General features: G+C 34.6%; 1 protein-coding gene and 1 pseudogene across 1 annotated transcript; both read left to right on the top strand.

Annotated features, from left to right (window-relative positions):
• Positions 1-44,704: 44,704 nt before the first annotated feature.
• Positions 44,705-45,223, top strand: LOC120138518 (probable 2-oxoglutarate-dependent dioxygenase At3g50210; the record flags this gene model as incomplete). Its single annotated transcript, XM_039153965.1, has 1 exon — positions 44,705-45,223. A coding segment is annotated over one exon (519 nt), but the record flags the coding sequence as incomplete, so codon positions are not given.
• Positions 45,224-45,896: 673 nt separating this feature from the next.
• Positions 45,897-47,941, top strand: LOC120138593 (annotated as a pseudogene).
• Positions 47,942-72,089: the final 24,148 nt, after the last annotated feature.

The following is a 72,089-nucleotide window of genomic DNA, read 5'->3' as shown; positions in this document are numbered from 1 at the left end:
TGGTTTGTAATCGGGCCTATGGTTTTGGGCCTGCAATGTATTAAAATTAATTAATTATTTAATAAATATAATATAATAATAATATTAAAATAAAATAATAATAATAATAAATGAAACAAATGAAATAAAAAACTAGTGTCTTCACACACCGTAAGAGAACCTCCCACCGCTTGGATCTTTTCCAAAGTAGAGCCCGGGGTATCCTCCATTGCTTCCTTGACCACTTTGCCACATTGCTCCTCTTTCGCCAAATAGACATCAAATTTAAAGTAATTATCATGACCCTTCTGAGGGGGATGGGAGAGGTTTTTGAAAAATCCAGACAGAGGGTCGTATAATCCGAACACATAGAAGAAATGGTGAGAATAGACAATCTTTGAAAATGAGACACCACTAAGGAGATGCAATAAATCAATCAAGTCTTTCCTTGATGTGGGATCTTGCATCATTTCCATTCGACCATGTAAACCATCCAGTGTTGTTTCTTACATACTATAAATCCGCAAATTGTAAAATGTTTCTAAACTCTTCCATATCAACACTCGACCTACGCCACCCACTAATTCTTTTCTCTGGGTGTATGATTTCATTAAAATCACATCCTATCACCCACGGGAGATTAGAAGCACCATAATATAGTGTTAATAACCGCCTAATTTTTTTCCTTGTACAATCATATCGCCCATAGAATCTAGTGAAGTGAAAGTGGATGAATTCCCAAGTAATCTCTGCATCGGTATGTATACTCAAAAAGCTAAGAAGATTAATCCAAATGCCATTCTTCCATAACAATAGAAGCCCCGCACAGTTCACTGATCTCTCTACCACTACGCAGCCTATAATCTTAGTTAGAAGCCTGATCTTCTCAACCTTATTCTTCCACTACCAAGTTTTGCAAATAAAAACCAAAAGTGGGCCTTTTTTAGAGATAAACTTCCTAAGTTCACGAACTATCAAATAGTTCTCAAGTCCTCGATAGTTTTAGCACAGCGCGATCATGGTGATCGATTGGGCTGCTTCGCAGCCTCCACCGTTGGTATGTTTTCTTCACCCTGGAAGCTCAGAGATTCACTTGGATCTTCTTATTCACTTGCCACCGCCTTAGAGTTCATAGTGGAGAGGGTACTAGTCATCTCATTTCGTCCATGGTTTTTCTTGCTACGCTTTTCTCCATCGTTCTTTTCCCTGTTTTTTCGCTTACCGCTAGTTAAGGAGACAAGGTCCACGGTCGCATCCCTTGCTGGTTGGTCCAGTTGAAAGCTCGTTCTCGTGACCACCTCTAGGAGAGAGACATGAAATAAGTCACTTTCTGGATCCGAATCATGAATCTCACTGCCATTGTTGAGTTTTGAGGAGTCACTAGGATCTCCACCCGACAACAGGGACCTAGCTCTTAGATATCTTCTTAAACTTTCCGTAGAAGAGTCCTGATCAGTGGAAGGGAAAGAGTCTACATGATCGTTGTCGAGGTAAACCAGCCCTCCTCTTTTTGTCCCACTCCCCCTGCATCATGTTTTGCTGAGGTTCTTACTGTTGGGTCGTGTATCCCATGCAGTCAGTGATAGTGTGTCCAAGTTTTCCACACCAATGATAAAATGAAAGTATTCTTTCATACTTCAAAAGGAAGTATCTCGATTGTCCATCAATCTCTTACCCATCATGATGCATAGGCTTAGTGATGTCGATCTCTACTCGAATGCATAGGTAATCCCTCATGTGCCCATCCCCTTTGAGAAGATCAACCGCTATGGCTTTCTCGATAGCACTGCCAACTTTGATACTTGTTGTTTTGTTCATGAGTCCAAGGGGAAGCTCTAGGACACGTACCCAAATACCAAGGGGGAGAAGTCAAACTCCTCCAAACTGAGAGTGGGATCGTAATGACAAAGGGCAAACAAGTCCCCATCAAAGCTTCAAGGGGTTCGTGTATGACAGTTTTATTTTCCTCCAAGGACACGAACTTGAATAAGAACATGTTAGGTCGGAGGCAACTAGCTTCAACAAGTCGCTTGGACCCCCATACCGAACTAAACACCTTAATGACAACCTCCGCATCAGCTTGCTTCAAGGAAATAAGCTTAGCAATGATCCAACAATCCATTATTTCGAGGTCTCATTCCACCAACACTCGCGGGGTCTTGATCCCCACCGCCTCAGCCTCTGCGAAGTTTAGTTGTCCCATGAGATGAGCTAGACATGATCCTAGGGCAGAATAAGCTCTTGCAACAAAACTTTTGGTGAAGAATTTCAAAGACAAAGGCACCCTAGCGGAAATGAAAATACTAGCCGTTATAACCATTTTTCGAGTAGAATAATTATTTATTGTTTTAAAAAATAGTTACGAATTTAATTTTAAAAAATTAGAGATTTTAAAATTAAATTGAATAGAATTGAAAAAGAGTCGTCATCGACCTTTGGGTAGGTAGGTTAAATACCTAAAAAGTCTTTTAAAACAATTTTAAGAAAAATTATTTTTAAGACGAAAAACTGGTCTGCGTTTACAAAAATTCGATTAAAACGGGTTCGGGAATCGGTTACAGTTAAGAAATGATTAACATCCTTGAACTACCCTTTCGGTACCATTTAATTTGTCGGTTATCTTAATTGCGAAAATTAAAATTAAAATTAAAATTAAAATTCGAATTGCTTACCTTTTATCGATTGAAGCTACTACTGAAGAAGTCAAAAAGATGTTAGATATTAAAATAAAATATTGAATCCTTAAACAGAAGAAATAATTTTAAGATGTTAAATTAAAAATAATAATAATAATAATAATAATAAGGTAAAATAATGTCACAAAAAATTAAAAATAAAAGTTAAGGGAATGTTAATATAAAAAATAATAAAATATTAAAAAATTAAATAAAAATATAAGAAATAATAAAATAATAATTTATAAAAAGATATAAAAATATAAAAATTAGGAAATAACAATAACAATAATTTCAAAATATCAAATAAAAGACTGATTAAAATAAAATTATTTCACAATTAAAAGACTAAAATAAAAGAAAAATAATTTACACTAGTGACCAAAATAAAACATGCATAAATTCTTAGGCCATATTCGAATAAAAACATAAATTAGTGACTAAAATGTAAACAAAATAAAAATCGAAATCCAAATTAAATTAATGAAAATTAAATTCAATGACTAAAATATAAAAATTACAAAAGCAGAGGTTTAAGGAAAGGGTTTATCCACCCTCGAAATTACACAGAGATCCCTCCCTAAAATGATATAGTTTTGGGAAGGGTATTTATAGCCTTTAACATGACCATTTATGCCTAAACCCATTCATTTTTCATTTTCTTTCTCTCTCTAAGAGAGAGAGTTTAAATTTCTCTCTGCATTCTCTCTAGTTTTCCCTCACCGGAGGGAAATCGGTCAACAGCCGGTCACCGTGTGTTGGAAAATATCAAAATAGTCTAAATCGAAGCCCAAATCCCACTAAATATGAATCTAGCCTCCGTTTTTCCTAAAAATTCCCCAAACTCTCTAGATCTAAAAAAAGATACCTTCGATATTTTGGTTTTCCGACGACGCATTGTTAGGATTTTCGGAAGCTCGAATCGACAATTGGAACGGTTTGCAAAGAGGGGTCGGAACGGTTTTGTGTTTAGGGAGTAAGGAGATTGAAAGATAGAGAATTGCACAACGATTTATAGTGATTCGACTTTCTCAACCAAAGTCTACGTCCACTACCTTAGCTCCTCACCAAGGATTTTCCAACAAATTCACTAATTTGTTCTTTCTTTTGAGGATAAAGAGTAACCTTACAAACTCCCTAGTTTTTCCGGGCTAAACTAGAACCTTTCCCTAGCTTTTACACATGATTAGCTAGAACATTTCCCCTTTACAAAAGAATAAAAAATGTAAACAAGAAAACCTCTATAAGGTAGGTGTTTACAAGAATTAAGCTCACAAGAACAAAATATTTACAATAGAAAGATGAAATAAGATTGAAAAACTCTTCTCTTGTGTTTGATTGCTTGGATAGTTGTTCTCTTGCTTCTTCAAGTGTCCTTAGCTTGTATTTATAGCATGAAATGTGTTTGAAGTCGTATATAGCCGTTGGGGATATTTTGGAGTCGTTTGGAGATGAGAATTCATTAATAAAACAGCTTGGAGCGTGGGGGGAATCGGTACCCCCTCATGGGGAATCGGTTCCCTAAGTACAATCTGTTTTTGACCGTTAGACAGGGGGGAATCGGTACCCCCTGGGGGGGAATCTGTTCCCCCTGGGGGGAATCTGTACCCCCTGGGGGGGAATCTGTACCCCTGGGCAATCTGATTTTTCTTGGCTTTGAAACGGTTCGAAATACTTTGTAAAATTGTTTTAAAAATAGTTTAAGTATAAAACACAATTTTACACTTTAGCAAGGATTAAAATGAACTTTGAAAGACTTGGAGTAATATTTTGATATTCGAATAATTACATCAAATATACTTAGAAAATCTTTTGTAAAATATTAAAATTCATTTAACTTAATTTGTTATATCGAAACATTAAAATATTTTCAACACACATGAAAGCTCCGACGAGGGTAAGTTCTCTCCTCTCATTTTTTGTTTTCGGCTTTTTTCCTCCCTTTTCCCTTCAAGTCTGAATCCCTCCTTTTATAATGGTTATTGCATGTGATGATTTATTTGGAGTAGGTAAAATCCCGGATTTTATGGGATTTAAAATGTTTTTTTCTTTTCCTTTAACTTTGGTGATATTCGGTGATTTTTTTGTTTTTGTTGATGTAGTGGCTTTTGACGTAGGTGATGATGCAGTCGGTGGTTGAAAAACCCGGACAAAACGGGTGTCTACACCTGTCCCTCTTTTCACATCCTTGTGTCAACAAGAATAGAGCAAAGACGAAAAAGATAACTAGTTTTTGTCTGATTCTCTTTTTTTGGAGAACAACTATAATTGGGCTTTAGGTTGATCCTGGAATTGGGCTTTGGTCTTCTTCTTGATTTAAAGACATCAGCTTGAAAATTCTTCCGGAAAGTAGTTCATTGACTCCACCATGTGGTTGATATGCCCTTGAGCTGAACGAAATTGAACTCAAAAGTTTTCGTTGGCAGATAGCTTTTCTCGACTAATGCTATGTTGCTGGAAGATAATTTCTTTTCACTAAAGCACAGCTAATCCAGGTCTTCTACTTTACTTAAAAACATCGGTTTAAACTTTGACTGGAAAGTAGTTGATACGTCATCGAGCTGAATGGAATCGAACTCGAAAGTTTTCATTGACAGATAATCCTTATCGCCTTGAGTTGTGTCGTCGAGCTGAATGAAATCGAAATCGTTAGTTTTTGCTGACAAATAGCCCTTCTCGCCTTGAGCTATGCTGTAAATTTAATATGCCTCTGCGCTGAATCTAATCGAACTCCAAGGTCTTTGATGAAAAATAACCCTTCTCGCCTTGAGTTATGGTGTAAATTTGACATGTCCTTGAGTTGAATGTAATCGAACTCGAAGGTTTCATTGTTGACAGATATCCTTTCTCGCCTTGAGCTATGTTGTAATAGGCTGGAGAGATAATCCCCCTATTGTTGCAGATGACTAAATTACGGTGAAACTAACTCAATCCACTCGAGCACGATATCATTCGTTGTGAAGTTGAAATCATGGATGGCTCATTCGTTGTGAAGTTGAGCTTTGAATTGGATATCCTTCGTTGTGAAGTTGAAATCCAATCTAGAGATGAATACTACTTGTGGGAACGATATCCATTGTCGTGAAGTTGAAATCATGGATGACTCATTCGTTGTGAAGTTGAGCTTTGAATTGGATATCCTTCGTTGTCAAGTTGAAATCCAACGATTGTTTCACCAAATTGGTTTTGAGTTGGATATCCTTCGTCGTGAAGTTGAAATCCAATCTCGAGTAAGTTTCACCAAATTGGCTTTAAGTTAGATATCCTTCGTTGTGAAGTTGAAATCCAATCTCGAGTAAATTGTGTCTCTTTGAGTCCAATATCATTCGTTGTGAAGTTGAAATTGACTCTAAATGAAACTGGAAAGTTGTTTGTTGACAGACGCTCATTCGTTGTGAAGTTGAGCATTGAATTAGATATCCTTCTTTGTAAAGTTGAAATCCAATATTGTGTAAGTCGCGTTGTTTTGAGTCCAATATCATTTACTGCGAAGTTAAAATTGACCCTGAATCTACAAAATAAGGCACATATACGATGCTATGGATTCAATGCTCTTATGTATGCCTAAAATGTATATGCGAAATATGTTATTTTAAGATTTGGAGAGAAATATCAATCTTTGGTTGTCAGTCTTGACGACTCTTGATTCTGGAATCTTGAATTTCTGATTTTTGATCTTGAATTCTTTAGAATGTTGATATATACGTTGATTTGTGAGGGAAATGGTTGCGTGAGCAGTCTTCATTCTATCCCTGACTCAGTTTGTCTTCATTTCTACCAGGGTGTACTCTTGCAAATATCAATCTGAGATAATTTGTTTTACTTGCCCCAAAAATTTGGTTTCTCCTACCTCATCTTCAATCTTGAGCTTCGGAGAGATATTCGTTGATTTTCAAGATATGCTTCCAGAGATCTTATCTTGTTTGAAAATATTTTTCTTCCTTTGAATTTTCAAAATTTTGAAACACATCAAAATGAATTTTGAAAAATACTACCTCCTTCTAGGTTTCACAATTGAAGTAAATCATAAAACAGGAGTTCATTGGATATCAAAAGGATCAAATGCTCTTTTAATCTTTGATAGCTGCAAATATTTGACAAATATCAAGATCGAAAAGTTGGTTTAGAGGTGTGCTACCTAAATCCTAAGGTTTGTTTCCTCAATTTGGTCATGGCTTGCCCCTCTTTCATTGTTTGGTCTTTTCATCGGAGACGAACAAAATGATACAACTAGCATAATCAATGACTAGACTTATCAGAACATTTCTGTCTCAGTTCTCTAAAATCTTTCATTTGTTCAAGCTTTGTAGACTCACCTAATCAAGTAGTGTAGAAATATCGGTCTAAAAATGAGATTTCTGAGTGCTCGTGTGAGTTTGACTATAACAGGTGTTCCTCAACTCCCTTAGTCCAAATTCACCGAAACTCCTTATTTAGTAAATTTGATTTAATTTGTCATTATTTGGCTAGCTGAATTTTATCCATAAAATCGGGGCGTTTAACCAATTGCTCTAGAGGGACAGCTCAATCTTTATTGTATATATATTATAATCACCTTTATCAGGCTAACTGTAGGATTCATGTCATCACAAAGTCTTTGACTTGACAATCACAGTGGAGCATATACCGAATTGCCAGGTACCCGATCAATGTCATGGTTTGAATATAATCTATTCATAAAGCGAGGGCTTTCGAGTTTCCTCTATAACCAATTGCCTTAGCGGAATAGCTCAGTTTTGTTATATATATATATATATTTGTTTTTGTTGGGTAACCGGATTCTATTTCTTAAGCTCGCTGAGGAGAACTTGTTATTGTTTAGGTGTTTGTCGGAGGTCAGAAAATCTCATCGTTAGAGTTCAATTCCCAAGCAACTGACCTAAACTAAATTCACCCACTTGTTCATTCCATCTGAAAAGATCATGATCATCATTGAACGTTATAAACAGGTAGAAACCGATTAGATTTGCAATCTCATGTGCTAGTTGTCCCATTCTGTTCGCTCCTAACACATACCTGAATACCAAACCTTTGATTGGCTATACATGTGAGGAGAGAGCTAGCTTGGTTCCATTAAAAGAAGAGTATGCATTCTAATGTATGTTCTATATAAAAGGGGTCCTTGTTTTGTAGGAATTCAATCTAGTCATTTGTCAAATATTTACAACCTCAAACATTTATGAAGTTTTTAATTCAGTTGATATTCAAAGAATTTCAAGTCTACAAATTTGATTCATTGTTCACCATCTTTAAAATATCATAAATTCATTTAAATGTCTTTAAATAAAAACTGAGAAAAGAATAAAAACAAATTCAAACAAAGTACTGCAAATGATGAAATGATCATCCTCCTCACTTGGATGCCCCTGAGTTGTTGACGTCGATCCAACTCTTGTTGCGCATCTTCTGCATGATTCTCTTGAATGCGTAATAGTTCTCAATAGTGTGCCCTGGGACACCATCATGATATTCACAATGAGCATTCTCATCATAACACTTGGGGTATGGGGGCTTCATGGGTTCCACCGGATACGGTGACACTACGTGAGTGTTAAAAAACTGTTTGTAAAGCTCTTTGTAGGTCATGAGAATAGGGTCGAAATGTTTCCTTTCCTTCCTAGGTTTTCTAGAATCTTGTTTAGAAGTACATACGGTACAGCTGCAATTGATTTTGGGCTGGAGATTTTAACACCTTTATTAATGTTGTTAATCTCTCCATCCCTTTCTCTCATAAGAGGTTTCTTACTGGTCTCCCCATCCTTAATCTTGCCTTAATTATGGCTGACTCGATCATTTCTCCGACCATAACTAAGTCTGAAAAGCTTTCTGATATGATTGCAACCAGATGTTTGAAGTATAGAGCCTTCAGGGTTTGTATAAAAAGCTTCCGAGTTTTTTTCTCATCTAAGGGCAGATGAACTTGTACAACCAAATCTATTTATTTCTGTGTGTATTGCATGAAACTCTAGTTATGCTTCTTTTCCATGTTTTGTATCATAACTCGATCTGGTCTCATGTCGTTGACATGCTTGTATTGTTCCAGAAATGACTTGGCCAAGTCCTTCTAAGTCTTGATATAGGATCGACTTAGCTGGTTGTACCACATGATGGTTGAGCCCGAAAGGCTCTCCAAGAAGCAGTGGATTATGAGTTGGTTATTTCCTCCATATATTGATATTTTTTGGCAGAACATGGTGATGTGAGCGGATGGGCAACTGTTCCCGTCAAAAATTCTCAAATTCCGGGGACTTGAATTTTGGAGGAAGAACCAAGTCTGGGACTAGACTTAGTTCTATGGAATTAACTCCATGGTAGTCATGGTCTCCTTTAACTACCTTCATTTTGGTCCTCCAATTGCTTGATTTTCTCCTCCATCTTCTTTGCTTTGTCCTCTTCATCCAAATCAGGTATATGGTAATAACCCGACTTGTTCTCAGGGTTAAATACATCAGTCTATATCTTTGCAATAGATAGGGTCTTCGTTTTTGCAGCGGATGAGTCCCCTTGAAGTTTTGGTAAGATTCTAGGTGAGACAACTACTTGTGGGGTAGGTGGTATAGTTACCCCTTCCGATGAACCTGTCCCAAGTGCACTCGCATTATATAGACCATATAACTTGGCCATAATTTGATCGACCAAAGACTCTTGGCTTTTCATGATTGTATACAGAATACTCAGACTGCTCTGGTTTATCTTATCTTCTAGCTCTTTCTGTAACTTCAGCATATTTTCCTCGAGTTGAGCGATTCTTGCTTCCATCTTCTTCTTTTTCAAGCAGGTGGGTGTGTCCAATGCTTGAGGTGGTGTATCCAGTATTTGTTCCTTTTGATGAGACAATCTTCTGTTAGTTAATGTGAATGCAAAGAAATAAAAATAACAAACATGCAAAATGATGCATGAAATGTTCGAGGTATTGATCCAAAAATGTGTCTGATATTATAAATAATTCTTATGGGGACAAAAGTGTTACGTATTAAGAGATAATTTTTTAAAGGTATAGACCCTGAACAGCTTCTGACAGGTTAATTCGCATTTTTCTGTCACTGGTTGAATACCATGTCGAATCATTCCGGATCCTCTGGCTAAACTGTGCAGGTGATGAGCTGTTTTTTGTACTTGTCTCAAGAAGTCTCGAATGATTGCATCTCTGATTTTCACTCTCTATTGAGTCTGCCCTCAACGAAAGCTCCTTTAGAAGCCTCCATTGAAAGGAACTATTTGAAACTCACTTATTCGTTTCTTGGACTGGTCAACAATGACATGTTGTCATTGAAGAAACTCTCTAGGTCAATAATCTTTTTTCGTCTTGCCCCTGCAACCTGTGCCAGCTCAAAAAGTTGACTTTTTGTGTGCACAGAGTAAATCTCGATCCATTCTGAGTCTTTCACCATGCAATAACTCTTCGATCGCGGGCACCATATTTTCTTGACATGAGTCTTTTCTGACCATAGTTGGATCTCCGAGCTTTTCATCTCTTGTATTATAACTCCTTTGTCCATTAATGCAAATTATTTATGTTTAACAAACACATTTTTGTTGGATCAACACCTCTTTTGGATGATGTAAATGATAAAATAAAAAATAAAATAAAATAGAAGAAGATAAAAATGAAAGGAAAAAGTTAGTGAGATAAAGATGATAATCAAGATGATAATAAAAATCCTACCCCACATGATATCTACCCAACATGCTTACTATTCCTACCCGGACATGATCTCTATCCCGAATGTTAATTTTGAACCAGTCCTAACCGCATAAATTTTTAGTTCACATGCTTTGAACATGAAACAAAGTAGGAAATGAAGTCAAAATAGCTTAGGGTTTGAAATGAGGTTTCGGGGTAGACTCTAATTCTCCATAGTCTCTCGGTTTAGGTTCTAAAAAAGGTACCCGAGTTCTCCTTGCTGGTGCCCCCTTGGGCTTGCTAGACCCTTAGTCCTAAGCCCATTACAAGTTTATGTGGACTAAGTTAAATTTGAGATGATACATTCCCTTATGCTTGCATGGTGAATAAATTCACACGAAGATATAATGTATATGAATCCCGAAGGCTACTTGCTAGGCATGTGCGGAGAATAAATTCTCACGAAGGTGTCACTTTTACCTTCACTTAAACAGGGTTCAGAGCTCGAGTATAGAGCTTGAGACGAAATTTTAAAAATATGAAGTCATTGAAAAAACGTCAGTACAACTATTTATTTGAAAAATAATCAAAGATAAATAATTTGAATCAAATAAATAAATTAAAATTAAAATTTACAATTTCGCATAAAAAGACAACAGAAAATTAATTCTAGCCTGACTCACTTACCTGTCCCCAGCAGAGTCGCCAAGCTGTCATAACCATTTTTCGGGTGGAACAATGATTTATTGTTTTAAAAAACAGTTATGACTTTAATTTTGAAAAATTAGGGATTTTGAAATTAAATTGAATAGAATTGAAAAAGAGTCGGCATCGACCTTTGGGTTAGGTAGGTCGAATACCTAAAAACATATTTTAAAAAAAAATTTAAGAAAAAATAGTTTTAAGACTAAAAACTGGTCTGCATTTACAAAGATTTGATTAAAACGGGTTCGGGAATCGGTTACAGTCATGGAAGTATTAGCACCCTTGAACTGCCCTTTCGGTACCATTTAATTTGTCGATTGTCTTAATTGCGAAAATTAAAATTTGAAATAAAATAAAATTTTCAATTATAATTGCTTACATTTTATCAATTGAAGTTACTATTGAATAAGTCAAAAAGATGTTAGATACTAAAATAAAATAATGAATGCTTAAACAGAAGAAATAATTTTAAAAGCTTAAATTAAAAATAATAATAATAAGGTAAAATAACGTCACAAAAAAATAAAAAAATAAGTTAAGGGAATGTTAATATAAAAAATAATAAAATATTTAAAAAGAAATAAAAATATAAAAAAAAAATAATAAAATATTAATTTTTAAAAAGAAATAGAAAATATAAAAATTAGGAAATAATAATAACAATAATTTCAAAATATCAAATAAAAGACTGATTAAAGTAAAATTATTTCACAATTAAAAGACTAAAATAAAATAAAATAATTTACACTACTGACAAATAAAACATGCATAAATTCTTAGGCCATATTCGAATAAAAACATAAATTAGTGACTAAAATGTAAACATAATAAAATTCGAAATCAAAATTAAAATACTGAAAATTAAATTTAATGACTAAATTATAAAAATTACAAAAGTAGAGGTTTAAGGAAAGGGTTTATCCACTCTTGAAATTACACAGAGATCCTTACCCAAAATGACGTAGTTTTGAGAAGAATATTTATAGCTTTTAACATGACCATTTATGCCTAAACCTATTCATTTTTCATTTTCTTTCTCTCTCTAAGAGAGAGAGTTTAAATTTCTCTCTGCCTTCTCTCTAGTTTTTCCTCACCGGAGGGAAATCTGTCAACGGCCGGCCATCGTGTGCCGCCACCGTCGGTCACCGTTGGTGGTGGTCGAAAAATATCAAAATAGTCTAAATCGAAGCCCAAATCCCACTAAATCTGAATATAGCCTCCGTTTTTTCTAAAAATTCCCCAAACTCTCAAGATCTAAAAAAATACATTCGATGTTTCGGTTTTCCGACGACTTGTGAAGCTCTGACGAGGGTAAGTTCTCTCCTCTCCTTGTTTGTTTTCGGCTTTCTTCCCCCATTTTCCCTTCAAGTCCGAGTCCCTCGTTCTTTTATAATGGTTGTTGCATGTGATGATTTCTTTAGAGTAGGTAAAATCTCGAATTTTATGGGATTTAAAATACTTTTTTCTTTTTCTTTTGACTTTGGTAATATTAGGTGATTATTTTTTTTGTTAATGTAGTGACTTTTTGATGTAGGTGATGATGCAGTTGGTGGTTGAAAAATCCATATAAAACGGATGTCTACACTAGTTAACAAAGAAGAAATATGGTAAGTGCATAAGGTGTTCAAATGTCCAACCAAACTAAAAGAGTCTTGGGAGTACTTTTTCCACCTAAACCCTTTGTTAATATATGTACCTCTTGTGCAAACCCTCGGTTAATCCATTTTAGTATGTTTACTGAATCAATTAAAGGTTATACGGTCTTGCAACTAGGGGTGTAAACGAGCTGAGTCGAGATAGAGTATTATTCTGCTCGACTGAAAACTTTGAAATAGAGCTTGACTCAACTTGTAAACTCGCGAGCATAAAATTTTTAAGCTCGACTCGAACTCGAAATCTTAAACCGAAGCTTCTGAGCAATTCGAAAAAGCTCGAAATGAAAAAAAATCTTAAATTTAACTAGATTGAATCATCAAAATCAAACCTGAACTTTAAATACATAAAAACCTTATTGTATTTTTTTTAAAAAAATCAACACATAAATTTTAATATTATTAATAATTTATTAAAAAAATCTTAATATATTTTATTTTCGAGTTGCTCACGAGTTTTTCGAGTCAAGTACCAAGTAACTCGTTCGGTTCGTTAAGAATTTGAGTCGAACTCGAGTTCAAGTCGAATTCATTCGATCCGAATATTTATCGAACCTTAACCGATTCAACATCGAATAACTCACAATCTATCTCGTCTCATTTACCGTTCTACTTGCAACACCTCGGAAAGTGGAACTGGTACCAAAGCTTCTTACAATCATATGCCTTGTTGATCAAGGTTTTTTTCCAGTCGGGTTGTGTGTCCTCAGGGCCCCTATTGATTCCTCGAAATTTACAAATTTGGATGTCCAACAAATATTTCCTTCTATCTATGGAAGTTTTTTCTCTGAGTCGAACTATTTTTCTCCTTGTTGGGGTCAATGAGGACTAGTCATGTCCATTGCTTAAAGATAATAGCCAGTGGATAATGAAAGTTACCTGTCCTACTGAAGAAGAAGATAGCCTGTTGTCCATTTCTACAGCCTTATTATCGTATGGACTCGTGCAGGTACTGGGTGACCGAGACAACATTTTGCGGATGATTTTTAACCACTAGATAAAGCCCGCAACCTTTTCTAGAAGACCTGACCAGTCTATTCTTGCATAACACCGCCTGCTAGGAACGTACCAGGAGTAGAATTGGAATGCGGGGGCTGACACCATGATGATATTTCTGGGGTTGGTAAGATTTCCTAGTGATAAGAGGGCTACACTTGTTTCCCCAAAAGGTGCTAGCAACTTGACTTCCTCGATTCTTTTTATTTGTCGGGTACTCCACTTAGGAAAGTCAACTGTCCACGAGAAAAGACCACGCTGAAAAGACCTAATCATTTTTGGATTTACTTTGATTGCCTTGGGTATCTCATTTTGTTGAAGTGACCGAACCTCATAGTTTGTCCCCAATTAGTTTCCTCATTCGGTTTGGTTCTTTTCCATAGGAGGAAAGTTACATAGATCATTGTCCTTGGTTTGGCTGAATAGTCATCAAAACTGGAACCCTTCCTCCTTCGCTCTTTTTTCGATCATCTTTCCTCCGGGATAGTTTCCATGAATCTCGTTCTTTTGCTTTTAGCTTCTCTCCTTTATAGAGAACCTGAATGTTTATCCACTGTTGTGGTCCATTGTGGACCTTGCCGCGTTGGTCTCTCTTAATTGTTACCCAAACCTTTCTTGTATGAGTCATCGATCTCTTTGTTTTTCTTTTTCCTTTTCCGTTGTCTTTATACCCATCTCTCTTTCAGTTTTCCAAGCGTGGAACCAAATATGCAATCCTGCGAAATCAGCCAAACATTTGTGTTAGTATAGTGGAAAAACTCCATACCTTGCCTTGTTTCTCTGTGTAGATGCCCATATAGAGGATTTTTAATCGAAGAGGGTGGGTTGAACGGGGTGACACTGAATAGTAGAGATGAACTGAATCGGGAGAACACCATGATCGGACCTAAGGTGACCAATGTTGAATGAAAAACCTAAAAGACACCAAGAACTAAAATCTAGAGAAAAGGGATAGGAAATTCTCTCTAGAAACCATAATGCCTCGCTACCAAGGAGAACATAAGAACATGATAAATTGGTAGACTTAATTAAAATATTTTACAATTTTAAGGGAATTTAATTGAAAACATTTGAATTTATTAAAAAAATTAAGGAAACCTAATTAAAATTTTAAAAATATTTTAAGAACATCATATAAATTCTATAAATTTTAGTGTTGTAGGACCCCTCCTTGTAAAAAAAAATTGTTTGGCCCTTTACCTATAATTGGTGTATTACAACCTTAACCAAAGTAGTTGACGTTGTTTCCTGACTTTCCAGTCAAGGATTGATTTTTTATTATAAGAAAAATGTACTTAAAAATTGAGTGCTCCTCTTATTAATTTTAGATGTTAGAGAGTTTTTTTTTTTATCAAAGTAGTTGTTTAATTTTTTTTCATTATTATTTTAAGTGTTTGATTTGTCACGGACGTTAAAAGAATCTATCAACCACTCAAGATGTAACACTTGACGTGCTTAAAAAAATTCGATCTTTAAAAAAAATTAACATTATTAATTTCTTAAAGCCCAAATTTCTTTAAAATCTAAAATCCCCCTAAAATCTCTAATCTTCAATATCTTCTCGATTGATGGCCACCACTACTATTGTTGAACAACTATCTACTTGTCTTCAATAGTTTCCACTACCGTGCCTCAGAAGAGACGGGTCAACCGAACCATAGTTGATCTTGCAACACCATTCTCAAATAAAGAAATCCAAGAAAAATCGAAGAAGAATCTCATACAAAAAAAGCCTTCGCGCCTTCTATCAATCACCTCAAAAATTGCCTAAACCAATCGTTACGTCTTTTTTCATGTGCAAGAGATTCTTCCATTCTAACAATAGATTTAATAGAATTTAAATTCTTACATTTTTCATCCTTAATTTTCACATACCTAAACCTCTAGTTTTTAGTCTCTAATCTATTTTCATCCCTGGTCGTCACCCACGTCATTGAACCCTATCCATCTATCGTCGTATCTCTACCACCGACCATTCTATTGTGTCATCCAAAATCTTTAAATTTCTAAACTTAATTAGAGAATTACGGTTTTGAGATATTTAAATTTTTTTGGTTTTACTATGAATTTTTATGTGTTTTATGTAAAATAAATTTCTTTAAGAATTTTTTTAAAATTTTATAAATTTTATTTTAATAACTTAAAAAAAAATAAAAATTAGACCATATGTTAAATACTAATTGAATAATTAAATTTTTTTATAAATTATTTTAATGATATTTAACAATCAAATACTTAATAACATAAGAAACAATAAATATTTATTTAAAAAATTAAACACCTAAAATTAGTAAAAATATATAATTTAAATAGTTATTTTAGGGTAAATTACACCATTCCTCACTGAATTTTATTTTTTCCTATTTTGCTCATTGTACTTTCTATTTTTCTAATTTGCTCACTGAACTTTTTAAATTGAATTATTTTTCTCACTTGATCGTTAATAGTGTGATGCCGTTATGATGTGGCTTTCATAAAAGGTTTTTAAATCATTGATAACATTGTAAAAAGTCACGTAAAAAATAAAATATAAAAAAAATTAAGGTAAATAATATTACCCAAATAACTGATTTACCAAAAGCACAAGAAGGTGGGTGTGACTTCTCAAAATTCCTTTCAAAATTATGTTAGGGTTTTTATGAATTATGGGGTTTAGGTTTTATACAACTTGAGGGTTATAGGATTTAGGTGATTTGAATGATTGTGAAATCAATCGAGGGTTTAAACAATTTGCGTGTCTTAAAAATTGAAGGTGGGTGTGGGTTCGATATTAAAATCATGAGGAGTTTTGTGTTGCATTCGAGAGGTATGACAAACATGTTATACAGTCAGTGTTCCAAATCCTATTTAAATGTTTGGACTGTGACCCATATTTAGGGTTTTTGAAAATTGCTCTAAAAAATAGGATTTATGTTATTCCATTTAGGGTGTGTTTGGTTGGGGAATGAAATTCATATTCCCCAGTTTGATTGACTGTGAATGTCATTCCCGGTAATCTTACAGTATCAATAGTGACTTTTTTAAGGTATATTACCGGGAATGTCATTACCTCTCTTTCCTTAAGTATTGTTGGATTACCGACGTTTTGGACTAAAATGCCCTTAAATTTTTTTTCTTTCAAAAATATCCTTATTCTGTCATTGAATAATAAAAATTCTACGAAGGTTAAATTACAAATTTATCCTTAAACTATTTTAGATTTACAAAAAAATCTATAATTAAAATTTTATATGAAATTCAGGAGTTAAAATAAAATTTTACCCTTTCATTAAACCTTTTTATATTTTTAATTTTGTAAAAAATTATATAAATTTTATGAATTTAAACTTTTTAAAGAAAATATATAAATATTTTCCAAATTGTTAAAAAAACAAATATATAACAAAGACAATTTGCTCAAATATACATTTCAATAATCTTTTATTCCTTTAACCAAACACGGTAATCTTACATTTCTGCTAAACCAACTAAACACAAAATACAACATTCACAGTAATCATATTCCCTGATAATTTTTTATTCACACCGGTAATCTTACATTCCGTGAACCAAACACAGAGTTTTTCTTAATTTTGTGTTAATATGAAATGTATGCTCGATTGTGACCCACTTTAGAGTTTACTTTTGTTTTAATTTATGTGTTTTGCTTTATTGTGGTTATTACTACTGCTTTACTCAATATTGCAAATATTATTTACGTGTTATGCTTTATATGTTATTGCTACTGTTTATGTGTTTTGTATGGATAATGTTAGTAAGGACCATATAGTTAGTAAGGACCATATAGAAACTGTTAGGGATGACCGTATTATTGAGAAATCAAATTAATGTCTTATTGTTGGATAAAGTTAATGAGAAAATAGGGGCTGTTAGGTTAATGCATTTATGTGAAAAGATGTGCATGCATTATTTATTGATTTTATTGTAAAAATTGTTAGTGAGGACCACATGCATCTTTGCTTTTGATATTGTGTGTTGGGGCCCTATAGATTTAGGGAATAACATATAAAACATGAATTCTGACAATTGCATTGTGAAAACATTTGCATGTATTATTTAATTATTTCATAGCCACATATTTAAAGTGATAGGGAATAACATATAATATATATATATATTATTTATTTCACAGTTGGATCTTCAAAGTATTACACAATAATGGTTTACCATGGTGGATAACTTATAAATCATCCGACAGTAAAATATACTGGTAAAAAATTACATTCTTTGATATCTGTCACATTAACTTTATGTCAATGCTATATGTATATGATATGGTTGGGGAATATGTAGGACCACATGACATGCATTGGCAACAACCAGGGGGTGCATTAACTGTGAAAGCACTGAAAATTGATTGTGATGTGTTAAGTATGTTAGGTAATATGCCTAGGAACAAGTATGTACATATTTACATAGAAGAATCAGTGAAACACATACATGGAACAAATGTTGCTCTCATTGAAACTAAACCAAATGTGATATTGAACATAATGCTGAACTGACTTGGCTGATGGTGAAACAATTAGGATGCTGAAATTGTTAAGGTTGTTGAAACTGTTAGAATTTTTTTTCCTGAGTGCGAGGGTGAATATTTCATAATTTCTAACTTCTGAGAGTTAAAATTCTGAAAATTTGTTTGAGGATAGTGAGAATGACTTGGTTGATGGTGAGGATGAAATTTGTAATATGTTTGTGGTGGTTGATAGGAATATACCCGGATTTACCATAGGGATAAAGGTGAGGGTTTGGATAATGAAAATGAGGGTTCATAGTCATTGCACAGTGCATGTGACTCTGAAATCGAGGGTGATTGGAGCAGATGTCCTGAGCTCAATAGTGAGATTGACTTAAAAAATCTCAAGTTTAGTAAAAGAATGATTTTTTCTAATCCAAAAGTCATTAAAGTAGATGTGAGACAATATGGAGTAAAAATTAGGTAAACTGTGAAGTTTAAGGTAAATGGTCCTAGAAAAATCCATGTTGTGTATAAGGTCGAGTGGCTATGGATGATTTGATCGTCAAGATTGAATCCCGAAGATGAGACTGACACAACTTGACAAATTAAGATATATGTTGGAGAGCATAAAATGCTGGAGAGCATAAATGTATTATAGATTTAAAGAATAAAAATTATAACTATAAGTTGTTGGGTAAAGAATATCTAGAGAAATTTAGGGTTGACCCTAACTATTTTACAATTCCTTAAGACAAGATGTGAAAAATGATCACATCATTGATGTACCAGAATCAAAATACAATAGAGAAAAAAAATAAGCTTTAAAGATTATCCATCCTTGCATATTGGTCATCTTGATTCTGATGGATAATCTTTAAAGCTTTTTTTTTTCTCTATTGTATTTTGATTCTGGTACATCAATGATGTGATCATTTTTCACATCTTGTCTTAAGGAATTGTAAAATAGTTAGGGTCAACCCTAAATTTCTCTAGATATTCTTTACCCAACAACTTATAGTTATAATTTTTATTCTTTAAATCTATAATACATTTATGCTCTCCAGCATATATCTTAATTTGTCAAGTTGTGTCAGTCTCATCTTCGGGATTCAATCTTGACGATCAAATCATCCATAGCCACTCAGCCTTATATTGGTCACCTTTTTACAATGGTCAAAATCCAACATGAACAACCAAGGAAAGACATTAAAAGACGTGTTATGGAATGATGCAAGGGCATTTTACATGAAAGAATTCATTGATGCAACAAATGAAATGAGGTCAATGTTAAAAGATGCATTTGATTGGTTGCAAAATAAGGACCCTTCACAATGGTCAAAGTCTCATTTCTCAACAAGGTGCAAGTCTAACATGCTCCTTAACAACTTGTGTGTGAGCTTTAACAAGGTAAAATAATTATGCAAGTCTCATTTTTAATTGTTTTTCCCTTTTTGTTTTAAAAACTGTGACATGCTCTCAATAAATTGTATCTTTCTTTATTAAGGTGATTTTGGAAGAAATTAATAATTCAATTTTGACTATGATGGAGATGATTAGATCAAAGATCATGCAGAGAATTGGAACTAAGAAGGAAGTTGCTAAAAAGATTATTGGTCCAAATTGTCACAAAATTCAGAAGAAAGTTGAGAACATTATCTCCCAATCTATAAGGTAATTTACTGTATTTACTTGTTTAGGATCACGTTAACTGTTTACATGATGCTTATTATGCTTATTGTTTCGTAAATATGCTTACTATTTATTGTTTTGTAAATATGCTTATTTGGTATTACTAGTTTACTATTTTGTAAATATGTTTATTGTTTACTATTTTGCAAATATACTTATTTGGTATTACTAGTTTATTGTTTTGAAAGGATTGTGTTAATTGTTTATTATTTTGTAAATATGCCAGTTTTTAATGTTTATTGTTTTGTATGCTTAATTGGTATTACTAGTTTATTGGTAGAACTGTGTTAACTTTTAATTGATATTATTGGATTATTGGTTTATAGGTATTACTATGTTAATGTGATATTATTGTTATTCAAGACTTGATTTATATAGTTATGGTGTGCACGTTGTGTAGACACTACTTTTTGTCCAGCAACCTCTTCTCGGAGTTCACGGCTCTAACATCACCAAGTTCTAGTCTCAATAGGACTCTATCACTAACAAACCATGCATTTGAGTTCGAATGAAACTTTCTAAAATTAGCAAAATCCTAAGTTATAAATGGATACGAAATACACAGGGGGTTGGGGGGGGGGTTGGGGGAGAGCAATAACAAAGCAAGAAAAGAATTGAAGAGAGAGAGAGAGGTTCTATGGCCTCTCGGCCATGGCACGAAACCACCAAGAAGTATACTCTTGCACCAACCTTACTCATTGAGCTTCCTTCGCCTGAACCTAAGCATTGCCATTACCAACACCTTTGCCTAGCCGAGAGATCACATGTCACCATAGCTATCTGTTAATCGTTTCCATTCAACACCATCAATGTACCATCGATCCCGAAACCGACAAATGGTGACCCGAACCCGAAAGAAGTAAAAGGATCGAGATTAGAAGAAAAAGATGAAAAGAGCCAGAACAAGGAGATGAGCTTACCCATTCGGACGAGGCATATTTCCGGCGATCGGAGGCTCCTTACAAAGATTCGAACGGTCAGCAGTAGAAAACAACATGAGGAACGACATACTCCGACCACAGCTCGATCCAACGGGTCGATTTCTCGTAATCGAAGGTAAAATGGCCAAGCTTTTAGTTTTCTTTCCTCACGTTTTCCTTTGAAGGAAGCTACTGAATGTTAGGATGAAAAAACCCCTTTAAAGTATGATATATACGTAGGGTCCATGTAACCCACATGTATTTGGGGTTATATAGTGCTAAACCTTTGTGTAATCCTTTTATCTTTGAACCTTATTCATTTTGGTTATTTTTATTTTTTATTTTTATAAATTTTTATTTTTCTTTATTATTTATTATATATATATATTATTATTATTATATTATTATTTTTTATTTTATTATTTTTTATATTTATTTAATATTTTTCCTTTTTCATCTATTTTATTTTTATTTTTTCTTTTATTTTTCCTTTTGATTTATTTAAATCCTCTTTATTATTTTTTATTATTTTCTTTGATTTATTATTTATTTATTTTATTATCTTTTTGTCCTTTGATTTTTATTTATTATTTTTATCTAACATCTTTTTAACTTTTTTCAATAGTAATTCCAATCGACAAAAGGCAAGTAATTCGAATCGAATGTTTTAAGTTTCAATTTTAATTTTAATTTTCGCAAATAAAGACAACCGTCAAATTAATTGGTACCGAAAGGGCGGTTCAAGGGTGCTAATCATTCATTGACCGTAATCGACTCCCGAATCTGATACATTTATGGTAAAACGCAGATCAGGTAAGATGGTGTTCGATCCACCTAACTGTTTTTAAAATGATCGGTGGCGACTGTAACCCAATTATTCACGTCGAAGTCTAATTCTGGGTCCAACCAAAAGTCGGTTCCGACAGCTTAGCGACTCTGCTGGGGATATGTAAGTGAGTCAGGCTAAAGTAATTTCCAGTTGTCTTTTTAATGAAAATGGTAAGTTTATTGTAAGGTAATATTTCGATCATTATTGCTTACTTTTGATTATATTTTCGAGTAAATAGTTGTACTAACCATTTTCTAATGATTTCAGCCCTTCAAAGCTTATTTTTCAATTAAGGCTCTAAACCCGAGCTCCGAACCCTATTCAAGTAGGGGTAAAAGCCACGCATTCGTGTGAATTTATTCACCGCATAAACATAAGGGAATATATCCTCTCGAGTTTAACTTAGTCCACATGAGCTTGTAATGGACTTAGGACTAAGGGTCTGGCAAGCCCAAGGGGACACCGACAAGGAGAACTCGGGTACCTTTCTTTAGAATCTAAACCGGGAGACTACAAGGAGTTAGAGCCCATCCCAAACCTCATTGTAAACCCTAGGTCGCTTTGATATTATTTCCTACTTTATTTCATATTCAAAGCATGTGAACTAGAAATTTATGTGGTTAGGACTTGTTCAAAATCAACTTGCGGGATAAAGATCATGTCCGGGTAGGAATACTAAACATGTGGGGTAGGACTTTTATTTTCATGATTGTTTTGATTATTATCTTTACCTTACTAATTCTTTTCATTTTCTCTCTCTTTTATTTTATTTCCATCATCTGTATCATTCAAAAGTGGTGTTGATCCACCAAAAATGTGTTTGTTAAACATGAATAATCTGCATTAATGGATAAAGGGGTTGTAATACAAGAGATGAAAATACAGAAGAAATCTACAAGGCGACTATGTGTCACGTTCAATCCAGAAGATGTGGTGCCCACAATTGAAGATTATATCACCCTTCTGTATTATAAAGGACTCAGAATGAACCGGGTCTACATCAAGCACAATGAAAGTCTATCTTTGCAAGGGTAAGATGAAGGTTATTGATCTTGGGAGTCCCTTCGAAGACACCAATGGCAAAACGTTAGCTGAAATAGGAGACCATTGCTGACAAATTCAAGAAACAGAAATATGAACTTCACATAGTTCCTATCAGTTAGGGGCTCCAATGATGTATTCATGGTCAACAAAAGATAAATACCCGAGATACAGTCATTCGAGACTTCTTGGGCCCTTCTTGGGTCCGTACAAAAATCAACTCAACATTTGCACGGTTCATCCAGAGAAGCCGGAGCGGTTCGACAGGTTATTCAATCGGTGACAGATAAAGGCAGAAGACTAGTCAACTGTCAGAAGCTGTCATGATAATTTTTGTCTCTCAAAAGATAAAACATTTTTGTCCTCAATAAGGATTATTTATAATAATAGGCACATTTTTTGGATCAATGCCTCGAACATTTCATGCATCATGCATTCTTGCATATTATGCATTATTTTTATTTTATTTCTCATTTATTCATTTCTAACACGAGATGTCTCATAAAGGGAACAAGCTTTGAACACAAATTGAGGATTACCTGAAGCGTGTTTGAAGATCCACAGCGATGAATGAGATACTAGCGCGTGTTAGTAAGATAGAGAAAATTCAAGAGCAATTCATGAAAACCCAACGAGATATGATTGATCAAACAAGAAGATTTTAGGATGAATTCAGGGAACAGATAACCAAGTTGATATATATGATAAATGTTGATATCCATGGAGAGAAGCCACTAGTGGATCCTAGGAATGCTGGTGATGGTGCTGAAGCTGAAACGATAATGACCAAGGGACCTGTTAAAGAGCTAGATATTTCAGGTCCGCCCCAAAAACCAAATGTGGTTATAGAAGGTTCCACTAGGCCAACCATGGAAAAGGAGCTTTCCCTTGTGAGAGATAAGTTTCACTCAAAGAAGAGGGTCACAGAATATGACCGAATGTTGACCAAAAAAGCCAAGAAGGATCAACCTCTCATAATTAGAGGTTCTACCCCTTTTCAATCATCAAGACAGGACACTCAAATTCTATCTATAAAGTCATCACTCAGTAGTCTCTCGTCATGGGGACTAAATGAGAAGAAAAACAAAGTGCAGGGTTTTCAGTTCCCTCTGTTGAAAACATTTTGATATTTTGATATAACAAACTAAGTTTAAATGAATTTTAAGATTTTACAAATGATTTTCTAAAGTATATTCGATTCAATTAATCGAATATCAAATTATTACTCCAAGTCTTTCAAGACCATTTCAAACCTTACTAAATGTGTAAAATTGTGTTTTATACTTAAACTATTTTTGAAATAATTTTCACAAAGTATTTTGAACAAAAATCAAGCCTAAAATCAAATTTTCAAAGTGATGCACCGATGCACCAATCTATGCATCGAGGCACCATGGAATTAATTGAACATCGAATGCATTTTATGCATCGATGTACATACCATGCATCAATGCACTTAGTACATTTGATGCATCGATGCACAAGACCATGCATCGATGCACAAGACCATGCATCGATGCACAAGACCATGCATCGATTCACTCAGGCTATTTCAAAACATCGAATGCATTTTATACATCAATGCACTCTTAGTGCACCGATGCACTGAGAGTTCAATGGTCAAAATATTTGAATTTTACACTTGATGCACCGATGCACCTAGGGTATGCATCGATGCATGAGATGCTCCCAACCACTAATATTAATTGTTTTCACACTTAAACGGCTCTATTGACTCCACTAAGCATCCCCAACGTTCAGAATCATTTGAAGGTGTATTTAAACAAGCTTAAAAGCCATTGATAAAAAACAACAAACAACAAACAACTAGAATCAAGAGAGAATCAAAGAGAAAGCATCAAACCTCAAGTTTGAGCATTTCAAGCCTATTTTTCATTCAATATTCATTTTGCTTTCAAGAACACTACTTGTACTCAATTGTATTCATTTTTAGTGTTCTTTTCTTTGTTCTAGAATTGTGCAAACAATCTACCTTGTGAGGATTTCCTTGTAAGTTTGTAAATTTGTAATCTTCTCTTTGAGAAAGAGTGTTCTCAAGAATTGGAGTATATTCTTGAGGGTGTTGTAAGGTTATCTCTTTGGCCTCAACATAAAGAACAAATTAGTGAATTTGTTGGAAAATCCTTAGTGTGGATAGCTAAGGTAGTGGACATAAACTTTGGTTGAGAAAGTCGAACCACTTTAAATTGCTGTGCAAATCTTTTCAATTTTCTGCAAAAGCTTCCACCAGATTTTTATTTGCCAATTCACCCCCCTCTTGGCCAATTTCGTCGATCGATTAACTCAACAATTGGTATTAGAGCCTAACTTATTTGAAGGTTTAATCACCTCTTAAGTCGATTCGGGAAGAGTTACATCGATAATCAAAGTCATCAATGGTCTCCACTTCAAACGTCGACTACAATCTCGATTCGATGCCCGTCAACAAGCCTCCATTCTTCAATGGGGCTAACTATGCCTATTGGAAGAATAGGATGATGTATTTCATTCAAGTTAGTGACATGAGAGCATGGAATGTTGCAGAAGACGATATATCAAGCCTCTCACTCATCCAAGATTGTGGAGTGAATGAGAGACAAGAATATTCCAGCTCAACTCCAAAGCCATCCATATCATATTTTGTGCTCTTAGACCAGATGAATACGGAAGAGTTTCATCTTGTACAACTGCTAAAGAAATATGGGATAAACTACAAGTCACTCATGAAGGCACCGACAAGGTAAAAGGATCTAAAATTAGTCTTCAAACACAGAGCTATGAAAATTTCAGGATGAAACCAAATGAAGATATCAAAGCTATGAGGATAGATTCTCAACGATTGTCAATGGTCTCAAATCATATGGAGAGATCATACCAAACGTAAAGCTTGTGAGGAAGTTAGTTTACTCACTTCCAAAATCATGGCAACCCAAGAAGACTGCAATCATCGAGGTTAAGAACCTAAAGTCCTTAACACTTGAAGAACTAATCGGTTCTCTCCTCACTCATGAAATGATGCTTGAAGATGAGGTGGATCTCGTAAGATTGATGAGACACCAAAGGAGAAGGAGAAGAAGAAAAACATTGGAGTTGCTCTCAAATCCACAAAAGATGAGAGTGATTCGGATAAAGATGACGATGATGAGGAAATGACATTGTTTGCCAAACTGTTAGAAAAATGATGAGACCTTACCGAGGAAGAAAATTCAAACGAAATGAAGGCCTCAAAAATGAACCAAAAGAGAATGACCCTATCATTTGCTATGAATGAAAAATATCGGGGCATGTCAAATATGATTGGCCATAATTGAAAAGAAAGGGTCAATCAAAAAATAAGCACAAGGCTCATGTGGCTACATGGAGCGATGAAGAGGGTTCCGATGAAAAGGAACAATAACTAGCAAACTTGTGCTTGATGGCATTCGGGGAAGATTCTAAGGTAACCTCTAACTCATCTGAATTTGATGATTTATCTTATGATGAGCTATTAGAGGAATATAATGGGTTGGCTTTGGATTATGAGAAATTGTTTTTAAAATATAAAAATGATGTTTCAAAATTGAAAAAATGAAAATAAACTCATATCCAAAACTAACAACGATCTTGAAAGTAAAATCAAAGATTTACAAATCAAAGATTTACAAATCAAACTAGAAGAGTTTGAAAAGAAAAATTTGGATTTGCAAAATTTACTTTCAAAGGTCAATGATGATCATCAAAAGAAAATTGATGATCTTAAAACTTCTTTTTGATAAAGTTGGAACAAAACGTTTTGAAAATGGAGAAAATGCAAAATCCAACTTTGTTAGAAAAAGTTTTAAAAACTACAATCATAGAGGTCCCCAAAGAACCTCGAATGGAAAAATCGTTAGAAGTATATGGGTTCTTAAAGAGCTCATTACTACTAAAGATAAGGATATCTTACACAAATGGATACCTAAAGAGACTAGGATTTTGGAAACTAATGAATATGGACCCAAAAGAATTTGGGTACCAAAAATTAGAAATTAATCTATGTTTGTAGGGAAAGGAGCATTGCTACAAGGCACGGGAAACAAATTCAAACTCATGGTACCTTGATAGTGGATGCTCAAGACACATGACCGAAGACAAAACCCGGTTCATAGAACTTAACGCCAAAAATGGAGGAGAAGTGACTTTTGGTGATAATTCAAAAGGTCACATCAAAGGTATAGGTACTATAGGTAATACCTCTTCCATACAAATTAAAAATGTTTTATATGTGAATGGATTAAAGCATAATCTCTTAAGTATTAGTCAATTATGCGATAAAGGATTCAATTTCATGTTTGAAACCAATGGTTGTAAAGTTATTGACATTGCATCTAATCGAATTATGCTTGTTGGTCATAGAATAGGAAACATATACATGGTGCATTTAGACTCTATTGATATGACTAATTTATGCCTAGTTGCTAAGGATGAGCATGATAGTTGGTTATGACATAGGAGACTAGGATATGCTAGTATGAGTGTTTTGCAACGGCTAATTCAAGGTGATTTAGTTCGAGGGTTGCCTAAACTAAAATTTGATAATGATAAAATCTGTGATGCTTGTGCTAAAGGAAAACAAACTTTTAAATCCATTAATGATGTATCAACTAGTAGAGTATTACAATTGATCCATATAGATATTTTTGGGCCAACTAGGACAACTAGCTTGGGTGGAAAACAATATGCATTTGTCTTGGTAGATGACTATTCTAGATATACTTAGGTTCTATTTTTAAGTACTAAAGATGAAGCATTAGAAAAATTCATCACGTTTTCAAAAGTAATCCAAAATGAAAAAGGTTACTCTATAACTAGTGTTAGGAGTGATCATGGAACTGAATTTGAAAACCTTGGATTTACTGAATTTTGTGATTCTAACGGTATTAGCCATAATTTTTCAGCACCTAGAACCCCTCAACAAAATGGAGTTGTTGAGAGGAAAAATTGAACTTTAGAAGAAATGGCTAGAACCATTCTTTGTGAAAATAATTTGCCAAAATATTTTTGGATGTAAATGTTTTCATCCTTTTGGATGTAAATGTTTTGTTTTAAACAACGGTAAAGACAGTCTTGGCAAATTTGATGCTAAAAGTGATGAAGGAATTTTTATGGGTTATTCCTTAAGTTCTAAAGCTTATCGAGTATTTAATAAAAGAACTTTAGTTGTAGAAGAGTCTATACATGTTGTTTTCGATGATAATCTCTTTCCGAGGAAGGATTCTTGTTTGAATGATGATGTAGGTATTATAAATACAAATAACGTTAGACATGACGTTAGAGAATCATCATCAAAGGAAGAAACGAAAGATGAGGAAACTCATGATCCTCTCGAGAATCCAACCATTGAAGAAAGGGAAGTATCTTACCCAATAGAGTACAACTATGTCAAAGATGGTGAAATCATAGGTGATCCATCCAAAGGAGTAACAACTCGATATTCTCTTAGAAATATTTGTAATTATGTTGCATTTATCTCATATATAGAGCCTAAGAATATTAAAGAAGCATTAAATGATGAACATTGGATTATGGCTATGTAAGAAGAGTTAAATCAATTTGAGAGAAGTAAAGTATGGACATTAGTTGAAAGGCCTAGTAATAAATCTATTGTGGGTACTAGATGGGTGTTTAGGAATAAGCTTGATGAGAGTGGTAATATAGTGAGAAACAAGGCTAGACTTGTTGCTCAAGGGTATACTCAGGAAGAGGACATAGACTATGATGAAACATACGCTCCCGTAGCTAGGATGGAAGCAATTAGAATGTTATTAGCATTTGCATGTTTTCATGAATTTAAATTGTATCAAATGGATGTTAAAAGTGCATTTTAAATGGTTTTATAAAAGAAGAAGTGTATGTGGAACAACCTCCAGGTTTTGAAGATTCAAATTTCCAAATCATGTTCTTAAATTGACAAAAACACTTTATGGTTTAAAACAAGCTCCAAGAGCTTGATATGAAAGATTGTCAAACTTTCTAATTGAAAAAAGTTTTTCAAAAGGGAAGGTTGACACTACATTGTTTTTAAAGCATAGAGGTAAAGATTTATTAGTAGTTCATATTTATGTTGATGATATAATATTTGGTTCTACTAATGATATTCTTTGCCAAGAATTTTCTAAGCTAATTGAAAGTGAATTCGAAATGAGCATGATGGGGGAGCTCTTCTTGGGACTCCAAATCAAGTAAAAAAAAGATGGCATCTTCATAAATCAAGCTAAGTACGTCAAAGATATGCTCAAGAAGTTTGGACTGGAAAATGGGAAACCTCATGACACTCCAATGAGCTCTTCTAGAAAGCTTGACTTGGATGAAGGAGGTAAATATGTGGATGTTAAATTATATAGGGCAATGATTGGTTCTTTGCTCTATCTAACTGCAAGTAGACCGTACATTATGTTTAGTGTTTGCTTATGTGCTAGATTTCAATCATGCCCTAAGGAATCACATTTACTAGCTGTTAAGAGAATCTTTAGATACCTTAAGGACACTCCTAGTTTAGGACTTTGGTATCCTAGAGACTCTAGCTTTAGCTTGCATGCTTTTTCTGATGTGGATTATGGAGGATGCAAATTAGATAGGAAAATCACCTCCGGTACTTGCTAATTCCTTGGAAATATACTGATTTCTTGGTTTTCAAAGAAACAAAATTGTGTTGCATTTTCTACCACTGAAACGGAATATATTTCAGTCGGTAGTTGTTGTGCACAAGTTTTATGGATGAAACAACAACTTTTAGATTATGGAATTGAAGTAGGTACAATTTCTATCAAGTGTGACAATACTAGTGCTGTTTGTCTCACTAAAAATCCCATCCAACACTCTAGAACTAAGCACATTGAAATAAGACACCACATCACTAGAGACCATGTCACTAAGGAAGATGTAGTTCTAGAATTTGTGGATACTTTGCACCAATTAGCGTATATTTTTACAAAGCCTTTAGACAAGAAAAGATTTTGGACACTTAGGAGAGAATTAGGTTTAACCAACCTATCTTCATTTAGTGTTTAAAATAATTTTAGCACTTTTAAGAATAAATGAAAAATGCTTATAATAATAATTTTTGATTGCATTCTATGCTATTAGTTAGGGGGAGTTTATGTTATTTGGTGAAAATTAATTTTATGTTCAAATGTAGTTTAAGGAATAATTTGATTGATTGAACATGATTAATTTTCAATATATGAGTTACCAAAACCACTAGAGTTAATTAATTTAGCAATTTGAGTGTTTAAAATGGATTTTTGACATTTTTGTGATTAATGCATTGCTTCACTTAACAGTGCATCGATGCATCCCTTTGAATGTGCATCGATTCATCTTGCTGATGCACCGATGCACTCCTTGAATGTGCATCGATGCACAGGGTCATGCATCGATGCATCCGTCAGGTTTTAGGTTAAAAAGGCTTATTTTCTCATTTGTTTTAAAACCTAAAACTAAACTCTCTTAGTCGTTCGCCTCCTCTCTCTTTCCTACTCTCAAAATTGCTCCAAATCCTTGGTTTTTGATCGGAATCTTCGAGCTTTTCAACTCCTAATCCTGCTTCAATCATTAATTCATGCAAAACATCAATACATCCCTCTCAATCCGAAATTTCAAGGTAAACTTTTCTAAAAAATTATTTTATCAATTTTTGATCTTAGGGCTAGTTTTGATTAGTTCTAGGATGAACATTATATCGGGCATTGGTTATATGATGATTTTAAACTAGATTTTACAACAAATTTCATCAAAAACACACAATTTTTCAAAATTTTCTTTGAAATTCGAAATTAAAAAAAATTATTTTCGAAAATCATTGATACTTCATTATATTGTTTTTATGAAAACTATATGTATTACAATATTTCCAATGATATTTTCAAATAGTTTTCAAAACTTTGCCCATTAGGATTGTTTTGGAGAACCTTGATTATTACAGACTCAATTGAGTTTTGGGATTGATTATTGTGCATACATGTTTTTCAATTTGCAGGTTATCTATTTCTTTCCTTTTTCCAATCTTTAAATCATGTCAAATCCCAAACGTCCTAGGTCCTCTTCGAGTCGGTCAAAGCAAAATCGTCCTCCCGTTCCTCCACCACAAAATCCAAACAATCCTCAAAAGACCATAATTAGTACATGTTTTAATATGCCTGAATGTCGGAGAGAAGAATTGTACCATAGGTACATGGATTCTTTCCAATCTTATAGAATTAGGGAAGAACGTATTCAATCTCTACAAGCCATGATAGACTTTAAATTTGAATACCTCCCGATTCTTAGAACATGGAAGTTTGATAAACTGTTTTCTCTTAGACCTATCGTCTTTCATCAATTAGTCCGCATTTTCTATTCTAATGCGGTCTGTATTCAAAACGAAACTCAATGTGGAACTATAGGAATTAGATCCTACCTTTTAGGACAATATATTCTTATTGATTCCGCAACTATAGCTTCAAAATTTGGGTTAGATGACAATGGTGTATATGACAAAAAAGAAACTGTGAAATATTCATATCTCCCAAACACTAGTGTTAGTACCCTTCGATCTCATCACGATCGTTTTCTTCATTTAATGATCTCGTGGTGGTTTCAACCATCAGAGGGTAGGTACTCCACTCTTCGTGTTAGGGATTTATGGTGGATGTATTGTATTAAGAATAAGATCAAAATAAATCTTCCACAGATTATCTTTAGTGTGCTAGTCGATACCGTAAACATTATCCCATCCAAACATGTTGAAACATTAGTTTATGGTTGTCTTCTTAGCAATCTCTTTATTAAACTCGGTCTGGATGTCTCTCTTGACAATCCTATTCCTCTCCAAAACCTAATCAATCTCACATCCTTGAAGAAAGCGGATTGGAAACAAGACAAGATAACCGATCAATGGGTTTTTAGACCCGGTAAGCAAACCCTGGGAGCTAGTTCCTCACGAGCTGCTCCTAGCTCCTCTCGTGCTCCTTTTCCTCCTCCTCCGGCTCTGACTACTGACGATGATCTTGAATTTCAACAGCTTATACAAGACATCGATGATCACGTACCCGATGACGAGCCTGCACCGGAACCATCTCCACAAGAGGATCAAATGCCTCCATATTTTCATTCGTTTTTGGAGACATTTGATCTACGGTATACTTCCATCGAATCCCATTTGACTGCTACTCACGAAGCAGTAAATCAATGCTTAGACACTTTGGAAGCTCGTCAGATGGAGTTTCAAAGGGAGATGCTTGCACACATGGATGCTCTATCTCTTGAGATGCAAGCCCGATTTCCTCCTCCGCCTCCCGATCCTTCTATGGATGACTAGACTTATTTTATTTTGATTGTATTTGGGATTAAAACTTAAAACTTGGATTGTTAAAACATTTTGTTGTTTTTGAATTGTTTAACTATTGTTGGATGTTTGAACTTTTTATTTATTTGGTTTGATCTTTATGAGCTTCATGTTTATTAATTTTTTGCATTATTGACATCTTAGATGCATTATGACCAATTTACCATTTCACATTTGATTTGAATATTGATTATGAACACTAATAGCTAACCTATCTTTTGATCTTTGATCTTAGCAGCTTAAGCTATACTCAATTAAAAATGTTTAATCAATTGGTTATGTTTTTTAAAGCCTTCTTTCACTCAGTTTTTGAGTCTTTTTGATTTTAAAAAAAAGGGGAGAAGTTTTAAGTGTTATAGTAAGGGGGAGTAATTTCAAAATTGAATTCAAAACTTATTTTCAAAGAAAATCTTAAAATTACTCAAGAGTTTTGTTATATCAAAAAGGGGGAGATTGTTGAAAATATTTTGATATTTCGATATAACAAACTAAGTTTAAATGAATTTTAAGATTTTACAAATGATTTTCTAAAGTATATTCGATTCAATTAATTGAATATCAAATTATTACTCCAAGTCTTTCAAGATCATTTCAAACCTTACTAAATGTGTAAAATTGTGTTTTATAATTAAACTATTTTTGAAACAATTTTCACAAAGTATTTTGAACCAAAATCAAGCCTAAAATCAAATTTTCAAAGTGATGCACCGATGCACCAATCCATGCATTGAAGCACCATGGAATTAATTGAACATCAAATGCATTTTATGCATCGATGCACATACCATGCATCGATGCACTTAGTGCATTTGATGCATCGATGCACAAGACCATGCATCTATGCACTCAGGCTATTTCAAAACATCAAATGCATTTTATGCATCGATGCACTCTTAGTGCACCGATGAACTGAGAGACCAACGGTCAAAATATTTGAATTTTACACTTGATGCACCAATGCACCTAGGGTGTGCATCGATGCATGAGACGCTCCCAACCACTAATATTAATTGTTTTCACACTTAAGCGGCTCTATTGACTCCACTAAGCATCCCTAACATTCAGAATCATTTGAAGGTGTATTTAAACAAGCTTAGAAGCCATTGATCAAAAACAAGAAACAACAAGCAACTAGAATCAAGAGAGAATCAAAGAGAAAACATCAAACCTCAAGTTTGAGCATTTCAAGCCTATTTTTCATTAAATATTCATTTTGCTTTCAAGAACACTACTTGTACTCAACTGTATTCATTTTTTAGTGTTCTTTTCTTTGTTCTAGAATTGTGCAAACAATCTACCTTGTGAGGATTTTCTTGTAAGTTTGTAAATTTGTAATCTTCTCTTTGAGAAAGAGTGTTCTCATAAATTGGTATATATTCTTGAGGGTGTTGTAAGGTTATCTCTTTGGCCTCAAAAGAAAGAACAAATTAGTGAATTTGTTGGAAAATCCTTAGTGTGGATAGCTAAGGTATTGGACGTAGACTTTGGTTAAGAAAGTCGAACCACTTTAAATCGCTGTGCAAATCTTTTCAATTTTCTGCAAAAGCTTCCACCAGATTTTTATTTGCCAATTTACCCCCTCTTGGCCAATTCTGTCGATCGATTAACTCAACACCCTCCCTTTCACTTTTCACTTGAAAAATTACGTTCAGAAATACTAACAGCCGGATTGATTACACCGGGATATATCCAGCCACAGTGGCCCTCGAATGAGAAATAAACCTACAAGGAGATTCCTTGGGTAAACCAGGATGTAACCCTAGCTTGTTCAGCTAATGTTCCTGGAAACCTTGAGGATCCTTTAGACCAAGCAATCCAGAAGTGCAAGGTAGAGATAAAGGTCCAAAACTCAGAAGTTGTCAATTCAACGGAGAATGTCTGTGAAGACCATCCGAACATGAGGGCTTCCGTGAATGTGGTCTGAGATTGGCCCGTGGGTTTAAGAATCAGTGGAGCAGACGTAGCTTCAACACCTATATCATATTTCCTGAAAGCAAGAGCGATTCTAGGCAGCTCAGGAGGCTTGATGAATATTACACCAATCACAGCTGCAATATGTGTTCGGGATCCAACCAAAACTATCACCACCGAGGAAAATCGTTTTGGATCTAAATTTGGGCCTAATTTCCAGAAACTAGGAAAGGAAATACTGATAAATCATGAAGAAGTGGGATTTTCCTAGGAAAATAATCCGGAGGAAGCAGAAGTTGATGTGTTTGAGGGTACGTCAAAAAGAGCCCTAGCTAGTGAAGAATGGGGAGCCAGCGCAGATGAAAACCCTAATCTAACTAGTGGGGCAACCAAATGAGGCCTTATTCCATTTCGTTGCATCCTGTTTGAAATTGTTTTTTGAATTTTCTCGTATTTGGAACTTATTTTTGAACTCTTTTCGGATATTTAAATGAATTTATGTTGAATGTTGAACCAAATTTACAACTTGAAATTCCTTGAATATCACCTGAATTAAAAGCTTTTTAATAATTGAGGTTGTAAATCTTTGACAAATGACAAGATTGAACCCTGCAAAACAAAGACCCCTTGGTCTTAATTTAAAAGATATATCAGACTACATGTTCTTCTCTTACAGGGACCGAACTAGTTTTCCCTTATCATGAAGAGTCCATCAAAGGTTTGGTATTCAGGTATGTGTTAGGAGCGAACAAAATGGGGCAACTATCACATGAGATTGCAAAACTAATTGGTTTATACTTTTGTTTAAGACTTTCAATGATGATCATGATCTTGTCAGATGGAATGGCCAAGTAGGTGAATCTAGTTTAGGTCAGTTGCTTGGGAACTGAACTCTAACGATGAGATTTTCTTACCTTCAAAAACACCTAGACTATAACAGGTTCTTCTTAACAAACTTAATACATTGGACCCGTATACCCACATTATAATATTATTTATATATAATAAAGCTTGAGTTGTCCCTCTAGAGCAATTGGTTAAACGCCCCAGCTTTATGGATAATATTCAGCTAGCCTGATAAAGGTGATTATACTATATAATAAAGCTTGAGATGTCCCTCTAAGGCAATTGGTTAAAATCCTCGGCTTTATGGATAAGATTCAGCTAACCTGATAAAGGTATTTACATATTGAGTTGTCCCTATAGAGCAATTGGTAAAACACCCCGACTTTATGGATCCAGCTAGCCATTTAATAGCAAATCTAAATAAGGAGTTTTGGTAAAAATGGACTAAGGGAGTTAAGGAACACCTGTTATAGTCAAATACACACGAGCACTCAAGAATCTCATTTTTAGACCAATATTTTTGCACTACCTTTGTTAGAGGAGCTTACAAAAACTTGAACAAATGAAAAGATTTCAAAGAACTAAAACAGAAGTATTCTGAAAGGTCTAGCCATTGATTATGCTAGTTGTGTCACTTTTTTTGCCTCCGATCAAAATGTCAAATCAAGAAAAAGGGTATATCATGATCTTCACGATGACTGAATCGATGAAACAAACCTTAATAACCCACCTCTAAACCAACTTTTCGATCTTGATATTTGTCAAAAGTTTGCAGCTATCAAAGATTGAAAGAGGATTTGATTCTTTTGATATCCAATAAACTCTTGTTTTATGATTTGGTTCAATTTTGAAACCTAAAAGGAGACAATATTTTCCAAAACTCCTTTTGATATTTTTCAAAATTTTGAAAATTCAAAGGAAGAAAATCATTTTCAAACAAGATGAGTTCTCTGGAAGCATGTCTTGGAAATCAACAAATATCTCTCCGAAGCTCAAGATTGAAACTGGGGCAGGAGAAGCCAAATTTTTTGGGGGAAAATTTGATAGGGAAAGGAAAACAAATTGTCTTAGGCTGAGGTTTGCAAGAGTACACCCTGGTGGAAATGAAGACGAACTGAGAAAGTGAAGACTGCTCACGCAATTATTCCCTTCACAAATCAACATTCTGTTTTAAGCATATTCAAGATTCCAGCATCACGAGTCATCAAGACTGAAAACCAGGGATTGAAATTTTTATCCAAACACCATAATAACATATGTTGCATATGCATTTTAGGCATACTTAAGAGCATTGCATTCATAACATCGCATATATGCATATCTTTGCAGGTTTTATCTAGAGCCAATTTTAACTTCGCAGCGAAGGAGATTGGACTCGAAATGACATAATTTGTTCAAAAGTAGATTTCAACTTCACGACAAAGGATAGCTAGCTTGAAAACCAAACTTCATAATAAAGGGGGTCAGTCACGGTTTCAACTTCACGGCGAAGGGAATCGTGTCCACCCGCAACATAGGCTACTTGGATTTCAACTTCTCAGCGAGGTTTACAAGTCAAGGCTCAACTTCACGACGAAGGGGCCATCCGCGTTTTTAACTCCATGATGGAGGATGTCATACCCACACATCCACGATTTCAACTCCACGATGGAGGATATCGTGCCATTTGAGGCTCAACTTCACGATGAAGGGGCTTCCCAATTTCAGAGCCAATTTCAACTTTACAGCGAAGGATATTGGACTCAAGACAACACAAGCTCAACTTCACAATAAAAGGGCGGCTGATTGCCAACAAATAACTTTTCAGTTTCATTCAGAGTCAATTTCAACTTCACAGCGAAGGATATTAGACTCAAGATAGCACAAGCTCAACTTCACAGCGAAGGGGCGGCTGACTGTCAACAAACAATTTCCCAATTCTAGAACAAATTTCAACTTCACGGCAGAGAATATTGGACTCGGAGAAATACAAATTACTTGGATTTCAACTTCATGATGAAGGATATCCAATTACCAGGCTCAACTTCACGACGAAGGGGCCACCCACGGTTTCAACTTCACGACGAAGGGAATCGTGCACACAAGTAACATCCATCTCTAGATTGGATTTCAACTTCACGAAGAAGGATATCAAACTCAAAGAAGGAGTGTCAGTCAACAAACTTCCTAGTTTTAGAGTCAATTTCAACTTCACAGCGAAGGATATTGGCCTCGAAACAACGCAACTTATATTGGATTTCAACTTCACGATGAAGGATATCGAATTCCAAGGCTCAACTTCACGACGTAGGGGCCAAACACGATTCTAACTTCATAAACAGATTGACCCAACTTGAAACAAAATCTTGTCTCTCTTGGGACAGTTTCCCTTGAAACAAAATCTTGTCTCTCTTGAGACAGATTCCCTTGAAACAAAATCTTGTCTCTCTTGAGACAGTTTCCCTTGAAACAAAATCTTGTATCTCTTGAGACAGTTTCCCTTGAAACAAAATCTTGTCTCTCTTGAGACAGTTTTCCTTGAAACACAAAAAACCTTTGAAATCGTTTCTCTTAAAACACAAAAAAACCTTTGAAATCGTTTCTCTTGAAACACAAAAACAAAAACAAAAAAAAAACCTTTGAAAATGTTTCTCTTGAAACACAAAGACCTTTCAAGTTCGATTTCATTCAGCTTGAGTGCCTATCAACCACTTGGTGGAGTCAAAGAATTATTTTCCAATCGAATTTTCAAACCAAGATATTTAAACTGAGAAGAAGACCGGAGTTGACTACAATTTGACAACGAGAAGCCACATTCCGATTCAAATTCTAAATTGCGGCTTCAATTCCATTTCAAGATGGACCTGACTTCGCAACTAAGGAGCCATTCACAACTCAACCTCACGACAAGGGAGTCATTTCAGGATTCAATTCAAATTGACAAATCAGTCTCAACATCGGATTTCAACTCTACAACAGAGGATATTCGATAGGGATTGACTCCTATATGGATTGTGTTTGATATATTCATGTTAGACTAAAAGTGTGTATTTTAATCTTTTCCCTACACCCGTTACACGACTATGGGTAAAGAGGGGCAGCTGTAGACACTACTTTTCACCCAGCAACCTCTCCCCGGAGTTCACGGCTCCAACATCACCAAGTCAGCAAGTTTTAGTCTCAATAGGACTCCATCACTATCAAACCAAGCATTTGAGTTCGAATGAAACTCTTTAAAATTAGCAAAATCCTAGGCTATAAATGGATACGAAATACACAGCGAGGGGGGAGAGCAATAACAAAGCAAGAAAAAGAATTGAAGAGAGAGAGAGAGAGAGAGGTTCTATGGCCTCTCCACCATGGTACGAAACCACCAAGAAGTATACTCTTGCACCAACCTTACTCGTTGAGCTTCCTTCGCCTGAACCTAAGCCTTGCCATTACCAACACCTTTGCCTAGCCGTGAGATCACATGTCACCATAGCTATCTGCTAATCGTTTCCATTCAACACCATCAATGTACCATCGATCACGAAATTGGCAAATGGTGACCCGAACCTGAAAGAAGTAAAAGGATCGAGATTAGAAGAAAAAGATGAAAAGAGCCAGAACAAGGAGATGAGCTTACCCATTCGGACAAGGCATATTTCCAGCGATCGGAGGCTCCTTAAAAAGATTCGAACGGTCAGCAAGTAGGAGACAACATGAGGAACGATATACTCCGACCACAGCTTGATCCAACGGGTCAATTTCTCGTAATCGAAGGTAAAATGGCCAAGCTTTTAGTTTTCTTTCCTCACGTTTTCCTTTGAAGGAAGCTACTGAATATTAGGATGCAAAAACCCCCTTTAAAGTATGATATATACGTACTGTCCATGTGTTTAAGAAACCCAGATTCATTTGCTCCATGTAACTCACATGTATTTGGGGTTATACAGTGCTAAACCTTTGTGTAATCCTTTCATCTTTGAACATCATTCATTTTGGTCACTTTTATTTTTATTCTTTTATTTTATTATTTTATTATTTTTCTTTTTTATAAACTTTTATTTTTCTTTGTTATTTATTATATATATTATTATTATTGTTATATTAATATTTTTATTTTATTCTTTTTTATATTTATTTAATATTTTTCCTTTTTCATCTATTTTATTTTTTCTTTCCTTTTTCCTTTTGATTTATTTAAATCCTCTTTATTATTTTTTTATTATTTTCTTTGATTTATTATTTATTTATTTTATTATCTTTTTGTCCTTTGATTTTTATTTATTATTCTTATCTAACATCTTTTTGACTTTTTTTCAATAGTAATTCCAATCGACCAAAGGTAAGTAATTCGAATCGAATGTTTTAAGTTTCAATTTTAATTTTTAATTTTCGCAAATAAAGACAACCGTCAAATTAATTGGTACCGAAAGGGGGTTCAAGGGTGCTAATCCTTCCTTGACCGTAACCGACTCTCGAATCCGATACATTTCTGGTAAAACGCAGATCATGTAAGATGGTGTCCGATCCACCTAACTATTTTTAAAATGATCGATGGCGACTCTATCCCAATTATTCACGTTGTCAGGTGTTGGCCTAAGCATGCAAGTGGACAAAAGTTTAAGGTCTCTGCTGGATTTGAAGATCAACATGTTGTAGACTTATAATCACATTCATGAAGTTGCATAAAGTAGAATTTTGTAGGTGTAATGCATTTACTTGTTTACAACAATTTATATAATTTACTTATGTTTACTGTACATTTGCAGGAAGTCCTTGTATACATGTTGCATATGTTATCTTGTACAACCAAGAGATGCCTTAATCTATGTTAGCAGCAAAAATTCCAAAGAAACTCAACTGAGTATATATGCAAACATGGTCAGACTAGTTAGAGGTCCAAAGTAATGGGTTCATTACAATAAAAATGAGCTTATCTTACCTAGGGGTGGATATGAGTCATGTTGGGTTTTTGGTTAACCTAACTTCGATCGAAAAACTTTCAGCCTTCACCCAACTCTAACTCGTCTCGATTTTTTGTGATATTTTACCCGCCCTGAACCCACCTCAAAGTTTAAGATAAAAATCAAACTATGTATTGACCGACCCAAAGTATGGTGAAAAGACTCAATGAAGGAGATTGCAACAACAAAAAGTTATAAAAATATTAACTTTTGCAAGATCCAGAAAACATTGTTAAAAGAAAAATAAACGTTTTTGTATTATTGTAAATTTAAAGTTTGAAAATCTTATCTTTAGGAACTTTTTTCAAAAAAAAAAATACTTGCAGTGTGATAAGCATCGAATTTGCCAAATAAATAATGAAAGTAATATAAAGAAGTAGAGGTCGATTCACATTTACTACGGAAGTATGATAAATTTGCTTATTTTGGTCCTTTGGTTTAAACTGCAAAAATAAATATAGGGGATTTAGAAATAATGAAAATAATGCAATAATAAAAATAAATGATGAGAAAATAAATAAAGTAGAAGAATTCAATTGAGATGATATAGTTTTATGTTTTGCTTAGCCTCAATTTCGATCGATCATTAAAATATATTTTTTCTTTTGGATGCACGCCGATTACAATCAACGTACCCCAACCCCTGTAGTTAACTCTTTTCTCTGGTTAACCGAAATTCCCAAGTCGTCGTTAGCACCAAGACAACTTTGAGTTCTGAAAGAGCCAGACTCGGGTTATAGTGTCATTATGAGAATCGAACTCGATCCGTCTTCCAAACAGTTAGCCAAACACCTTCAAATCAACATACACTTTTGAAGTGAAGATGTAGTAACTTTTAAAGGTATGACCGATTACCACTCTTAGTTTCCAGAAAATCGAAGAATATTATCTGAAGTTACAGAGAGCAAGTCTCAATTCTCACGATTTAGAATTCAGTTTCGATTCCAATCTGAGTTCAAAGGTTGAACCTATGGGGTATATATAACATGAGAGTTCTAAGTAAATAAATTAACTAATTCCTAAATAAAAGATAGTGATATAATCAAACTAAAATTCCTGCCGAGAGTTGTAGTAAAATAATTAATTCCTAAATAAACAATAATAATAAAATAATCAAACTAAAAATCTTAAATTTAAAAGGATTATCATAAAAAGATAAAAATAAATATTTAAGTCTAGTTGAATTCTGATTCATCTTCTAGATAACTTTATGTCATGTAAATTTCAATTAAATATTCAAGACATTGGACCATTGAAATCTATTGGTTTTTGGGCTAATTAATCTAATGAAGCTCATGTCTAAATAGAACCCAAAAGAAAATAAATAAGTAATATCCAAAAGAAAAATGAGGAGTAAATAATAGTAAAAATATATAATATTCAACACTTATCATAGGGTTGAATCTTTCAACTCTCAAAAAAGAATATTAAACACAATCACAAAGTTCTAAGATTTTTTGGACATGTCATCTCATTACCACAAATTTTTTTCTTGTTAAGAAAATAGAGAAATAAACATAAATTGTTTTTAATCTAACCTTAAAAAAAATGAGATTTTACTTATAATATCAATTTTTATCTCGAAAATGATTGAAAATTTTCAACAACAAAAAAAAAGAGAGAAAATTTTAAACAAAAGAAAAAAGTTGATCTAAGAATGGAGAAATTAAGAAGAAAAGAAAAGAAAAGTTGGGGAGAAGAGGATGAGAGAGAGGAAACGACAGAAGAGATTGAGAAATGATAAGTTTAACTCTAAATGACATATATATGTGTATGTATAATGGCATTTTTATAATATATTAATAATATATATCAATTGTTTTGGGTTGGGTCGGAGATTTTTACTTTAAACCTGACTCTGACCTGAACCTGATTATATCTCTATCAAAACCCAACCTGACCCAAAACTTGATTTTCAAAGAAAAAAATCCTACCCTATCGAATTGGATCGGGTCATGTACGGGTTATTTGTCTGTTCCTAATCTTATCCCTATAATTAGAAGGCCTCATGGAAGGCATCAAAAGAATATAAGAAATGAGCCTGATGAACCAGTAATATTAACTGAAAGAATGAACAAAAATGGGTTACAATGACATGCACAAAATGTAGAAAAACATGCCACAATAAGAGGTTTGTATACGAAAAATTGGTGGCAACACACCTGTTGTACCACCAAACGGAGGTGAAAAAAATCCTGTAAATGCTAATCAAACATTTTTAATAAATTTAATTAATGTATTAAAATGATCATTTAAATAAATATTGTTCTTTTTGTATGTTTAGAGACCAACAAAGGAGACCAATGCAGTAGGTCAAAGCCGGAATCAACAAGACTCAATAACATAGTAAGGTGGATGATGCTTTCTCATGAGAATTCTCTCACCCAACCTAAACGTCAACCTCAAACACAAGTTGGTGCAAACATAAACCTCAAACTGACTATAAAAGTTATAAAATTATTTATTTTATATGAATGAAAGGATTTTTTTTAGACCAATAATGCTCAGTTACAGTTTGTATGATTTCACTTGTAGGTTAGGAGACCTATAAGGTCCAATCTAGAAGGTCCTACCCAACAACATCAAGGGAGTCGAAACACAAAAGGCTCAGTCAACACAGTCAGGTGGATGATACCTTCTCAGCGTAGCACTTCCACCCAACCTCAACCTTAAATAACATCAAATAAAGTTGCCAAACTATCTGTAAGTGTTAAGTAATCTTATTTAGTGCGTATCATTGCATGGTGAAAGAGTTTGATATGGGTACAATAACATGGATGAATTTTTCCACTTATAGGTTAGGAGACCAATGGGGTCCAATCCAGAGGTCCAAGCCAGCACCATTACAGGAGCCGCAACACACAGGGCTCAGGCAAGATAATTAAGTGGATGATGCCTTCTCAGTAAAGCTCTACCACCCAAAATTCAAACACAAGATCCTACTTTAAAAAGGCCCAGGTGGAAATTTTCTATAAATCAACAACTTTGTGACAATCAACTGTGTACATTTTGTGATAACCATATTTTATGAATTACCAATTGTATTATTTGATGTATTTTTTTTGGGAACATTTGAAAAAATGTCTTGCTGATTAAGATATACTTTTGTTAAACTTAGGGTTTGTCACTTTTTGAGAACATATATTTTGAGTTGTTATACATTACTCCACAAAATTGTAAGTAGAAATGACAGAAGCTGTTGTTTGAATGTCTTTAATATCTTCTCCCATTTTTTCTCTTACTTAAATATGTATGAACATATAAGCAAAAATCAATATATACAGAATTTTATATAAATTCTATATAGTTCAATTTATTATTTCATTTTATAAATGTTCCAATCACACAAATCATTAACATCTCATACATAAAACATTTTTGTTCCAATCAAAAAAATTATTAACATTTCATTCATTTAATAAATACCTTAATAATTACCAAATACTTTCATAATAATTAACATAATATTCTTAACAAAATAACAATGAACAAATACCATTGACAAAATGCATAGTACTTAACATAAATTCTTAACATTTCATAATAGCTCACTTTTAAAGATCCATTCATAAATCATCTTCTAGCTTCAATACTCAATTCATAAATCTTCATCAACCTTCAATACAGAAAATGCAAGTAAGCAAATGCTTCCACCTTCAAAATCCAATTCATAAACCTTCACTACCTATTGCGTAAACCATCTTTAATTTTCATCATCCACAAAAAATGCAGGTAAGCAAAATATAGCATATCAAAGCAAAAATTCACACAATTCTTTCATTTCTTTTTAAGTGTTCTGATTTTTCTAAAAAGACCAACCAGAATCATTTTCGCATGAGAAGTCATTGGTGGCTCGTATCATTTAAAAAAAATTGTAAGATTTGTGTCACCTATTGTCGTAAATATTATTACAATGAATAACACGTCTTCCAGGGTTGTCCTCAGACCATGTTCTCTTCAACACCTTCAAAATTCCACACCTGCATATCAAAATGGGACTCGGACATTGATTCTATCTCCTTCTTCAACCACTTTTCCCTCTTTTTCCTTTCGGTTTGAAATTTTAAGGTTAAAGATGTTTAAATAAATGACCTAATTTATTTTTTATTTACTATACATCCCATGTGACCTGTTTATTATTAAACTATGTCACGTAATCCAACTGTTAATATTAAACTATTCCACATCATCTAACTGTTAAGGAGAAAATGGTTGGACGAGCAAAATAATTAAATATGTAAAGTTCAGTGAACAAATTAGAAAAATTAAAAATACATTGAGCAAAATAAGAGAGAGTAAACTTCAGCGATGAACGGTGTAATTTACCTTATTTGTTAATTAAGAAAAGGGTAAACTATACGAATAGTCCCCTATGTTTTTGGTCTGACCAACTTTGGTCACCAATTTAAAAATTAAGGGGAAATGATCCCTAACGTTATTGATTCGTCCGATTTTAATCCCTAATGTTCTCGATCCGTTCGATTTGTCCCAAAGCCGTTAACCCTTTAATGAAAGTATTATGTGACAATTAAAAAATAATAAATAAATCCATATAAGTCACTAGTTGTATGTGACGTGGAATCAACATTTATTAAAAAATCTCAAAAGCCCCAAAAGCCCACCTGTATTTTTCTTCTTCTTCTTTGCAGCCTGGATCAAACACAAATAAAATACTACTTTCAAACAGAACATTAAGCAAAATAACAATATCATCCATTTTAAAGCCATTCCAAACTTAAGAAGACCCCAATGTTTTCAACTTAAAAAATCTCCCCAACTTAAAACGAAATGCACTACACCACACCTTGGGTTTTTTACAATCAAGGAAGGACGAGAAAGTTTTAGCCTTCCTGAGTTTAGCTTTGGATAAGATATGAAGTATTAAAATCAACTGAGGTAGCTTTTAGAGCAAAGAAGCTAAAGTTGGACCTTTATGCGATACCCATATCGACATTTCCAATTCATGGAATTTTTGTAGTTCGAGTGAGATTCCTTAGTAAAGAGCATAGGTGAAGAACCAAAGAAGATCATCGACTCTATGGCCACCGAATTCCATTCCAATTATCGATATTTCTCCCTTGTTGGCCAGATGCGATGATCCAAAAATATGCCCGGAATTGCTCTTGCATTGGGTGGATCACCAGATGAATTCGAAGGGGAAAGCAGCAGTGATGCAGTTTGGGTGATGCGTCTTATTGGTTACCCTGGTGCATCAATTGCAAACGGAAAAATATGTAAACCTGAAACTAACATCAGATGCGGTGCACACACGGACTATGGTTTGTTAACATTGGTGAATCAAGATGAAAATATCACTGCACTTCAGGTGAGAAACCAATCTGGTGAGTGGATCTCAGCTTCTCCGATTCCCGAAACGTTTGTCTGCAACATTGGTGATATGTTGAAGATACTATCCAATGGCATATACGACTCAACTCTTCACCGAGTTATCAATACATCTACATATCGCGTCTGTGTAGCATATTTTTATGAGCCGAATTATGATGCAACGGTGGAGCCTTTGGAAGTCTGCGTACAAAGGAGTGATGGAACTTGGAAGTTCATAAAAGCTGTTTATGAAGAACATTTAGTTAGCAAAGTTAAAGCAAACTTTGTAATGTAGGAGTTTTGCGTTGAAATTTTCAGGCTAAACTTGTTATCCTCTGATAGTACATTTGACTTCATAATGTATGAAATTGCAGTGATGAAGCTTGAGATGAAAACTGATTGTTCAAAAAAATATATATGTATCGCCCATTCCAGTTTTTGAGGCTGAAAGTAGCAGTTGGCAGTTGACAGTTGAAGACATCTCTCAAGTGAAAGCTGAAACTACTTTCAGTAGCTGTTCCAACATGAAACTTATGTTAAAAGAAAAAATACCTCCTCTTGAATTTCGGGTTTATAGTTTGAAAAGAGAGGTGAGACAAAGATGGAACGAGAAGAAGTTGCATTTTAGAGAATACTGAGAATTTTTAAAAAGATTTTAATTGCGGTTTGTAGTTCCCCCCCCCCCCCCTCTTTTTAGCGTGAAGAAGTAGAAGAAGAAAAAAGAGGAGGAGCACGTGATTTATTTTTTATTTTTAATTATCACATAATACTTTTTGTTAAGGGTTAACAGAAGTTAACGATAAAAGAACTAAAATCGAATGAATTAATGACGTTAGAGGTAATTTTTTCTTAATTTTTAAATTATTAAAATCGATAAGATCAAAAACATAAAGTACTATTTGCATAGTTTAACCTTAAGAAAAGAAGCTACATATATCTCATCCTCTCTTGCTGTCTTGTAACTCTTTCGTGACCGAGTCATGAGACCAGTGACTGATTTAGCAACTAGAATAAGCCGAGCAATGATCTCCGCATCCAACCACTCAGTCCCAAACCCGACTTAGACTCCGTCTCTTGAACAGACACTTAAGCGAATTGGTTGTCGTGACTCACTGAGTTCCTCACTTGTTCCCCCACGTCATCGACTCTTTCCCCCCATTCATAATGCTCTTGCTCTCGGCTTCTTCAACTGGGCGTCTCAGAAACCTGGATTTTCCCACGTTTAAGTCTTTTATCAGTCAATTCTGAACTCTCTCTTATCTTCCCGTTAATTCAATGCTATCGAAGCCATTTTAAAGCAAGCCGAAGCTCAGAAACTCTCTCTTGACTCATCGGTTTATCGCTCTTTAATTAGTTCATTGATCAAAGGAAAGAAAACCCAGAACACATTCCGGTTTTTTAATGAAATCAACTCGTTGAATGCAGAACTTGGATCCGAGTCATGTAACTCACTTTTGGCTGCCTTATTTTCGGATGGGTACTTTGCTGATTCGCTGAAAGTGTTTGATGAAATGTCTCAGAAAGGTATTATTTTTAATACACTTGGGTTTGGTTTGTTTATTTGGAGTTTGTGTAAAAATGGTGAATTGAGTAAAGTTTTGAGTTTGATAGATGAAGTTAAAAAGAAGAATGCTTGGGATGTTAATGGATCAATTATCGCAGTTTTGGTAGTTCATGGACTTTGTTTCTCATCAAGAGAATCAGAGGCTTTTTGGGTATTGGAAGAGTTTAGCAGTAGAGATTGCAAACCGGATTTTATAGCTTATAGGATTGTAGCTGAGGCGTTCACGATGATGAACAATGTAGCTGACAGAGAATTGATTTTGAAGAAGAAGAGAAAGCTTGGAGTGGCTCCAAGGAGTAATGATTATAGGGAGTTTATCTTAGGGCTGATTATGGAGAAACGGATAAGTGAAGCAAGGGATTTAGGTGAAGCTATTGTGAGTGGGAATTTTCCTATTGAAAATGATGTTTTGAATGCATTGATAGGATCAGTTTCGAGGATCGATCCCGGTTCAGCAATCATGTTCTTGACTCATATGGTTGAGAAAGGGAGATTGCCCACTATGTCAACCTTGAGTAGTTTGAGTAAGAATTTATGCAAGCATAGCAAGGGTAATGAATTGTGGAAATTTTACCAAGTTTTGTCTTCTCATGGTTATTTATCGGATTTGGAGAGTTATAATGTGATGGTTTCATTCTTGTGCAGGGCTGGGAGATTAAGAGAGGCTTATAAGGTTCTTCAGGAGATGAAGACAAAAGGGTTAAGCCCACGTCTTATTTTACAATCATCTTATGGAAGCATGTTGTGGAGAAGATTTAGTGCGTCCTGCCAAAAGGTTATGGGATGAAATGTTTTCAAATGGGTGCCCAGGAAATTTGAGTACTTACAATATCCTCATTGGAAACCTCTCACAGATAGGGGAAGTTAAAGAGGCCGTGCATCTTTTTCATCTTATGACAGAGAAAGAGGTAACACCAGATGCTACGACTTACACAATCCTTCTTGAAGGACTTTGTCAAGAATCAGATTTTAAATCTGCTTTCGAAATCTTCAATAAATCTGTTGAACAGGATGTGAGGCTTGCACAAACAGTATTGAGCACTTTTGTCATGCGTCTCTGCAGAAAAGGTTATGTTCATTTAGAATACACCTGTTTCTTGAATTTGACTTGTTTTCTTTTATAAGTTTCTCAACCAAAGTTAAAACAAATATGGTATGGTTCTTGCAGGTCAGTTTCTTGTTGCTTCTAAGTTGCTGTGTGTTCTAAATTCTGATATAGCACATTCAGATGCCCATGTTGTTTTGCTGAAATGGTTAGCTGATGCTAAAGAGATTCAATCAGCAATTAATCACATACAACGGGTTCGAGAAACCTCACCTTCGACCTTACAAGTTATATTAAGCAATCTGGGTACATATGTTTCCCCCACTTCGAGATCGGATTCTATAAATCAGCTGCTTTATGCAATAAAGAAGAAAGGTCAGCTAGATTGCAACATTTGCAAGTAAAAGCAAGTGTATGATTTGAAACTCCCCTCTTTGTAAAATAGAACTTAACAATACCGAAATCAATTGAGGTATACTGCTGTTAGCATATTACTTGTTGTTCTTATAGTCTGCAGTTTCCTTAAGAATTTTGTATCCGTTCTTACCAGGGACTTAAATAGCGGTCCGCTACCGCAATAGCGTCCACTATATAACAGTAGCCGTGTCATTCGATACTGTTATCGTATAACAACAATCACTGTAATGACGCTCATTATATCCGCAATCGCAATAAACGCAACATAACTGAAACGCGATCACAACCACAATTTAAATCCCTAATTCTTACATATTCAATTATTTGCCTATATGTATTTTTGTAGATATCCAAGTATTTATTTAGCAATTAGAATCAATATATAGCAAGTGAGTGTACAAAAGAAACGATTTTAGTTTTCTCTTAAACTAAACCTGTCCATTTTGACTGTTAACATTCAGTTATTAAAACACAAGCAAATGTTTAATCCATTTAACTCTTAAAATCAGAGCTATCAAATCTCATATCAATTGATTTTAATATTGTCATTTGTCTATATATATATATATATATGATGTCGTTAAATTAATATAGGATTAATAGAAATATTTAAAAATATTAATTATTTAATTATTTTATTGCAATATACAAGTTAAAAATATAAATTTTGAAATTCAATATACAAGTTACAAATATTTAAACTAATCTCTTTGTTTGACTTTTTTTTTGTATATTATGCGCATGTTTATCAGTCTATTTGGCACATTTTAATTAGGGATGACGATTTTTCTCGAAATTAATGGGTTTTGACCTGATCCAATCCGATAGGGTCGAGAGTTTTGGTTCAGGCCGGGTTTTATATAAGATTAGGTCGGGTCAGGTTCTAGTGGAGAGTGAAAACCTCTGACCCAAGCCGGGAAGAATAGAACAATTTTTCATATAAATTTATGGATAATTACTATAATACACCCTCTCTATAGTATTTTTAATTAGGTCATTAATTTATGTTGGGTTGGATTGGATCGAGCCGGGTTTGAATGGAGAGTATATATTTTTTGGGTTGGGTCGAATTCAGTGGAAAATATATATTTATTGCGTTGGGTTGGGTTAACCAAAAACCCGGTTCAACCCGACCTGTTGCCATCTAGTGGCACGTTTCCTCTGCCTTATGGCACGTTGTTTGTCTACCTCTGTGTTTGATGTGTGATCGTGTAGAGATTCTCATGTCACTTGTATCTGATTTGTGATTGTCAGTGGTCTTTCAGTGATTAGATTTCTTTTCATGGTTATTTGTCGATGTATTCAGATCTATTTGTGAAGCAACCTATAAGTTTGCTTTGACTCGCTCGTCACTCTTTCATCCTCCCTAAAACATCTAGTTCCATAGAGATAAAAGAGTATTGTTGATAATTATTAGGTTATTATGGATGATGAACATCATATTCAAAAGAAGTCTTCGACTATTATTGCATCTTTGAAGTTTATTTTATTTTATTTCGATAAAATTCATTATTGTTTTGAAGTTCGAAAAAATTAGAAAAGGTTTACACACGAAATGAAAATGTCCAGAACATGGTGACATGGTTTCGCCCAATTATTAAAGTCAAGTTTGGTGACATGGGTTTGTGATTTCTTGTTGATGGAATGATTTTTGTCTTGTCTTGACAAATTAAAGGATCGAACGATTGCAACATCCCAACTGTCCAAAAATAATGTTTACTTGACCCATTTTTATCCCTAAAATTTAATTAAACTAACAAGCTACATTAATCCATTAGGCACTTCCTGCCTTCCAATAATATATTATTCGTAAATAGCACAGTTGGAAATTTTTGTTGTAGTTAAGCTATAACTAATCCATCAAGATAAGGTATGGCTTTAAGCCACCTTTGTTTTCCTTTTTCTTTTTGAGAAAAAAATTGGTCTAATTATGATTTTGGTCTCATTATCATGTTAAAATTTAGTTGATATCATTTTTTGAATTAATCACTGATATTCGATCAATTAATCGATAAATCCAGATCAGGTATTGCAAGGAGATGCCAACTCTTCTAACCCAGTTTGCTCTATTGCAAATGTCAAAGTTCGAACTCCTGACATTGCTTAAGGAATCTAGTGCCTCGTCACACTAGACCAGCGAGTTATTTGTAAAGTTTAATTGATATTGTTAAAATATTTGATTTATATTTTTATAAATTCACTAATATATTTAAATCGATAATACTATTAGTTGATGTTGTTAAAATAAAGATCTAATATTTTTAATCATTATTTGTTAACATAACAAAAATCACATAAAAATTGATAAACCACACTCAATCAATAATAGATTTATATGTGAATTTAAATATTTGATATTACTTTTCTTAAGTTATGCCATTATTTTAATGACAATAATTACTAGTGTTACAACTTTAAAAATATTAATATTAATAAGTGTTGGGTACAATAGATAGGTATGTTGTACTTCAATAGAGAGAAATTCAAACCTTAAAAAGATAATAAATATATACAATTCTTGATCTAGATTAATCAATTTATTGATCTAATATCGATAGTTACAAAAAAATAAATTTAAAATTTTAATATAATAGGAGTAGTAAAAATGAATGCATTAAATAGTAAATTAATATTTTTAATAGAAATCGCTAATTTCATTAAAAGAAAAATACATAGAATAAGAATGAATGTTTACAACCATAATCGTAAACTAAACACTTAAATATATTCTTATAACATTAACACAAGAAATTAGTTACTTGAGATCATACAAAGACCATATAAGCAAAATGTTAAAAACCCAACAAAAATACTCGAATAAAGATAGATATGAATAGATTTGACTGGATCGAAAAACGAACCACAAAAGAGGATGAAAACTATCGAAAGACTACTGACAAACCATATATCAGAGTCGAGCGACGTGAGAAATTATCCACGAACGCAACCAAGTATCCCAATCCAATCTGAGGTCCAAAGCAAGGAAGATCACTAAGATAACAAATAAGCACCATCTTAATAAGTCGATGTTTCGACAAATCCAACCTTAAAAAAAGATAAAAACGATAACAACAATGAAACGATTTAAAACGTATCAAAAGACATAAAAAATCATGTTAATGATATTAGTATGCATGGTTAGCGTGTTGCTCGTTGTAACACCATACACCTAATGACAGTTGTCTAATAGATATTAGTTTTTAGGGTTCCTCTTTAGAATATAATGAAGCTTATTTTATAAATGTAGAGATGACAGCTTTATATACACACTGCCATACAGCTGCAACACCAGACACTTAATGACAGATGTCTAACAGATTACTCAACAGCCTAACAAAATAATAACAACTTTGTAAACGTCAGTAGTACACTAACCATGCATACTAATATCATTTGCATTCCCCATACTTTATCAAGCTTCAAGAGAAACAGAGTCCGCCATATACAACTTTTGACGATAAAATGGAAAATGAGACTTAGCTAGTGGTTTGATGAAACCATCCGCAAGTTGGTGTTGGTGTTGGTGTTGGTGTTGGTGAGGAATACAATTGACGCAAATAGCACCATCAGCAACCTTTACACGAACAAAGTACACATCAAGTTCAACATATTTGGAACGCGAATGAAAAACTGGATTAGCACTCATAACTACGACACTCGTACTATTACTCTAAATAACAGGAACATTAACACATGAAATACCCATGTCATTGAGAAGAGAACAAAGCCAAACAACTTCAGACACAACATCATTAACCCCTCGATACTCAACTTCTATCGTGGATTGAGAGAAACTTTTGCTTATTCGAACACCAAGATACAAGATTTTCACCAAGAAACACACAATAACCTTGATATCGAGCGACGATCATCAGAGTTACTCACCCAATCAACATTATAAAAGGCTCGAATAGACAAGGAACTTGCTGCAGAAGCACAAAATCAACTCATAGTCAATAGTCACTCAAATTTCAGAGTATACGTTTAACGGCCAACCAATGTAGCTCACATGGTTGGTGCATGTATTGTTCCACATGACCAACACTATAAGCAATACAGGTCTAGTATGACAAAGATAAAGTAAAGCTCCAATAATACTCCGATAAAGTTGGGGATCATCAAGAGGTAGACCCACATCTTGAACCAATTTAGGTGAAACAACCATAGGAGTTGGAGTAGACCAAGCATCAACCATGTCCGTATGATCAAGCAATTCACGGATAAATTTGTGTTGGCTCAACTTCAACATACCATCACTTCGAACAACTTCCATACCAAGAAAATAATTCAACTCTCCAAGGTCCTTTAATGAAAATTCAAGACCAAGTAACCGAACCACATCCTCAATCAGCTCATCAGAACTACCTGTGATAACAATGTCATCAACATAAAAAAAATACACATAAAAGGACCATTCTCCCATTAAACAAACAAAGATGCATCAATTTGTGTCCCCACAAATCCAATACTAAGTATTGAAGTTTCGAATATCAATTACGTGGTGCTTATTTCAAGCCATACAATGCTTTGTTCAACTTACATACAAGTTTGTCGCTATTGGACGAAACCTGCTCAAACTCAGGAGATTGGACCATAAACACTTCTTTAAGAAGCACACCATGAAGAAAAGCATTATTAACATCAACTTGTCGAAGTTTCCAATTGTATTGAACAGCTAACGACAATACCACATAATCCTTGCAGGTTTGACCACAGGGTTGAACGTATCCCAAAAATCCGAGGAAGGAACATAAGAGAAACCCTTTGCAACAAGCTTGGCCTTGTACTGAGCAACAAAACCATCCAGAATTTTCTTGATCCTGAATAACCATTTACATCCAACGTTGGTTTGTACTCCGAGTAAAGGAACTAACAACCGTGTATCATTTTAATGAGGGCATCATATTCAGAAATAACAGCTTCCTACCAATGAGGAGAAGCTAACTCCTACCAAATCGAAGTTGGTTCAAAGCCACCAGTATCATATCGTGCTGCATGAAAAACACGAGGCTTAAAAACACCACGCTTGCTCTGAGTAACCATATGATGTTGGTTAGTCACCGAAGGAGAAACTGTTGAAAGTACTGTTAAGTTCAAAGTTTGGAAACCAACTTTGAAAAAATGATTTTCAAAGTTTGGTAAATGTTTTTTTTAAATGGTTTTCAAATTTTGGTAAATGTTTCTTTAAAAAATAGTTTTTCAAAGTTTGGTAGATGTTTGTTGAAAAATGATAATGGAATAATAACAATTAATCCCTAGACTTTAGGGTATTTACAAGATTAAGTTCTTGAGCTTCAACTATAAATACCCTAGCTCATTTAGCTTCAAAACCATCCCAAAATCATTTTCTTTCTCCCAATACTAGAGAGCTTTCTTGTGAGCAGTGAGTGTTTTGTAAACATATGTAAATTTTCTCTCTTAGTAAAAGATCTGCAGCAGTCCAGAGACGTAAGCAAAATTGGTTGAACTCCGTTATCAATTTCGGGTATTATTTTTCTGCTTTTATTTTGCATTCTCACTAATCTGGTTATAGGGAAATTACTCGTACTCTGTTTATTTCCCAACAACTGGTAATCAGAGCTTTTGGTTGTGAATTGTGTCAATTTTTGCAAGGTTACTATTCATTACTATTCACGTGAATGGTAAATAGTGAATAGTGAATTTTGTGAATAGTAAAATTTTGTCGGCGATACGAATTTGTCGACGGAGGTGTTCTAATACACGACGGTTCGCGAAAATTGTTAGAACGATCCAAAGAAGCCAGATTCGAGTGGTAACGATGGCTACAGACAAAGGGAAGGTGAAAATTGAAAAGTTCGATGGTGCGGACTTTGGCTTTTGGAAGATGCAGATTGAAGATTTTCTGTACTAGAAAAATCTATATCAACCTCTCTCAGGAAAGCAACCAGAGGGCATGAAGAATGAAGACTGGGCTCTTCTCGACAGACAAACCCTCGGAATTATCCGACTGACGTTATCCCGCAATGTTGCTTTCAACATAGCAAAGGAAAAAACCACGACAGGTCTTATGGCGGCTCTCTCCATTATGTATGAGAAGCCATCGGCCTCAAACAAAGTTCATTTGATGAGGCGATTGTTCAATTTGCAGATGGCAGAAGGGGCATCAGTGGCTCAACACCTAAATGAACTCAACACAATCATAACCCAGTTTACTTCCGTGGAAATTGAATTCGATGATGAAGTTCGAGCTTTAATTCTCTTATCATCTCTACCAGATAGTTGGAATGCTTCTGTTACAGTACTTAGCAGCTCGTCAAGAAATAGTAAATTGAAATTCGACGATGTCCGGGATCTGGTATTAAGCGAAGAAATTCGACGGAGAGAATCGGGTGAAGCATCAACCTCCTCAGCCTTGCACACGGAGTCCAGAGGGAGAACTTCAGAAAGAAATTCAAATCATGGAAAATCCAAATCCAGAAGGGGGAAATCAAGAACAGGAAAGAAAGATTTTACCTGTTATAACTGCGGCAAGAAGGGTCACTTTAAAAAAGATAGCCAAGCACCGAAGAAAAATATTGGTGCACAGGAATCTGCTAATGTGACAGAGGATACAGGTGATGCCATTATTCTAAGCGTCAACAGTTCGATTGAATCATGGATCTTTGATTCAGGTGTATCTTTCCACTCCACCCCATGCCGAGAAATCATGGAGAACTATGTCAGTGGTGATTTTGAGAAGGTTCATCTAGCTGATGATGAAACCTTGAAGATCGTCGGAAAAGGAGACATCCGATTAAAGTTACCAAACCAGACCACCTGGACACTAAAAGGAAAAAGACATATTCCTGGCCTCAAAAGAAATTTGATTTCTGTAGGACAGCTTGATGGAAAAGGATATAACACAACTTTTTCAGGCTGTGAATGGAAGATTACCAAAGGAGCACTCGTCATTGCTCGTGGTAAGAAGACTGGTACTCTCTGTGTAACCTCAAATTTAGAGAATATCATTGTAGTAGCAGATGCTGATGAAAAATTAAACCTATGGCACCAAAGGTTTGGCCATATGAGCGAGAAAGAGATGAAGACACTTTTGTCAAAAGGGAAACTGTCGGATCTAAAGAGTGTAGATGTCGGACTATGCGAGGATTGCATCTTTGGCAAACAAAAGAAAGTCAGGTTTGCAAAGATTGGCAAGACACCCAAGGCAGAAAAGTTAGAGTTGGTTCATACTGATGTATGGGGACCATCTCCAGTTCCATCTCTTGCAAGCTCATTATATTATGTCACCTTCAGAAAATAGAAAGCCGTGGTGGAAAATGAGACTGGTTTGAAAGTCAAGCGGTGAGGTCTGACAATGGACGAGAGTACAAAAATAGAAGATTCAGAGATTTTTGCGCAAATAATGGGATCAAGATGGAGACAACAGTTCCCATGACACCGCAACAGATTGGCGTAGCAGAACGCATGAACAGAACTCTGAATGAACGTGCCAGAAGCATGAGGATACATGCCGAATTACCCAAATTTCTATGGGCTGAAGCTATCAACACTGTAACTTACCTAATCAACTGTGGGCCCTCAGTTCCCTTGGATGGTGGAATACCGGAGGAAGTTTGGAGCAAGAAAGAAATAAACCTTTCACATTTAAGAGTGTTTGGTTGTATTTCTTATATACATATAGACTCTGCTGAAAGAAGTAAACTTGATGCTAAGTCCAACAAATGTGCCTTTATTGGTTATGGTGGTGATGAGTTCGGTTACCGATTTTGGGACTACGAAAATCAGAAGATCATCAGAAGCAGAGATGTCATTTTCAATGAGAATGTGATGCACAAAGACAGGTCAACCATAGAATCAAGTAGCTCAAATATCGAAGCTGAAACAAAAGAATTTGCTGAGTTTGAGGAGATTTCTGGAAATGATGTTCAGATCAGTCCTGAAGCAGTTCAAGAAGAACCATACACACCAGAACTAAGACGCTCCTCCAAAATTCCTAAACCAACCCAGCGTTATTCACCTTCTTTGCACTACTTGTTGCTGACTGACAATGGTGAACCGAATTTCTATGATGAAGCAATGGAGGTGGAGGATTCAGTCAAGTGGGAGTCTTCCATGAAAGATGAGATAGACTCGCTTATGTCAAATCAGATGTGGGAATTAACTGAATTACCACTAGGCAAGAAAGCGCTCCATAACAAGTGGATTTATAGGATCAAAGAAGAGCGCGATGGGAGAAAATGCTACAAAACAAGATTGGTTGTCAAAGGCTTTTAGCAAAAAGAAGGTATTGACTACAATGAAATTTTCTCTCCAGTCGTAAAATTATCTACAATCAGACTGGTGTTGAAAATTGTAGCTACAGAGAATTTACATCTTGAGCAGTTAGATGTAAATATAACTTTCCTTCATGGTGATTTGGAGGAAGAAATCTATATGAGGCAGCCAGAAGGCTTAATAGAGGCAGGCAAGAAAAACGTGGTATATAGGTTGAAGAAGAGCTTGTATGGTTTAAAACAAGCTCCTAGACAGTGGTACAAGAAGTTCGATAGCTTCATGAGTAGCAGTGGTTTTACCAGATGCCAAGAAGATCATTGTTGCTACATCAAGAGGTTCAACAACAACTTCATTATTTTATTGTTGTATGTTGATGACATGCACATTGCAGGCTCAGACATGCAAGAGATTATAAACTTGAAGTAAAAATTGTCGAAGCAGTTTGGTATGAAAGATCTGGGCGCTGCAAAGTAGATTCTTGGGATGAGGATCAAGAGAGACACAAAGTCGGGGACTTTGATGTTATCACAGGCTGAGTACATCAACAAAGTACTCTCCAGGTTCAACATGCAAGATGCTAAACCATTAAGTACACCTTTAGGTGTTCATTTTAGACTCTCCAAAGAACAATCACCAAAGACGGAGGAAGAATGTGCACACATGGTGAAGGTGCCATATGCCTCAACAATTGGAAGTCTGATGTATGCCATGGTTTGTACCAGACCATATATTGCTCAAGTAGTGGGAGCTGTTAGCAGGTACATGAATAATCTGGGTAAAGCACACTGGGAAACTGTCAAATAGATCCTCATATATCTGTGGGGTACTACAAACAAAGCACTTTGTTTCAAAGGTGGAGATACAATACTGACAGGCTATGTAGATGCTGACTTAGCTGGAAATGTTGACATCAAAAGGAGCACTACAGGGTATGTCTATACTCTAGGAGGTATTGCAGTGAATTGGATTTCTCAACTACAAAAGATAGTTGCTCTCTCCACAACTGAAGAAGAATATGTCATTATTACGGAAGCCAGTAAGGAGATGGTTTGGCTCTAAAGTTTCTTGGAAGAGTTAGGCAAGAAACAAGAAAATAATGTCTTGTATTGCGACAGTCAAAGTACTATTCATCTAGTAAAGAATCCGTCTTTTCATTCCAGGAAAAAGCACATACAATTGAGATATCATTTTATCCGGTCTCTTCTGGAAGATGGGATTTTGAAGCTTGAAAAGATTAGTGGAGCTTAAAATCCAGTAGACATGTTGACAAAGACGGTGACCACTGACAAACTGAAGTTGTGTTCAACTTCAGTTAACATGTTAGAATAACAGGACCAGAAATACTGCTGCATTGATCGAGGTGTGAAGACATATTAAAATCAATCTTCAAGTGAGAGATTGTTGAAAGTATTGTTAAGTTCAAAGTTTGGCAACCAACTTTGAAAAAATGATTTTCAAGGTTTGGTAAATGTTTCTTTGAAAAATAGTTTTTCAAATATTAGTAGATGTTTGTTGAAAAATGATAATGGGATAATCACAATTAATCCCTAGACTTTAGGGTATTTACAAGATTAAGTCCTTAAGCTTCAACTACAAATACCCTAGCTCATTTAGCTTCAAAACCATCCCAAAATCATTTTCTTTCTCCCAATACTAGAGAGCTTTCTTGTGAGTAGTGAGTGTTTTGTAAACATCTATAAATTTTCTCTCTTAGTAAAAGATCTGCAGCAGTCCGAAGACGTAAGCAAAATTGGCTGAACTCCGTTATCAATTTCGGGTATTATTTTTTTGCTTTTATTTTGCATTCTCATTAATCTGGTTAAAGGGAAATTACTCGTATTATGTTTATTTCCCAATAGAAACAATATCACCCAACACTCCAGGTGCCCCACCACCAACACTAGTCGAGCCAACAACCACGTTACCCTCATCAGCACCCTCATTACTGCACAAAATAGCAGGTAAGATAGGTACAACATCACTAACAATAGTTTCTTGTTGAATAGAGCACGATCCTATAACCACGTCACCTCCAGTAACACCCTCAAAATCACCCAATACAACAAGTACAACAGCACCAGTTGCTCGTCACACTTTTTCACTAGGAGAGCAAGGCACAACAACAGGTGACTCACGTTGTTGAGAGCATATGTGGCCATGCTCATTTGAACCAGTAGAACAAATATCCAATGCCCCAAAAACAACATACAAATCTCCACTAAATTGACATTGCTCGGGAGACAAAGAACTTGCAGGAGAAATAGTAGCAAATGGAAACAATGACTCATCAAAAACCACATGATGGGATAAAAAACTTTCTCAATCGGAGCTAAACAAAAATAACCACGATGTTGAGCATTGCATCCAAGAAATATGAAAGGTTGAGAGCGAAAGTTAAACTTATGCGTATGAAACGGACACGAGCATGGAAAGCAAAGACAACCAAAAACCTATAAATGATCATACTGAGGAGCCTTACCAAAGAGCATTTCAAAAGGAGAAATACTACTCAACAACTTGGTAGGTAACCAATTAATCAAATGAGCTATTATAACAATCACATATGACCAATATTTTAAGGTAACGACGCTTGAGCCAATAGTGTGAGAGTCATATCAACTAAGTGCCGATGCTTCCGCTCCATGACACCATTTTGCTGAGAAGTATAAGGGAAAGTGACACGATGAATTATGCCACTCTCTTGAAGAACTTCGATAAACTCAAAAATTCACCACCCCAATCACTTTGTACTTCCTTAATAGAAACATCAAATTGATTACGCACTATCCTTTGAACCAATCAAAATGCTTCCACAGCTTGAGATTCGGCACATAACAAATAAATCCACACATGATTAGTATAGGCATCCACAAAAGAAACATAAAACTGAAAACCATTTGAAGATACATGCAGAGGTCTCTAAAGATCCGTAAACACCAATTAAAACGGAGCACTATACTTAATATGAGAATCATTAAACGACAAGTGATGATTTTTACCAATTTGACAAGCGGCACAAACATTCTTATTCATCTCATTAGGAAGGACAACATTTCAAGAGCGACTCACTTTTAGCAACACGTCATGAGCCGGGTGTCCTATCCTTCTAGGTCAAAAATCATAGGCCTCACTTGTATCAATATACGCAATATTAGTTTCAATTAAACTATCGCTTGTTTTGACAATCATCGAATCAAATTCATATAAGTTGTTCTTCTCACATCCTTCAAGCAACACCACACCGAAATCCTCATCACGAACGACACAACGATCTGCATAAAATTCCAAGAAGACCCCGTTATCACTTGAAAGCTTCGAAACCGAAAGCAGGTTTTTAGTTATATGCGGAACGTGCAGTAAATCATTCAATTTCAAAGAGCGAGAGGAAAAAGGTAAACTAGAGCAACCGACATTAGTAATACTTAAACCTTTACCATCACCAACAACAAGCTAACCAGCCCCATGGAAGGTGGTGTTATCCTCCAAAACTGTAGCATCAATCGTGACATGGTAGGTTGCACTAGAATCGATGAACCATGAACCTTGTTGATTCCCTCACACAATCAGTCATGTTGCCACGACCATAAACTCCAAGCATAGCAGTATCACTCTGCTCATTACCCTTAAAGCAAGAACAACCACTGCCTAAGGAGTTTGTGTAAGTATACACACTTGTCGAGGGAGCTCAATCGGGAGAAGAATTGTTAACAGCAGTTGCCCTACACCAGGAAAAGACTGATCGAACCTATACTAGCAACGATCAACAAGATGGTCAAGCTTCCTGCAAATTTGGCACTGAAACTTGGATCGACCACATCCCCGATCTCCATAAGAATTATTGGAAGCTCGACCACGTCCACCTTGCCCATAACCAGATTGTAACAGCACAGAAGAATACATAGTACTAAATTGTGCCGCAACGCAGCGGAACGCTCGCATCATAACGTTTTTAAGGTTACCGTGATGCAATATCGGCGCAACACGATAAGGGAACTGCATCACGATTGTTGCAGTAAAAAACTATTACGTAACACCGCAACAAGCTATAAATTACACCGTAACACCTCAACAAACTTTAAATTATCTGAAATATAAAATTACATAGATGAATTGTTCTAATTTAATTCTTAAAAGTGGATTATAAATATATATCATTAATAATATTGTAATAGTTATGTTTAAAATTAGTTACTTAATTTTGAATTAATTAAATTATTTATTAATGTTATTTTAAAATTAAATGAATTTAAATTTAAATTGAATTTTTCTTATATCTAAAATTAACATGATTAATTTTAAATTAAATTTTTATAATAACATTAAGTATCATAATTATATGTTTATATATTATTATATAAATTCTGTATAAGAGAGGAATTCATTTTATAACACTATAATAGTATATGTATTTTATCTATTTACTATGAAACCATAAAATTTTATCTAATCTATAATATAAAGAATAAATAAATAAAGAATATTATAACTAAATTAAAAAAAGAATATATTCCTTGACAAAATAAAAAAGTGATGGTGTGTGCGTAATTGGACTACTTTTAGTTTGATCCATACAAAGAAGAGAAATATACTCAACGCAACTTCAACGCACCACTTTCAAAGTTTTGAGTCAAACAACTTCATATTCAAATTATGAGCGTAATTGGAGTACTTTTAGTTTGATCCATACAAAGAAGAGAAATAGACCCAAGTATAAAAAGCTTCAAAAATTTGTTTATGTACATTATAATATGAGGTTGAAGCTGAGAAACATGCAAAGAAAAAGTGCACAAGAATTAGAAATGGGTTTTAATCCGATTAATCTTGAAAATATTTTTGAAGAAGATGACCTACTAAATGCATGGATTGAAGAAAGAGATAATGCTACACTTGATAGTGAACAAAATTTCTCATGGTTGCATGAGGAGTTACTTAATGAAACTGATGAAAAAACTCAAGGTGAAGATATGAACAGTTTATCTGCTCCATCTAATGAGGAAAATGTTCAACTATTGACGACAAGTTATGATGATGACAACGACGACGATGATGATGGTTGTGATGATCATGGCGATGATAATGAATGTACGTACCAACCAGAATATGGACACATTTATTATATTGTTTTTCATGGAGATCAAGGTACGTTCAAATATCTTTACGATGATAATTTAGGTTTGTATAGAACAAATGCATCATAAAATAAAAGAGATGATGATGATAGTACTCATAGGAGGATGGAAGAACACTTTTATTATTCATTTGCAGGTTCATCATATAGTTCAACTACAAATGATAATGAAATTAATGAATCATCCCATGGTTCTCATTCTTACCAACCAAATTTATGTTATCCACCTTACCTTAACAAAATCTAAGTTATGAATTTTTTGCCATCATTTAACATATAACATGTTTCCTACCAATGATGCATCTTATGATGCACATAATGTGATGTATTCTTGACATGAAATAGGAAGGAATCAAAACCAAGACAATGACGAAGATGGAAATGCTTTAGATCCGTCATATCATTCATTTTGGTGGTGAACTGTAAGATATAGAATTTTTGTATTTGTAGTTATGTATTTTTTTCTTTACAAGTTATATAAAATAAACATTTTTATGTTAAAATATAAAAAAAATTTATATGATTTTAGTGATATTGTTTATATGTTATTCATTAACATTATAATTGTTAGTACCCATTATCTAGTATGGTAACACTTATATGATTTATATTTGTTTTAATAAATTTTTATTTATGAAATTAATTTTTTTTAAAATAAAATATTAAAAGAGTATATTAATATTAATATATTAAAAGATAATTGTAAAATGTATAAATATAATATTTTAGACGTATTGTGATTTTTGAGGAAGAGATCATGCCTACGACAGCCACAATACGTTACGTAACGTCCGCAACATCTGTAATCGCGACACCGCAACTGCATCCACAACAAAATCCACAAGCACAATTTGATAATATGAGAATACCCCATAGATGGAAAAGAACGATGAATAGCAGACAATTGAGAGGAAGAACTAGGCACAACACCAGGCGAACCACTTTCACCAGCTATTCCACCAACAGTCAGTTTGGCCATGTTAGAACTAATCTGGAAGCTGTCAATCTGCTCAAAATTCCTTTGCTGAGTTTTAACATCCACAAGAACGGACATAAAACTCTTAAGAGAAAATGGCTCACGACTGGTGGTTATGACGGCGATGATGGTCAGTACTCCAACGGAGTCCATTCAAGATCACAAATTGTTCATACTCTGAAACCATAGCTCCACAGCAAGGACGTCACAAATCTCTTTCACTTGAGATATATAAGAGCACATATCCAGATCACATTTCCTCACAAGCTTGAACTTGTAGTGCAGGTTCATAATCATCATGGGTGATTTGCTGCAAAGAATGACAAGATCTTGGACCAGATCTTCGCCGCCATCTCCGCTCCGAGCAGATGAGGGAGAAACGAAGCACTCATAGTCGATAATAACCAAGAGGTGAAAGCGCTATCCTGTGCTACAAACGCTTCATGATCATCATTATCAACAACCGAACCATCAACCAAGGTGACTGCCACACTTGGTGGCTAGACCCTGCCAGTGAAAAGCTTATCCAAAAGGTGGTTTTACACAGTAAGAAGAATTTATTTCCATAACAAGTAGTTATGCTCATCTAAAGTAACATTGATGCGTTTGTTTGTAAACATCCGATCGCCAACGAGAGAACCACTAGAAGAATCCGTCGTTTATGGCATGACTAGATCAAGAAGAAACACAAAAGAGAAGGACCTCTAAACATTGATACCATATTGGTTTTTAGGGTTCCTCTTTAGAATAGAATGAAGCTTATTTTATTAAAGTAGATACGTGTAATTACCATTGTTACCTCAATCCACCTGGTTCCTCGCTCTAATTGGCATCCGCCAACAGCTCCATATTCTAGTAGCTTCCACCAACGACAGTTGGTTCTCCGCTCCACACAGCAACTGCCAACACCCCAACCAAGCCGTGGACTCCCTTGCTCCATGTTTCAACAGCTTCAACAACAATTGTCCCTCTACCTGTGGCTTCCAGTAGCTTCCAATAAGACCCTGTTGCCCCTCCTCGTTCTAGCTCAGCCGCCACGCCCATGAACTCAAATGTTCCACGTCGTCGGCAGCTCCACCCACGGCCATCAATGCCCCACGTCAACGTTCAGCCCATCATCACAAAAAAAAAATAGTGTAATTTTTTTACATGTAAACTGGGGTTATAAAACCCCATAACAATATGTAAGTTTTTACAGAGAAAAAAAGTAACAGCAATACGGTAACAAAGATTACATTTCTAAGGTTCCCCTTTGAATATGTTATTATTATTCTTTTTATTTTATTTTCGAACTAGAGTAGCAGTAATTTTAAAAAAAGAAAAAGAAAAAAATACGAACATGGTATTCGAAATAATAATAAAAAGAGTTGAAAAGTGAAGAGAAGTGAGAGTTTACCTTCAACAGTTACCTCGCCGGAGCCTCGGGTTAATGGATGGTATAGTTTGGGGTTGAGTGGTCAATATATGGTGTAGTTTGGGGTTCATTTTTTATTTTCTTTGATTTAAAATAGAGATAGGGGTTGGGTTGTCGTTTGGTTACCTTTGGTTGGAAAGAATGTCGTCGGTCGGAGCGTAAAGGCCACCAAATCGGTGGCCAGCATTGGTGAGCAGTGTTGGTTGAGCGGTGCCGAATGGAGAAGATGGGGAAAAGAAATAAGAAATGAGTGGGGAGGTGGGAACGAAGGTTTAGATTTTTTTAGGTTTTAATTTGATTTTTTAGATAAATATAGTAAGATATATTTTAATTTTGGAAAAACCCCTCTTATACCTTTAAACATTTAGCGCATTTTTAAATTTTAACCACTAGTTTTAGGGTTAAATTACGTTTAAATCCCTTATATTTTCTATGTTTTGTGTTTTGGTCATTAAGGGTTTAATTTATTCTTTTGGGGTAAATCACGTTAAGGTCCCTGGACGTTTAGCATATTTTTACATTTAAGTCACTATTTTGTAGGTTAATCATCTATAAGCCCTCCTAGTTTAGGCATTTTTTTAGTTTGGTCAATGATATATTTTCTTTATTTTTATTTTTGAATTTGAGCATATTAATTTTATTTTGTTTCTATTATGGTCATATTTACATTTAGTTTTATTTTAACATTGATATACTATTTTTATTTATGTTTTGGTCATTTTTATATTTTTTTATATTTTATTTTAATATGTTGTTTGGTTTGTTCACAATTTTGTCATTTACGTTTTATCTTATTTTAATTTTTGATATGTTGTTTTTGTTTGATTATATTTTTGTCACTGTTTAATTATAATTTGGTTACTGTTTTTATTTTATTTTATTTCCATCTTTATTTTTGATATTTTAAATTTTGTACTTTAACTATTGCTCTTTATCTCCTCATTTTAGTCCTATGAATATATATATGAAAGCCTCATAAGCATAACTCGACCGATTTCATAATTGGATTAAAGACAATATTTATTAATTTTAAAAATATTAAGAAAGGACTGTATTAATAAAGTAACTAGATGTCATATTCTGATATTCTAAAATAAATAAATATCTTACTAAGAAAACCTAAATCTAGAGTATGCTTAAAATTAATTCAGATTAAAGGGAAAATGAAATGTTCCTTTATTTAAAATTTGTCAAGATAATCTGTCTAATTTTTATTAGGGGTTTGGTCTCGAACTTTTTAAATAATTGAACATCCCTTATTTTTTTGAATTAAATAGAATTGGCTTATTTTCTTTATTTATTGGTTGAATCCAATTATTTCAATATTAAGATCTTGGAGAAAATATTATATTCTTTTTCATTTCAGTTGGAAAGAGAAATATTCGTCCTAATTTATTTTAGGGATTATTTTCTCTTCAATTGGAAATATTAGAATATTTTCTATTTCTTTTTAGAATTTTCCTTTAAATAAAATTATGCAATTGAATTTGAAATAATAGGATCGTAACTTAAATTTATATTCGAATTCTTAGATTTCCATTACTAGAGACAATTTATAATCGATGTGTACCAATTTTGGGCGTTGTGGGGGTGCTAATCCTTCCCCATACGTAATCTATCTCGAATCCCTTTTTATTACTAAAAAAGAATGAATTTCTGGTTATACATAGACTGGTTTGTCTTTTAAATGATGTTTTCTTAAAAACTCTTTTAAAAGGTGATTTGTAGGTATTCGACCTACCTAATCCAAAAGGTCGATGGCGACTCCCAAAATATTTCATTAAAAACCATTTATTCACTTGATTTTCACCAAGAAACATCGTACGGGGCAAAAATCGGTTACGAAAAGATGACAACTTTATATACACATGGAACACTATACACCTAATGACAGATGTCTAACAGATCACTCAACAACCTAACAAAATAATAACAACTTTGTAAACATCAACAACACACTAAACATGCATACTAATATCAAACGACTTTATTGAAATATCACCCGTATATATAATATTTACCTGTCAGACACCATTCCTCATAATATTATCGATCTAGCACCCTTTCTGACAAGGCACGGATCACCATCCATGCCTTTGCGGGGTTCTGTCCGAGTTGACGCCATATCAAGAAAGGCGCGGATCGCCATCTGCGCCTTATCCGAGCTGGCGCTACATCAAGATAGACAAAAATCGTCATTCGTGCCTTCCAGGGTTTTCTGACACGCGTACGTATGTATTCGCGCCTTTCCTTTAATACCTCAACCATCCACCTCCCACATTTATGGGAAACCTATCTACCCAATCCCTTCTTCCTATAAATACCCCTCTTCCCAAAACACAACCTCCAAACCACACTCAAATCTCAAATTTCCTCATTCTTCCGAGTATCAATCTTTCTATAAATAAGGTAAAATATTTTTATTGTATTATAGTAAATCAATAATTTATTATTTTATTAAATTTTATTATACTTTTTTTTTATTAATTTTGCAGTTTTAAAATGGAAGGCGGATTGCTACGTTTAGATGGGAATCTTATATCGTGGCATTTTGTCGATACGGTAACAATTTTAAATTCTATTGTAATTTTAATTATTTTTAATGTTTTATTTATTTAATTTGTCTAGTATTAATTTATATTTTAATTTCTATAACATTTATTAAATTAAGAGATAGACCGTATATTAGATCTATTCATTCGTAACCTTAAGTTAGAGATACCTACTCGTGTATGGCCGTATTTAGTCGAGGTTGGATTTAGTTACATAGAAAAATATGAAGGGCATTGTAACCTTGAATCCAACCTTATTTCTGCATTGGTTGAGAAGTGGAGACTAGAGACACACACATTCCATCTTCCATGTGGAGAGTGCACAATTACGCTGGAGGATATTTCCATGCATTTGGGGCTTCCAGTAGATAGGGATGTAATTTCTGGGGTGGCGCATGGTGACTGGCATTCCTTGTGCGAGGAGTATCTTGGAGGTGTCCTGCCTAATTTCAACAGTGGTCGAATTTCGTTAAATTGGTTTGATACAACTTTCAAACATTTTAGTGGTGACGCCTCCGAGGAGCAAGTTAAAATGTATGCACGGGCATACATATTACAGGTCATAGGAGAGATCCTAATGCTAGAAAAATCGCGCAACCAAGTTCATTGTATGTAGTTGCGTCACCTCACATATTTTCATCATGCTAGCACACTTAGTTGGGGCTCCACAGTTTTGGCATTTATGTATAGGGAAATGTTTCGAGCTACTGACTATTGAAAAAATGCTATCGACGGATGTCTCATTCTTCTTCAGTCTTGGGTGTGGTATCGCATGCCCTTTTTATGTCCGATAGTGAAAAACTCGTTGGTCTTCCTACTATTATTAAGGTAATTTCAATACTGATTTCGTATATAAATAATTTTGTTGAGTATATAATGAAAATTATTTCATTGAATAGGATGTCATGTGCAAGAAAAGATCATCATGATTTACTTGATGAATTGGAAGAAATTGGGCTACTCATTGATAAGAATGCTGGTACAAAGATATGTATTTAAATATTATTATCTACTTTTAATTATCGTTATATAATTAGAATATTATTTTGATAAGAATTATATATATATTTGTTTTAGTTTCAATGGGCTCCTTATTCTATTGAAGAAATAAGGATTTGCATCCCACATCACTTAAGAGGCCCATTAGATGTCTGAATGACGGTGGTCCCTCTGATATGTTATGTTATTGTTGAGTGGCATCCTACTGATCGTGTGCTCCGCTAATTTGTTTTTTGTACAATCTATTCCAAAAGCACCTAAGAATATCGACGATTTGCATATCATTGATAGATAGGGCAAAAGAAAGTCAACTTGCTGTTGAATCACATTTAGTGGGTAATGATATAAGATGATCGATGTGGGCACATTCTTTGTACATAATCCATTAATGTGGATCATTACTCAGTTGTGGATGATTATTATGAGTGGCTTAATACGAACGGGAAACCATTCCTACTTTCTGAGGAAGCACGAGGTGGGAGCATTCATTGACATCGACAAAGACATCCACTGTTACATCATCATCGTTCCCTGACTCGTGGACGTAGAGCAGACACTTCCAGCATATCCTCAGTTGCAGTACCAGAACCTTCAAAATAGCCACCGTCTACACCGTTGTATATTCCGCAGTCATTTCAGATGGCATCACAGTCGTATCAGATTGCACCTTAGCCATTTTATATACCACTGCAACTAGGTCAGATGCCACTGCTTCCATACCAGATGCTGCCACCGCCGCAGAGTTTTATGACCCTTGTGGCAGATATTATACTTTTATGCTTGAAGATCCAACTTGGGGTTCATATACTGGTTATTTGGCGGGTAAAGCTTCACCACATTCACAGACACCTCCGGTTCAGTTTTAACACTCACCGATGTCAGTTTTTTCATAGTTTTCTTAGTTTTCTGTGAGCGATGGGGTAGTCAGTCATACACCTCTAGGGTCCTTATTCTATAGAGGTGTTACATCGTCATTCGTTCCTTATCAACAAAATGTATATGCTTCTGATGATGATGATGACGACGATGAGATTAAGGAGGCAGAACAAGTTATACGAAGAAATCCTTATCAACACAAATAACCACCGCCCTGCAGAACACACTCAAGACGCCGACATCGATAGAGTTGTTTACTTCGTTATGTTTTTATTTAATTTTGTTTGTTTACCAGCAATTGTAAAGTTTTTATTTAAGTATGTACTTTTTATTTATTTGTTTCTTAATTTTTATTATTATTTAATTGTTCAAATTGTTTTTATTATTTAGTTCTTTTTATTTTTTTTAATTTGATCATTTTCTTGTTTTTAGTTTGTTCGAATTGTTTTTATTATTTAATTTCTTTAGTTGCCAATTAATCGGTGATCCTCAAATGACATTAACTGAAAGTAAATGAAAATTAAATAACATAAACTTAGATTTCATAAACAACAACTACATTAGTCACAACATCAACGGTTACTTGATAACAAAAGATATGGACATTTTTCCTATTATGTCATAGGTTTCTACAATGCCCCATCTTTTGCTTTCTCTACACGTCTCCTGAATATCCATATCACAATGAATTCAAGTGGATTTTGAACGACCGTTCTCCCTCAATAAGGACGGATCTGGTACAATAGGAAGTCAATTCTGAACCTCATCAGGGTCTTTCTCATTACCTAAGAGAAAGAACACAAATTTATATACCTTAAACACTTCTGAAAATTGGTATACGGGATCCAAAAAACAGTTATAGTCTTGACGGGTATGCGAGGAAGCTGTTATGACATGAGAGCATGGATACTTCAAAGCTTGAAAAACCCACAGTCACACCATCTATCTCGTAGATTAACTTTGAATGAGTTAGCTTGAATCCCTTGAAGAGGTCGCGGTATCTCTGTGAAACGAAATAATTTATGGGTTATAGAGAAGCTTGTTACAGACATTTCATTTAATGCATCAATTCTTTTTTGTAGATCTGTAACTAATCTTGGGTAATAGACATGATCGTTTTGCATCCAAGTTTGAGTTTGTCCCCGAGCTTGGCAAAAAACGCTTCCAAACAAAAATGTCATTTTAACTAAAGTTGTACTGGTAAATGGCGTGCCCCTTTAAGGTCGAATTGATAGCCTCAGCCAAGTTGGTTGTCATGTGTCCATATCGATATCCACCATCATATGCATTTGTCCACATTTCTTTGTTGATGAGGCTGATGTAATCGTATCCTTCCTCGTTTTTTCCTCGCAACTCTTGAAGCATGAACTCAAATATTTCAGGTAATACTTCGTATCCTGAGCATCAAATGTAGAACTTACTAACTTTGTTTCCATAAAAAAATGAAAATGATTGAGAAATAAAAAACATTTTAAAATACCCATGCACACAAGTAATTAGCGCTCATCATTCTTCTTGAACCTTTCATGATAGTTAGCATCAGTGTGTCAGATACAGTACCGATGTTGGACATAGGGTGGTTTCCACATTGGACGCAAAGAATCCATTGCTGCTTTGATTCCAGCTCCGCTATTTGAAATGACACAAATTTTTTCCCTTGTGACAACATGTAAGTTTAAGTTTCTGAGGAAAAAAGCCCAAGAATATGTATCTTCTCCTTCGACAAGGGCAAAAACAACTGGAAGAATGTTACGATTACCATCTTAGACTATTGCCAATAGTAAAACTTGCTTGTATTTTCATACAAGAATGTCCTGTTGATTTGGACCATGGGCTTGCAGTATTTCATAGCATTAATGCACTATGGGTAAGTCTAAAAAAGTCGGTAGAATTGGCATCAATCACGAAGCACTCGATCATTGTGGTATACATGACAAGTTTCGAAGTCGAGAGTTGTCCCAGGATTCAATATGCACACTACCCTAAACCAACTTCGTAGTTTGTTGTAAGATGCATCCCATTCACCGCAAAGTTTTTTTAATGGTATTCTGTTTTGCCTTCCATGCATTCTTGTATGAAATGATATACCCATACTACGATTGTATAGTTGAAATCAACACTGCAATAGCTATATAGTAGCTTGCTTTTTCCATGGGCAAGATGGCTTGGCAGATAATGTCGAAGTCCAAGTTGGGATGATCCTAGTTGATCCCTCCAGCATAGTATGTGTGAGGACCGTTGTATACCGCTACTTCCTATATATTGTTTTTCCTCTTCCTCTTCGATACTCGAACCATCCAATTGCATCCGTTATCACATTGAACATAGTTGCAGACATACTTTTCGGTGGTAGAACGGTCGACTCTGGACTGAACAGAATTACGAATGTTGTAATTCTTAATTGCCATAATCACTTTTTTCTTTGCATGAAAACTCCATTCCTTTATATGACTCACCATTATTGACTGATGAATTAAATCTATAGTCACCGAAATTAGGCATATCCGTAAATTTTGGCATGTATATTACACTATAGTCAGCTTCATACATGTGGCTGGAGGTTCGGTGTGTACCGTATTTGTGGGAACTTCATCTACATCATCATCACCGGATTCCATGTTGAACTACGGTGATTCTGGTTGAATAAATAGTCCAGTCTCAGCACCATCCGCACCTGGCTCACGAAGAGCTTCTTCTGGTGAAGATGAGGGTTCCTCTACGATGTTGACATTTAGGTCGAACAAGCTGGTAGTTGCATGCCTTCCCCTTGAACTTGAAGGCATCTTGACATTGAGGTCGAAGAAGCTCGCAGTTGAATGCCTCCTATTGAAACTTGAAGGCATCGTGTCAAATGGGACTGGACAGATTATTACGTCAAGGGCATCTCCATATTCAGGTCAAAGAAATTAGCAGATGAATGTATTCCCCTTGAACTGAACGCGATGTTGCCATATGGATTGTTTGTGGAGCCACCTTGGTACAGATTATAAGAAGTTGCTGATGAATGTCTCCCCATTAAACTTGATGGGATGACACCATGATGTGGATTTCCTATTAACGAGTTAAAATCATTACACATTACTTGAGTTGGGCTGTCAACTTGATCAGCTTGTTGAGCCAGCCCATAGTGGGAGCATAATGACATACCACGAGCAACACACACTTCAACAAATTTCGTATACATCTGTGTATTAGTGTCTAAATATCGATTTTGAAAATCAACCATCATAGAACATCGTCATCGTTGGATAGATCGAACGCTGTATAAGTTAACGAAAATACTGCGGTTAGAAATCTATACTGAAGTGAGGACAGTCTTCTAATACTTACAACATGAACCTTCCTTGAAATTTTCGTTATGAGCTCCTCAAGAGTTATGTTTCTCTTGAAGGATAGTCTAACAGAATGATTTGATGCGAAGACGGCGCCAATATCATCTTCCCAAATTTCTCCATCATAGTAAACAATAGCTGAAATAAGCGTCATTTTGAGAGTTTGAAAGATTGTGAGTCTTATATATGCAAAAGCAATAGCTTAAATACGCCTAATTAAATAAATAGTATATTACTTAAATTATAAACTAATAAAAAATTTAAAATTTTTCACAATAATTTAAATAATATAATTTTATGTTGTTACCGTATCGGCAAAAATGTCTCGAGGTATGATCCCACTTTTCAATTTTATAACCGTAAAAAATAATACAAAATAATTAATACAATAATTTTTTTTCAAATAATCATATATAAAAACAAATATAATATAATAAAAAATAGTTTTATCTTACAATAAAAATAGAAGAAATTGATAAAGCAAAATTAAGCAAGTAATTTTGATGTGGTGATGTTTGCATAGAGGGGTTCTTATTTATAGGGAGGGGTAGGGTTTAAAGGCCGAGCAGCTCTAGTGGTACTAATAATAGAAGGCGCTGATCATTATCCGTGCCTTACGTACG

This window comes from Hibiscus syriacus, unplaced genomic scaffold (assembly GCF_006381635.1).
Source record: "Hibiscus syriacus cultivar Baekdansim isolate YM2019G1 unplaced genomic scaffold, ASM638163v2 tig00110694_pilon, whole genome shotgun sequence".
In the NCBI taxonomy this organism is placed as follows: Eukaryota; Viridiplantae; Streptophyta; class Magnoliopsida; order Malvales; family Malvaceae; genus Hibiscus; species Hibiscus syriacus.
The sequence above is the reverse complement of the archived record's forward strand: the minus strand, read 5'-3'. Positions and strand labels throughout refer to the sequence as shown.